The 58,802-nt window shown below is 31.9% G+C and overlaps 1 protein-coding gene across 1 annotated transcript; it reads right to left on the reverse strand.

Annotated features, from left to right (window-relative positions):
- Positions 1 to 1,225: 1,225 nt before the first annotated feature.
- LOC131850548 (uncharacterized) lies at positions 1,226 to 35,425 on the reverse strand. Its single transcript, XM_059200800.1, has 6 exons — positions 35,288 to 35,425; positions 21,241 to 21,401; positions 20,518 to 20,692; positions 18,733 to 18,961; positions 17,789 to 17,947; positions 1,226 to 1,989 (listed from the first exon to the last, which is right to left on the reverse strand). The coding sequence occupies exons 1-6, from the start codon at positions 35,306 to 35,308 to the stop codon at positions 1,226 to 1,228; spliced, it is 1,509 nt and encodes a 502-aa protein (XP_059056783.1). The 5' UTR covers positions 35,309 to 35,425.
- Between the last annotated feature and the right edge of the window lie 23,377 nt (positions 35,426 to 58,802).

The following is a 58,802-nucleotide window of genomic DNA, read 5'->3' on the forward strand; positions in this document are numbered from 1 at the left end:
AGTAAAACGTTTAAAGTTACAACATAACATTCCTTAATTGGTTAAGTTTCATCAATTAGATTCAAAACAGCGCTTTAAACTTTATTCAACCATAATTTTCACAACAACAATCATTCAAAGTTACCAAAATCATGAAGCATAAGCTTTATATAAAGTTTTTGGTTGTAAATTATATCATAAATTACAAAACGTATCTACAGACTATAAAAATTGAAAAAGTAGGTACCTATGCTGTTTATCTGTCTTTACATATCGAAAATTCAGTATAAAAAATTATCTAAAAATTTACTAGTAGCTGTCAATTTCAAACAAAAGTTTTATAATCAGAAAGTTTGAATTAACATTTAGCAATTCAAACTGTCAACACAAAACTATAAATAAAGTTTTTATCTATACTTTTCACGTGATTCTTCTATTTCTTCACTGGGTAGACGGCAGGATATTCTATGCTCTATTCTATACGTTATAGTGTTGCAAATCTTCTGAGCCCAATACGGTGCCGTATACAGGAATCTCTGAAATATAGAAACGTAAATAATTAAAAAATATTTTTTTTATATATTTGCGAAACCCACGTGTTTTTATCGTCGACTTTTTATTTGTGCAGTGATTACTAGTAAGTGATTGTAATATAACTTTAAAAATATTATTTTAATTATACTATATACTAAATGCATATTTATATTTTTTGTACAATAAATATTTTATTTTATTATAAATAATTTTTTTTTATAAAGATTTGAATAACTTTCTTAGGTAAAGAAAATGAATCAATTCTTTATGAATGTAGATTTATGAATGAAGCTTAATATATATATTAAATAATAAATACAATCAAAATACGCTATATACAGTAGAGAATACATGTTTTAAATACAGTATATATTTAGGTGATATTGTCTAAAGGTAGGGTAGAACTACATAAAGTTATTTAATTTCTACATCATGCAATAATAAATTAAATAGCTTAGAAGAATTTTTTAGATGTATAAATGTATACATATTTATGGTGAAGAACTATATACATGTTGAGTGTTAGTTCTGTGCAGTTCCAGTCTTTTTAGTCAGTCACCCGTATTTAATACCATTTGCAAATGAAGTTTCTCACTTATCGTTTATAATAAAAAAACGAATAGTGAAATAGTATGGTATTTCCAAAAAATATAAGCGCCAGTCATGTCATTATACGTCAACCTACCTTCAGTCAGTCATCGGTCAGTCGATATCAAACTTGAACAATCCTGTTTCCGCGAAGATAGTATTTAGCGTCTTTTCTTCTCGTTGTCGTATTAGATTTTGCTGTAGTTTTTACGGTTGTTGTACTTGTGGTAGTGCTGGTAGTGGTACTACTAGTAGTGGTAGGAATATCGGAGGGTAGGACGTCGGCTGGCAGCACGCCAATTTCATTATCAGTAACTACAGGAGTGGGAAACAACGGCAGTTCGCCTTTTTTCAGCATTTCCTTATATTTTTCTAACCCTGTGAAAGTGGGAAGGTCTTCGGAAGACCTCTGAATATTATTATTCATGTACATAGCCAATTTATTTAGATTCCGTCTGATTTTCTGGATCTTATCAGGTGTTAAACCTTGTTGAACTTTATGAGCTGTGTGGGCTGTGATTGACTTTTTAGAAGCTGCGTATTCGAAAGGCGGGTGGGGGTTTCGAGGATCGTAATCAGAGTATGCGTCGGCCATTGCTGGCTCGCCATATGAATTGACTGCTCCCCACGTCATAGGTTTGAATGGGGGAACGGGTGGAGGCGGTGGTGGGGGATGATGGACAAGGGAATCGTCATTCGCTGCGTACTCTGGTGCAGCAGACGAGAAAACGTTTTTGATTGCGCTATAAACTGTATGAAGAATTGAAGGTGGAGGCTCCAGCGGCGTGTGTCCGATGTTCGGAGTTTCTTGGGTCTGGCTTGGTTCAGCATCACCCAGAGGCGTCAGTAACAATACTCCAGCGTGCACCCCATTCAGTTTATCTCGGCCTGTCTCAAAAAGTTTTGGTATCTTAGTCATGAAGTAAGTACGTCAGTCTAATTTAATAGTAATTCATAATTCTATAGTGTTGTGTGCAGAATCTGCTATTAGCTAATTCTTACTTAAACAATGGTTAGTTGATTTTGTAGCTACTGTTCGTGTCTGTATTAGTTGTAAGAGTATAGGCGTTTTTATGGGTATAATACCTATCCTGCAAAGTATATGGGTATAGACTGGTACACCTTGTGACCTAGAATGAAGTTGAGAAAAATATTTATTAAATTTATTTTCAACAACGTTGATTCATGTAATATTTATAGCTGCATATGTGTTATGATAGCAAATTAATAGTATTATTATATTATACAGCCGGATTTTTTTTTTAAATGACCAAAATACTATTTTGTTTTTTCTTACCTCTGCAGAGACAAAATTTATAAGGTCAATATATGTACATAAACATATATCCCTCATAAAAATGCAAATATACACGACTCTGCAGAGGTAAAATATATGTTTCTATGTATTTTAGAGATGTTTGTTTCACATTCTAAAAAAATAAATTCATTGTATAAATTCATATTTACACAATTTAAAAATTGTATGATGCTTGATACTTTTGAATAAGTTCCTAAGATTTCTGAGTTATGAAAACGAAATTTGGTAGGTACGTAAAATTATGATAGTATTACGGTGAAAGTATACCAACTTGTGCTTTATTACAGGCCTAAGTGTCACATTACTGAAAATCGGTCAATTTCTTGACACGAAGAATTCGTTAATAAATTATTGATCTTTTCATAGTTTTGATGCAGTCAGGGGCACCAAAAATATAGACATTGTAATAACATTGTCGCAAGATTTCATTGAATTATTATAAAATATTGGAAATTACTGTATTGTTACAGTGACAAAATTCTAAAGTGTTTGTATATGAATGATTAGTAATGAAGGTACTTATTATCTATTTAATTAAGTAAAAGTGGATCAAACAAAAGTAGTAAGAATAAAAATAATAATATTCTATTCTTTAGGTATATATTATAACTTTAAACGATGTTAAGTTCCATTAAATTATATGGCTTTTAGATTGCATCTGTATTCTGAAGATTATCTCGTTTTATAATCATGACCGTCTCTAAATTTGTTTTCATTACCCTTATCCGATATTATGAATCAATTATATACCCACTAACCTACATTGTTACTAATATACACCGGAGAATTACGTAAAATCGATACATCGGAACGGTGTTGTAACAAAATTGGATGTTAGACTAAAAGTGTCAGGTCGATTAGACCGCGTACCTTTCACGGAGTCTTCTTTTGCACTAGCAACGAAACGGTTGGATAAGTATTATGCAATAAATAGACAAACTTCCTGCACCGAAATTAATTAAGTGATTAGTTGAAACATAATGCTGGATATCACAGTATACGCTTTTTGTATTTGTAATATCTCATCTTGTTTTTCTAATGTCGCATAAAAAATAAAACTGTAAAAGTAATTTGCACTAGCCTTATACGGATGCAATTTTTGTATCTTATTTATGGTATAATTAAAAATAGCCTAAGTACTTGCTGATAATGTAAAAAACTTATTTAACTTTTTAAATTGGTTTTATATGTATCCTGTCGATTTCACATGCTCATCCTGTCATGCTCCGCCAGTGAATAACGTTAGCATAGTCGAGTGCACCTTTTCTTATTTAATATATTCATCAATGAAAAACTTAAAAGTTACATCTAATGTTAGTATTAAGCAGTCTCTGCTTAGGCTTATTTTTTATAACAATATATAATAAAAAGTCATTAAAATTAATTAAACAATGTTAATATGTACTTGTAGACACAAGCTAGTTAATTTGAAAACAAAAGAAACAATACTATTTACGTAACTGCATATTAACTGTGCATTTCAATATTTTTTTAAGTAACACTTTCCAAGTTGAGTATTCAGTACTTTTCCTGAAAAGTGTGCATAAAATTATTTTTTATATAATATACAAAGTTATGAAATGCACGTATTGATGAAGTAATATTAGAGGCTGTCGTAAAATTTTGTAGAAATATCATTTTGTGGTAATTACAGTTAGGCGTTTTCACTCCCATTGAAATGTCAAGAAGATATTTACTCATTTTCTATGCAAAAAAACCAAAGAAGTTCCCAAGGCCAGACATTATATAATACACTATTATATAAAAAAATTATACCTATACATAACGTACCTAACGTAATGTTAATCCGAGGAGTTTAAGTATAGTATAGTATAGTATATATTTGCTCCTTCGTGATCACAATCCTAGAATGAAGGATTTATTATACTATATATAATTTACTATAGGAGGCTTTTCGATCGTCTAGTGGTTTAGCACACTGCCTTACTTCCAATGGTCGCGAGTTCGTTTCCTCGCACGGCACAAACATCATATTCATGAGTATGAATGTTTGTATCGGTCTTTGTGTTTTCTACGTATAATATATATGTATTTAAAAAAAAAATATATGTCTATCTATGCTGTTTATCTAGTAGCCATAACACAAGCTAGATTAAATTGGGTCTACATGGCGGAGTGAGTATTAATAATAATAATAATCTCAGGACAATTCACACATAGCCATCTAGACCCAAGTTAATCTAGCTAAAGCTTGTGTTATGAGTACTAGATAACTGGTACATATACATAGAGTACACATACATAGATATTTTGTTTCGTAAATACATACATATTATACATAGAAAACACCCACCGTTACTCATGAATACATATGTTTGCACGTGCGAGGAATCGAACCCGCGACCATCGGTCGTAAAGCGGTATGCTAGACCGCTAGACCACCGAGGTCGTCAAGTCCGAATATTGTCCTGTGATTATAGACTAAAGGCTTTAATTTATTACATTGATCAAAAATTACGCTGATCTTAGCTGCAGAAGTTCTAATTTATAGTGATTGTAGAGTAATATTTTGTATGTATCGTAGATTAAGAATCTGACTTTCGGAATATAGACAGATAAATTTATTAAAAACTGTAAACATTTACAAGGAAAAAGCGTAATATAATGAAATAAAGAAAACAAATCGATAAGAGCACGTTCCATCAATCTGTGGGGAAAAAAAACGCAGAAGAGGTGGTCAGAAACATTCTGATTCTTTATGATTAAATCATCACTTGACTTGCCTCCCAAATCTGCTTAGATTATATATATACCTACCTGATTGCTGATATATATATATATATATCTATAATCTAAGCAGAATACATATATGATTTCGAGGCAAGGGCCACACCTACCGTCGTATTTCGAATTATTTTGGTGTATTCTTAATCTAATGTTATGGATTCTATACATCAGAGTAATAAACAAGATGATGAGGTCGGGAAATTTATACGGGGATTCGTTTGAGTTTCAAATAAATATAATTTTTTATAATAGTTATATAATTTATTACAGAATTGCATATGAAGTCATAGTTATAGGAACAAAATTCAAAATTCAAATTCAAAGACAAGCGACTGTATTTGTCATTTTTTATAAAATACTAGCTGAGCCTACTGTTTCGCACGCGTAATATTTATAGCCTATGTGTTATTCTGATATATCACTATACATAAAGTATTATTACAATAAAATCCGTTCAGTATTTTTTGCGTAAAAAGTACAACATACCTAATAAGAGTAATAACAAACCATCCATCAATATCAATACATCCATACTTGCAAAATTTTGCTTTTATTACTAGTAAGAATCAAGATAATTAGAATGACTTACGATTTACTTTTTTGTATAGAGTTTACTTTCCATCAGGGCCCACCTGATGGAATATCAACTATGTATACTGTATAACTATGTATTTTGTATACCTATATATTGCTTGTATATATTGATATTTTATGACGCTAGATGGTGTTACTGAAAAATTAAAAAGCGCTGTTAAGATTTTTTGCGATTGTTAAGCTCAAACGGAATGTTTGTATCGTAGACCCCTCTGATAGATCCTCCGTCCAATTCGTAAAACGAGGATCGAAATTTCGACGGCCTGAGCCTAGCGGTGCCTTCAGACGTATCCGTAAGGCGTGAGTTGGCCTTCAATCCTCCATAAGTCCTTCCGCGGGTTTGGGGTGCCATCCGCACTCGCCCCCTATCGTCTGGAGAAGCTGTAAAGACCAGCCATGGCTCACAGCTTTCGAGTAGTCCGAAAAAAATTTATATTTTATTTTATTTTATTATATTTGATTCGATGCTTGTTCAGTCCTGGAAAGAATATACGAATATATTCCATTTGTCGAACTATTATATAAGTACATCTTTCTAGTTAGTTTGAACAAGTAATTATTCAAAATATCTTTTCTTTAATTGTATCGTGATAATATTCATTTGTTTGTTTGTATTACCTTTGCACAATGATGTTATAGTGTATTAATATATATATTACAACATTAATTTTATTAGCATTTCTTTTAACATGCTAACAAATTTATTATACTTATTTTCCTTTTTATTATATCAGGCGTTTTTATGACATAGGTTAAGAGTTAGAATTATGCATTTTTAATTTTGATATAGTTTATACTAAATTAAAGTGTAATAAATATATATATATATTTTCTCTCCGTGACACAACGGGAAGTCCTCGTCACAGTGTGGCCACGTCCATAACGTAATATTACATCAATGTGACGTATCTATTATTCATTAATTATCAACCGTGATGAATAAATTAATTGTCATAAATCTGTTGTTGCTAACCAAAAACGCTTATCGTAGTTTTCAAGTTGTTGTCTTCTACAACCTCGGTGGTGTAGCGGTTTAAGTAGCATGTCAAATGTTCGTAGTTACAGGTTTGATTCTTGTTTAATACATATTTTAATATTCATGGATGTGGCTTTGTAATCATTTCGTTATTCTTTTGTATATATTGTATTTATAAAAAAAATGGCATGTAGTCTAGTACTCTAGTATTTATAATACAAGTTCGTTGATTAGGTCTAGATGACGCTGTGTGAATCTTCGCAGTTATATATATTTTAATTACTTGGATATCATTCTTAACAACAAACTTTTTTTTCTAACATATTCAGAGACGAAAATATATTAATTAAAAATCTTTTCTATTTTTAAGTATTTTTCAGTACTTAATAGTATGAAAACATAGCTACAAATATTTTTATGTTTTTTATACATATATAGAAGTTATAGTGATATATTTTCTATAATTGCAGTGATTAAGACCCCACTCATATCTTTTAATTTTCATTCATGTAACGTGTGTTAATATTCAATAGAGCAACTCCAAATATGTTCTGATTTGAGGAAACCAAGTCCTCATATGTGTATTTTATACTGGTCATTACGTACGTATTTGCACGTATTATCTCAAGTAGATTGTGAACAAGACAAACTGGTTGCATGACATAATACGCGGGCACTTTCACTGGACATCGCGAAATATTGTTGGCATAAATGAAGGGAAGGTACTGTGGAGTAATCTTTATTCATTGTTAATTTCGAATCTGCTAATATATACACACATATATATGTCGACCTCGGTGGTCTAGCGGTTTAGCACTCCGCTTTACGTCCAGTGATCGCAGGTTCGATTCCTCGCACGGCACAAACATTTGTATTCATGGGTATAATTATTTTTATCGGTCGGGGTGTTTTCCATGTACAATATGTATGAATTTACGAAAAAAAAAACTATGTATTTGTATCAGTTATCTAGTACCGCTAACACAAACTTTTGCTAGATAAACTTGCGTCTAGATGGCGCTGTGAGAATTGTCCAAATATGCCAGATGTGGTAGTAAGAGGTATTATCATCTATCGATATTGTGATTAATGCAATGCTTAATATTCAGTGTCAATGAGGAGCCTAACGCAGTCTCTCAAATTATATTATTGGGTTTCCTTGTTCGGATGTTTCCTTATCAATCTAGCAACGTCGTATAAGTTACTACACATTTTTTACCACATTGTGTATATACCACATTTGATTTTACGACCTCTTGTTTATAATTCATGGTAGTTAACCACTAAAGCACTGTGGATTAGTGGCTCAAGTTTACTAATATAAAACAAAATTTTGTAAATATAAGTAGACAGCCTCAGTGGTCTAGCGCTTTAGCACACCGCTTTACATCTGATGGTCGCGGGTTAGATATTTCGTATAGTACAAACGTCTGTATTCATGGATATAATTGTTTATAACGTCTCTGGATGTTTTCTATGTATTATTCAAAGTCATTATTGCGTAGCAGGCAGAATTTAGTATTATATAAAAACAATTACATTCTTTATTAGTAGAATTAACAGTTTACTGTTGCATTTACAAGAACTTATTTTTTTTATTAAATTAGTGGGACAAACAAGCTTACGATCAACCTTATGGTAAGCGGTAAACCTCGCCTATAAACTTCACATCAATATATACCACTATCAATATGCGTTGGTATCTCTTATTCTATAATTTCTATATTTTATATTTCATGATTTCCTGATATCGTGAGAATTTCATGACCTAATTAAATTTAAATATTTTTACCTGAGTTTAACCTGTGATTTTAATTAATAGAGAGTATAACTATCCTGGACAAGTTTCTATATGTATACTGTGTGGTAGATTTTTATACTAATAGTAACGACAAACAAGCTAAGCCATCTAGTGGAAAGTTACCACTTTCCATCGCTTGCATACTTGTGTACATCGTGGATATTAAAAACATAGCTTTATATCGTCTGACGATTAATCTTTACAGTATAAAATGAAGTCGCTTCCGCTATCTGTTTGCTTAGATCTTTTAAACTACAGTTTTGAGCAACAGATTGAGTGAATCAAAAGGAAGGTTTACACCTTTACAAGTAGGCTCTGGACACTGTTTTCGAGTTGTCAAAATCTGATAGCATTACGGTATTTCTATTCGTGACTTAAAAAGTGGTGCGTTATTGTTATGAATGATTATGGAATAGTGTACCCGCCTGCGCTAACGGATTACGATGTGAAGGATGATAAAATAATGAGCTGAGATCAGTTAGCCCATCGTGACAAATTCACCAGGAATTTATGAGGATGGTTTATTGCGGGAACCGCGTGAACGTCAAGCTGACAAGGTACATTGCTAGTAATGGAATCATCAGCCCACATTACTAACAACCCATTTCCCCGTCCCCGCACTAATGGACCATTTTAATTTTTTTAAAGCTAACGTATCGAGATGGTGCTTAGCTATGAATTATTAGATTTTTTTTCTGTGGTTATTTAAAATTAGTTCAATTATTGACTTTCCATTTTGATAAAGAAAAGAATTAAAAAGTATTCAAATTATTCTTTTTGTAAATTGCGATTTTGGTTACAAACTTTTATCTAGTTAAGAGGTAATTGATGTTCACTCATGCACGTAATGAGAGATATTACTAATTCGACAGTAAAAATATGCTAATTATAAGTCGGAACGATGAACAATAGCTAAAAAAAGCAAATAATTATAATCATTGAATATGAAAACGTGAGAAAGACGAGTCCAATATATACTTGAGGACAAAATTATTCTATATAGATAACTACTTATTCACTGTCTGATGATTCGTTTTAAGCACTGCATTAATTATACTGTAACTCACATAATTAAGCTATATTCTATTTCAGGATATATGTACTATTACGTATTATGTATTGTATTTACTATTTCTGTTCGAAGAGGATATATATTTGCTCCAATACTAAAAATGTACAATATCAGGTTAACCTCTAAGCGGTCTCCTCTTGAAAGCATTCCGGTAAATTTCAGATAAATTCACCACAATGGGCTAGTTTACTCCAATGATAAAGTCTCCATTCTAAAAAAATGTCTGTTTGTATCAGTTTTAAGTTATATGTATGTATATACTTATAAAACAAAGAATGCTACTATGTATATCAGTTGTGCACATCGGACGCAATTCTGCTAAGTTTGAGACTAGATGGCGCCGTGTATGTATGTGTATGTTCATATCATAGTTATATTATTCTGATATTATTATTATTATCTCCATCCCCAATTTTCTCTACCGGTATAGGCGTATACATTACCTTGGTAGTATATATTACACCTACGGATCAAAACAACATAAGTTCAGTATGTATATACTTATGTGTGTAGTTTAAGTAATTTTTGTATAATTTATTTATATAATTTTTTTGTATAATTATTTATTTGTATAATTTTTGTAAATATAAAAATGATGAAAATGAAATTACTAAATATATTATATTTGGTAATTTCATTTGTATAATTTTTATATTTACAAAAATTATACAATATATTTAGTAGTTTCATTTTCATCTATTTTCATGGATGTCCGGGACAATTCTACAAGTATTAACTATGAAGCTTTTTGAATGAGTGACGGAAAACACTTTACGTTTTCCGTTAATTTATTTGCTTCAGACTATGTAAGTGATTGGGTATGATGATATGATGATATGATAATAGGCACTATGATTATTATTTCCTCATTTCTTTTTGTATTGACTGATAAGTACTAAACTACAAGTGATCTACTTTAGTTGTAACGGCGTACAAATACTTTATAAAACACAAAATTGTGTGTTTTGTAATTCAAAATTGTACATCGTTTGGTAAACGGAAATTGTTAAGTAAACAGTAAAACGTAGCATGCAACACTGACGTCACACCAAGCGATTTCGTCACCAAAAAATATCGTTTCCATAGAAGAGGAAAGTGGACGTTTATGCAAATGAATTTTTGGGCATGCATTCGAGGCGTCGCTGTGAATTTGGGACATGCGAAGAGAAATCGGAATAACAACAAAAAGTTACCTAAAAATCGGTAAAATTGAAACTACCTTAATAATAGAAAGAAACAAACAAATTGATACAAGCTACACGATGCAAGCGTTTGCTAAACTACCTACAAAGATTGAAGCTAAAAGATATTTACGAAATATTGGAAATTAAATGGAAGACGTTTAAATAATAGAAGACGATCAAAATCAAGAGTGAAATAAAACAATTTGAATATTAAACAACGAAAAGTCGCAAACAGAAGTCTGTTTTTGAAATAGAAAAAACTAATAAGAGATTTTAATTTATATTCTAAATAAGGAGAAAACATTGGGAAAAAGGTTTGTACCAGAAAGACGAGCGAGACTTTGAAATGAAGACTGTCATTTCTTACCAGATTTCGTCAACTAAATCAAAATATCTCGTCATGAGATTCATTGAGGGAGCAGGCGGCGGTTCTGAATAATCATCACCAGTTACAGATGACATTACTATTGTTTCTGTAAGTAAATATACATATACAAATTTAATATAATTCTATAATTATATACTATGTAAAGTCCCGTAGTAGTAAATGTTGTATTTAAATATATAGACAATGTATATAAAATTTATTACTTAACATATAAAATACATAAGATACTCATAGCATCTATAGCTACTTAAGGGGTTATTATATTATAAACTTAGATTATTATATTGGAGTCATAATCGAATATTGCAATATACCAGTATTCAAAATTCTTCATTCTTCAGTATTCAGTATTCAATTATCCGTGTTACTTTTTCTGACTGAAACATGACAATAACTAAACACTTAATGTTGCTTTATGTCAGAAATAGGGAAGAAGGTAGCACTTATCTAGTCACCAATATCTACCGACGACTCTACCAATAATAACCATCGCCTAATATTCTCTGGATTTGAACTCGGGACCTTATAAGTATTTATAAGAACACTAGACTGCAACGAGTTCATCTATATGTATATATTATTACTATACTTGCTTACTATACTGCATAACACCATTGTTACTTGTTACATCAAAGCCATAAAGAGCCCCATTTCTTACATCATGTCCATTTGACGGAATGGGCTCGGTAAAGAGATAAAATCTACTTCCCTATACTATTTATTTGCTAACCCAACGATGTGGCCACGTTTTTAGTTGCACTAGAACTAGGTATCACATACGATGAAGTAATTGATCTACTTTTATATTATTTCCGGTGAAAATAAGACCACTTATTTATTGGGGTCATATTCAAAGTTGTGATATCTGTAAAATATTTTAATATCTCTTTTTTGAAAAATAATATAAGAAAGGTGTTATAAACCTTGTTATATAGTGATAAAATGAAATTAGATTTAAAAATCCCGTGAGATTAAATACTTCTTATAATAAATAATTAGACTTTATACTATTATATAGACTCCCTGCAACTACGCACGTAACCACACACAATGTATCCTATTTTTTTTTTTAATAATAAGCTGCCATGTTTCGGTCTCGCTGATCAAAATACGTTCTGTAAGTGAAAAAAAAAACAAATAATCATTTAGGTATTTTGAGTTCGATATTCGAGTTGTAAACAACAATCATGTCTTTTTTATAATACAGATAAAGTTATCTTTAAACGAACACTTTATAATAAAACAACTAAACATAAATACAGAATTAATGAACTGCAATAAAAATATAAAAGAAAATGGTCACAGCGAAAATTATGAGTTTGTCCTCAAAACCTCAAATTGAAACTAATAAAGAATGATATTTTAAAAGTAAGTATAATATCTCAATTGATCTTAATTACTTAAATGGCTGGTAAATCGTCCTGTACATAATTATTTTGCATAACTATAATAGACGCCTTGGGCTCTAGGTTTTCTCTGAAGGTTTGCGTTTACGTTGCATGTTATGGTGGAATTAAAAAAAACTTCAATTACACAGAGTGAGAGTTAGAATACAGAATAGGTATCCTTACGTATTAATTAGAAAACAATTTAACAATTTAAGGACGATGAATGTAATGATATAACGCTAAGTGGAATGATAAAAAGATTCTAAATATTACGTTAATGCCAAACGAAATTTAAAGAACACAGTAAGTACAATTTGGCTTTGATCTGTCGGGCCAATTTGTTGCAATCCTGTTCTATGGAAGTTAGTTAGGTTAGTCAGACTAATTGATCGGTGTCGAATGGAACCTAGTCAAAACTCTGCAACATTGACTCTAACCAAAAAATAGGGGGAAATATATTAGGAGCCTGATTCATAAGATGCCAAATTACATCCTATTTATTTTTATCTAATAGTAATGACAAATAGGCTAAGGCCACATTAGGTCCCTACATTATAACGTCCGTGGTATATCCCATGTATTGCTATTCTTGAGAACTTGGGGGTTTGTTGCTACTCGGAATAGCGGTGTTTAGGACTGAGGCGCTCTATTCTGCCCCACTTGCATTCTACTTGCTAATATGCTGGATTATTGTAATGCATTTAGAAGTGCGTCGTAATACCAGGCTCTACATGCCATATCGGTGTTTTGGCTCATTAGGGACTTTGAGTTGAGGTCCAAGTCAAGTGTCTGATGGTGGTCTTGTTACTGAGACTAAGTTTCATACTTCCATTGCTATTTATATTAATCAGATAAATAGTAGAAAGTAAGCTACTGGCAGTATGCGTCTTAGGTCAAATATTTAATGGCAAATAGTAATCGTTGCGTGTATATAGCTTACAAAGTAAGCTGCTGGCAGTATAATTAGAACCAATATATTTAATGGTTATACAAATATATATATTTATATAAATATTTACCGTTGCATATATATGGATAGATTAAGCGCCATGGCAATCACAAAATATAGTCATAGTAGTTTTAAAGATAATAGCTTAGTAATAAGAAATACCAAATAAAATATTAAAATGAACAAAGACGTCGTAACTTATTAATGACTATTGACAAATTACGTGTAAGCACGAAATGTTGAGAATGACTCAAGTACTTGTAAATTGTGTGAAGTAACATCCAATAAAATTGTACTAATGTACCAAGATGTTTAAAGATATTATTATGCTAGTCTCCTACTCACAGATACTTCAAGTCGTGGCCTTGTTTAATTGATATGAAGAAAAAAGTCTATATCCCTTATCGTTACGTCCTAAGCACTGAACGGTCTTGAACAATTTCGGTGGCCTCGTAGTTTAGCATAATGCCTTACTTCCGATGGTCGATGGTTCAAAGATGGTGGAAAGCTTACTGATGACTATTTATATATATTTTGGATACTGCTATTCGGCGACCAGACTATAATAAACATAACAGTCAACACTAGGCTTTCAAACTATATTCCAACTCTATTAATTGAATGATGATGTTTTGTTTGAGGCAAAACGTGTCGCAATATGGGTGTAGATAGGAAGGTCATAACGCTTCCAGTAGCAGTTGTCAGGTTTCCGCTCTGAATATTTGTGGTCTCACGTTTGTAATGGTAGACAAAATAATACAAATCCACTATATAATGAAATGGAAATCCGCAACACGTACTTAAGTGAAAGATAAAGTTGATCGTTAGATGCATTTGCAACTAGGGGCCATAAATAAAATCACATACAAACATGACAAAGCTTTGCAAGATTTACAAAGTTCATTTTTAAAATAACAAAATCTAGAACAGAAGGGGTTTAGATTTTGCGATATAACATTTTAATTCTAGAATTATGTATATTAAAATATGACCTGTGATAAAGTATATGGGAGTAAAGATTTATTGAAGTTCTCCTATCACTAAAAGAACAATACGCTCAACAGGTTCCGATGAGTAGTAGCACCTTCATTGGTCAACAGGAAATACATTATGTTAACGCAATCGTATCACGATCTGTGTCATCTTAAAAAAACATATAAATAATAATGTAATGAACCAGTTCACGGATTGGTGTAGTTCCTTTTACAGATTGTGTAAGCTCGAAGACGTGTGGAAGTGTTACGTTAGCTCTTTGGTTCCGGCGAGCATCCGAATGTTTTGGGAACTTTAACCTCGCGTTGCGTCACAGCCCGTGCTACTTTGTTCGTTTACATTTACCGCTACTTACATAAAAACTCACATATTCAACTATTGCAAACTACGGACCGGTTGACATCTCAATGTATTATAGTAAGATTATAATATATTACAACTCATTTTTATAACTTTTAAGAGTTACATATAAAACTATTTTTGTAAAAAAATAATTACAAAATTACTGAAATGATATCGGAAATTGTTACACCCTTTATTAAAAGAAAAAAATAGGGATATCTGTTAAGATTTCAGTAATGTAATCCAAAGTTAGATCTTGTAAGCTAATAACCGTAAATTATTGCAGGCCAATGATAATATTCAGACGGAAAGACAATAGGACTAGGTGGAAGTTAAGTCTAAGTCTAAGTACTTAAATTACCCAAAGACGTAAAGTGACTAAGGAGAAATATTGAAGATTGATCTCATGATGGATGGTATTAGACACATGAATTTACTAACGATTCTCTCCCTCTGTAGTAGGTAGGTTAATATAATTATACGTTGTACTCTTCTAAATAGTCTACGAATAACAAAATTTCTAACAGAATATTAACCACCTTCTTGAGCGAAATCAAGCATGCAGTGCAATAGTCTATTATTATATCCAATCACTTTATGTAACATAATTTATGTAATTGTATCATTCTAGTCATGAAAATATGTTATTATGATACTCTATTGTTTTTTACCTTTACATTAGGAATTTTCTAAAAATTTATTATCATTACTTTATTATTTGGATTATTGTTATTCCTTGTTTCAACAGACCACTATAAAGTAGGTGAAATATTTCTAGATGTTTAAACGCTTAGAAATGTTTCAAGGCGTTTAAACAATCGAATAGAAGAAGAACAAAAAAAGAAAAGGAAACGAGTCTAATAATAGTACATTGACAAAAAATATGGATTCTATTCTGAAGAAATTTGAAAAAGTATATATTTAAAATCACTTAAGATTTGATTTCATAAAGAATATCAACTTTCATTATGTGAAAAGTAATATAAATCAAATAGAATCAACAAAATAGGCAAAATATTGAAAATATTTAATAAGACAATTTAAATAACTGTCTTTATTCATCATCCTACGATTGTATGAGGGTTGTGAAATTGTATAGTTTTTTTTATGAATCAGAATTATAATACAATATAATACGTCATCATGACGAAGAAGAAGAATTTATTGACCCCATTGTTATTTGATACAATTGTGTAATATTTCTCCAATTTCGTAATACTTAATTGCAAAGAATACGTCATAATTAATCATAACATTTGTATTTACAATTTAATTGTTTAGGAAATAAATGTTATGACTATTATAATAATAATCCATGACAATTCACACGACGTCATATAGTCCCAAACTAAGCAGAGCTTGTACTGTGGGTGGTATTAAGCAATACTCTATTTAAAAATACATACATGATATATATAAAAACATCTAGATTTATCACAAAATTAGTATCGCGCAGAATGGGACCCGCGAGCATCGGAAGTAGAGCGGTCTGATGAATAGTTTGGCCTAGGACCACCTAGGCCATCACAACACAGATTCTTGAAGTGCGATTTCCGATGGTGGCGCGTTTAATTCGTCGCACGATACAAGCTTTAGTAGTATTCAAGACATGTTTGTTTGTATTGATCTAGTCTCTCTCAAAGTATATATGTATATAGTATGTATTTACGAAAAGATATATTCAAATATTTCTATCAGTTTTCTAGTGTATAACACAAGCTTTGTTTAGCTTGGGACTAGATGGCGTTCTGTTTATTGTTCTGGGTTATTATGAGTATTGTTATATTAACTTAACCCTAAGAAATGGTTATTAAGATACAATATAGTAGAATAGAAAAATGAACGAATATTATTATTTGTGCTCCACGGTGTGTGAATCCGGGTAAATAGTAGATAATCTATGATTACACTAAAATATAATCTATGTATACTAAAAATTGGAAATCTGTGCAGTAGATTTCGCATGATAATAACAAATATCCATCCTAACAAGCTTTCGCGTTTCAATATTAGTAGAATTTATTATATAACCAAGTTATATAAAGTGATTCAATTGATTAGTATATTATGATACCATTGGATATAGCATTATTTTGTTATAAACATTTTTTTATAATAAAGTAATTTACAATATAGTACCTAGTTACGGAACTCTGTCAGCAAATTGGTTTACAACAATACAAGTGCATAATCATTGGAACGTATACGCGACAATTTCTAACCAGTCTCGGTGAATAGAATATTTTGACAATGATGGATTTTTTTATGAAATATCAATTCCCACTGGCTCAGGAATTTTATGAGTTGTCATAAAAAATAGTATATAAATTTATGGCACAGATAATTAATATGAATTACATGTACAATAAATATATGGTTAGGTATATATGTTAATATTTAAAAAATCAGAAACTATACATATATAATAATCATATATTCACGCCTATGTGTTGTATCCCATTAATGACACAACTTTGGCCCATTTACTTGGATACACAGATGTTTTCGATAAAAAATAGTCATCAGAACTAAGTCGCTTATGCAAAAGCACTCTTCAATTTCAAATCATAATATGATTTTAATGTCTAAAAATAATTAAAATCTCAATACCATTGTATTTTTTGTCTCCTGAGATTGACGACAGCCGATTATCAGTCGATTGGAAAATTATTTTTTATTTCTTGAAAAGATTTTCTTTATGATTAATCACATAGATATTTTCTAAAAATAACTGATAGAAATATTTTCAGTAATATTTAAGTAACTATATAGAATTATCCTAATGCATGGCTATGATGAGTGATTATCATAATGACGAAATCAGAAGGTATATCCGTATAAAATTGTACCAATGTCATTCCTGATACCAAATGATTTGTTGCAAATTGTAAATGTAATAAATGATTTGTATTTATTTAGTAGTATGTTACTCACCGTCTAAATGAGATGGGTATTTGTGTGCAGCGAAACCTGTGGGTGCAGATGGACCTGTATGTGCGAAGTGAGCGGGCGCAGTCGGTGCGCCGTATCCCGTGGGAACACCATATTCAACATGCGCCGGCGGCGCTGGCGGTGGGCCGTATAAATGCCCTGCTGAATTATAATAGTTACCGTTAAGGCGTCTACACACTACCTTACTATAAGTGGTGTTTTCGAAGCATTAAATCTAGATCGTCTAATAATAATGTTTACAATTTATTTGCACAATGAGCGATAATATAGATACCGACTTTAAGGCTGTGTGTATATATGATATTTTTTACTGTCATATACTAAAGTTTCAGTGTAATAATTTTGGTTTTTTATTGTCAAATCAAAGCATGCAAAAATAGAACTTTCATGCGAAACTGTATAATGACACTAACTAACTATGATATATACAATGAAGAAGTGGTATCATAATTAGATAAATGTGGATTGGTGGAGAAATGAAAATATAGAAATGGTGTGCCAAATAGACAATAACAAAATGTAGATCTATAACTCTAGAAGCATTTTCTACTAACCTGATATTGGTAATAATATTCTACAAACCATTAGAATGTTTAGACCACATTTACAAATGATGGGTAGCTTCCTCTGCCCACCCCATATGAAAGATTTCTTAAATACTAAAGCTTCAACTATATAATTTATCCATAAACTAAATCACACAAAACTAATAATTTTAACCTCCTCCCCCAGCAGTAATAGTCACATTTTAATACTTAGAAATTTTGTATTTAATATTAAAATTTTAATATAAGATTTTATGAATTTTACCAACGTGACCCATCAGCCCCTTAATGTGTGACATTATTTATTAATAACCCCTTATAAATTATGATTATACACCATGACGACTAAATCCCAAAAATATAAAAATGCTATCAACTTACAAGGTTTCTTTTCAACCAACGCGGCTGAGCTGACAATTTTCTTCCCTAGATGACTGACGGCATCACCCTTCACCGATATCACCTTCCCCAAGGTGCTGGCTAGCGCTCCGCCACCCTTTATGAGTTGGCCTTTCAAGATGGTTACACCACCAGTGATAGCCTTTACTGCTTGAAACAGCGTGTAAAGAATTGACTTCTTCAATCCCCAGTAATCATATTTTTCTTCATGCTGTGGAGAAAATTATTTCAATTCATTTCATGCAACATACATATATGGGTACATCTTCTACAAAGTCAGATACATAAGCTCTGTTTCATCTACGTATTTCAGTCGCTAAACTGCTTGTTTCAATTGACGATATTTGTTTCGAACTATTCAAATGCTGCCAGCATTTGGCCTTTACATCTTCAATGATAGGGGATGAGTACAGATGGCACTTCAAACCCGCGGAAGAAATTATGGAGCGGCTGAAGGCCGACTCTTTCCTGACGGATAAGGCTTTAATCTGAGAGCACCGAGAGGTTCGAACCTCGACTCAGCCTGTCATAATTTCGATCTTCGGTTGGAATTCGATGGGGGATCAATCGGTGGGGGGTTGAGGACTCAAATATATTCTTTTCTAACTGGAATGGTCGCTTGGCCATAATAAATATGTATATTTTGTTTCATTTTATAACTTGTGTATATATGATTTTACATAAGATACATAATTCGTGTGAAATATTATAATTTATTTATTTAATCTATATATGTAAATTTTAAAATGGGAAAGTGAGTTTATTTCTTTGTTATGTTCGCAACTTCACCACTGAATATATAGTCCCAAGCTATGCAGAGCTTGTGTTATACTCGTACTACTAGACAACTGATATAAATACATAAATATTTTTTGTATTCTAAATGCATACATAATAATAATATAAATATGTAGCTGTGATATATAGTAAACAATGAGCTCTGTCGTCATTTGGTTTCATCGTGGTCAATCTAATCTAATCTATACTATTATAATATAGAAAGTTAAGTTATTCTAGAGTATTTATACATTATGTTAATACTCTCTATAAACAAGAGTCACAAAATTATGAGCATGAGTACCAGTAGTCAAGCCACTAGTATTGTACATCTTTTCTAACAGTCATATTTAGCTACTGGGCTAGATCCTATAAGCGTTAGACGGTTGCACAAGTCTTTCAGACATTACACAACAGTTTAAAAATATGCAGTATATGAAGTGTTCAGCACATACGTATTACGCAGGTGAAAAGGTGCTTAACTCGTTATGCATTTTCCGCGTAAAAAATACAAGAAATTATCCAGAAATTATATGCTATTACTATACTCATACTGCTATTTTTTTTTTTGCATTTTTGTAGTTCTCATAAAAAAATATGTCATAAAAGAATGTTATTGTCACATTTGTCATTATTAGTCACTATTATCATTATAATTTCGATTCAATGACACTGGATTGCGTCGTTTTGTAACTTTTAATTGTATAAACATATTATTTCCTTACATACATTTATATGAATGTATTAACTATAATAATATAATGTACTATAATGTATTAGTTTTATATTTTGTGCCAACTTCTTTTAAATGATTTAGGCAGTCTCATCGCTAAGGAATTTGTTTCTAACTACCTTTGGGTACAGAAAGTAAATGCAAGAAATGCAATATTGTTCTTTATTTTACTCTATATTACATTTCAAAGGCTCACTACAAATAGGAATAGAATTGAAATGGATACTGCAGATATTTTTATTTGAATAATAACTTACCGGTTCATATGAGTATCCGTGGTCATGAGTGTCATGACCTGTTTTACTAGAAGCTGATCCGATCAGGGTTGCAACACCAGCGGAAGCTTGTCCCAGTAGCCCAATCTTGCCTTGCAGACCTGATGAAGCTTTGGACACTACCGCTGTTAGCGCTTGGGCAGATGATCTCTTCGTTCTGTTTCAGATATAATTTGATTATCTTATCTATCTATACTTTTTTATTTTCTGATTTACAACCACAGACAGAAGGCCCGTGTCCTTTTTAAGTTGTTCTATTTGTATTTATAATTATTGTTTTATGTTATTCTTGTTGTTCCGCGTAACTATGTCTATATATACTTATTATTGTAGTAGTATTATAAATAGAGTTAGTAGACTTTGTTATGAGAGAATAAAATTTATTTTTTAACATAATTTAAGACTGGCATTATGGTAACACAAATTTCACAAAATTATCAAGGGAAGCAAACAGATATACAAATTATATATCGTTTTATTTGTTTGTCTTCTTAATCTCTAGAGGAGTCCTGTACTGAACAGACTTTTTATTGGATTATGATGACGTTTTATCCGGTATCACTGTTCCATGCAATATTTTCTGATCATCAGTCTACTACTCAAACATGCAGTTTGTACTCTACCTTTCATTAACAATAATTGTGATTAAAACTATAGAAACGTAAATATAAAAAATAAACAAAGGACAGTTTTAATTGCTCTCACCTCATTATTTCCTCAGCTGCCAATCCTTCTGCTAACTTCTCTAGTTGCTGTGGTGACATTCTGCTAATGGCTGCCATGTCTATAATGTCCAGAACAAGGGGCGTGGCTTGCGGCACCGGCACTGCAATGGATGTGGACAGACAGAAGACAAATGCCCAGACCTGTTGAGATAATAAAATATTAAAAATATTATGATAAAATGGCAATTAATTTTAAAACACATATAAATTCACTACAAATTCGACAATTTCTGAAACCTTTTTTTATAGCACAGGGGATAAACAAGCCTGCGGCACACCTGGTAAGTAAGTCATTACCACCGTCCATGAGCACCTGCAACACCAGTCGAATTGCAAGTGCGTTGCCAGCCTTTTAAAAAGTAAAATGACATCATAAAGAATCATCAGCTTTAATTTTAATTTCTAAAGCCTGTGGTCATCCCAACTGGTGATGTTACACTGTGATGACATATTAACAATTTTTATACGAAATTGTAGATACATTTAATAAATACGTAGTACATTTAATCTACACTAATGTTTATTATATACAACGCTTTGTTTCATTAGTTGAATACGCTACTCGACTACTATTACTTTTACGAATTAAAGAAATTTAAAATATACCACGCAAAGTCCAACAGAGATTCGAATAGTAAAAATCTTTAGGCTCAAGGCATATAGCCTTAACACCACGCAAGGACAAATAAGAGCGCATCATCAATTAAAAAAAAATTTAATGGGTCAGTTATTACCTTAGACATAAATACTTTTAATTGACAGCATGTATGCAGAATAGCATAATGTAGTCATTGCATGTATTATACATTGACATTATACATAAATGCTCGCATGCGTGTATTGTATATCAATGCTCACTCGTGTCTTATATGAATCAGCATAAATTTATCATAATTGTTAGCAATATCGTATTAATTATCCTGTACATATTAACACAAAGTTATTTAAAAAAAACTTTATATTTATTCAAATGACTGTCTAATTCCAGTCTTAATATTCTTAAATCAACAATATACAAATAATATATACAGAATTAACAATCAAATGATTGATGATGACAAAATTATTCCAAATTCTTTGCCTTTCCAATATGTAGAAAATCTTTTCTATAATACTTATATATATAATCATTGTACAAACACACATGAGAAGGTCATATAATATATACAATTCGATCAATGAACTGGAAATATAACTGCAACACCAACACATGTAAGCTGAGCCTTGGCAGTGAAAAGCGAAAGTTTTTATGCGCGCGCGCAGCGTGACGTCACTCACGCTGCCACACCGCTGCCGCTGATGCGGTTACTGTTAATAAGCGAATGATCCCAAAGGCGGTAGATGTAGGCACTTGGTATAGTGGTATAATATCCATTATGCAATGGTTTTTATTTAGATACACACTTACTCTAATAATAGATGTTATTATAACAGTAGTTGAAAGGTGAATGTACTGAGTAATTGTATTCAAGTTAAACTAGATGATAAATAGAAGATACAAATGTCTTACTTATGTAATAAGCGTATTATGATATTTAAAAATATATAAAATTAGGTAGACATTATTTAATAAAACTCGGAATAGTGAGGTCGCTCAGAGAAGTCTACAAAGATATCGGGAATCTACTTCGCTTCTAGGAGATGCTTTGCTGGTGAAGTAAAAACTATATAAATGCCGCTGGCCGCGCAGGGGAATGTACCAATCCATCACTAAAGGATAGATTATAGTTATGTAGGTACTGCATGCACAATGACCGAAATGTCAGAATTTGGGAAAGAAATTAATTATATTTCATACATTTTACTAATAAATTAAATGTATATTTTACTTAAAAAAACAAATTATGAACAAGTTTGTAGTGCTATAATCCTCTGTTTATATCATTTCAAAATTGTTCGAATTTTCAATTACTTTCGAGTCGTTAATTTGTCACGGTCAGCTGACTGACCTTTCTTTATTTCTGACTGATAGGATATATCATACTCCAGTGGCGCTCCTTAAATTGCTTAAAAATAACTAATGCCTAGTTAGTTTTTTTGCTGCATTCGATTTACAGAAGCAAAAAAAATATATATATATATAATAATCTATATTAGTTTTCCTAATAATTCTTCAAACCTTGAGAACTCTGTTTTTTCTAAATACATCTCAGCGTTTCTTACGTGATTTATTACAAAAACTATCCTTAATAATAAACATAATAAACAAGAAATATCAGAATGAAATATTTTCAAATTTCTATATTGTTCCTGGCACCTTGTCCATAATTTTTTTATAAATATTGTATTATTTTGATATCTTTTTTATATATCACTTTTGACTTGTTTGCGAGCTCTCTTGGGAAATATACATACACGTACAAATATTACAGTTTGTTAAAAATAGTTGTGTTGCCCCTCTAGACACATACATAATATATATATATGTATATAATAGGATTATAAAAGTGCACAACATTAATGAAAGACATATTAAAACTTGCGTTTAAATTGCTTTCAATATTGTTAGAAATCGTTTAGTTTCGTTTCACTGTTAAATCTATAAACCGGTATCTTCCGATTAGAGAAATTTCATGGTTATTTTTAACGGTACGTCATTAATTTGTATTGAGAGTGACTGTCCAAATATTTTCCACACAATTTGGATGTGCACTATGCACATAAAGACATAAATAATATATAAAAATATATTATTTATGTTTTTTTGTTACCTATTATTTTACATAAAAATATATTGTATACTGTCATTCTTTTTTTTACAAAACATTAACAAAAGTAAAGCAGATAAAAGAAGAAAAACCGTCTTTGCATAATTATATTTACCAAATTAATACAAATACAGTCCTTCACTCAGATTGGTGTTAAACTTTAACATTTGTTTGCTTATGTTAAAGTATAACACCATATTAAACGAGACCATATTTTGTAAAAAGTATAGAGATATTTATGCGTTTATAATATTTGAATAAAGTTGCATGTTCTCTTTTCATTTAAACCATTGTTATACTTTATCTGAAATGACTATTATACACCAACATGGTAGGTATCACATTCTATTATCCTTGGTGGTATTAACTATGGTTTGTGGCTTTTTAAATGGTTTATTCGCCACTAATCACTGATTACTAAGGAAGTACCTATTGAATACTTAGTTGCATATACAACGAGATTATTACCTACGTATGAATTATTATTTAATTAGCATTTTAACCAGAACATTTTAACATTAAACCAGATATCATCAGTGTTAATGTAAATAATATACGTAGTTTAGTAATATACCTAAATAATAATACACCTAATACACCTTACGACTAGTAGCTCAGATGGAATAAGCAGAGAAATTGTCAAATGTCGACAGTAGTAGTAGTCAGTAGTCGGTAGTAGTAGTGAATATATATTGTTTAAAAAAAATTGTCTCGTACGAGAAATAAAATAGAAAAAAATATATAATGGCTCAAGTTATTTCTCAAGCCTCGTTCATCATTGTATTTTGACTGATTTTTTAAATTAAAAATTCGTACAATGTTGTACGAAATATAACATTCTTCTTTCTTAAAAAATCTCGCACCTGTTCGAGGATTCTCGTACGGTTGGCATTCCAGTTAGATATACCCACATTTTCCTCGGTACATTTGAAAACAACGTAACAGGGGGTGAACCCACTATAGTGTAGTCTCTCGGGTTATTTTGATGGTTAGTTCATTGTTGTTTTCATCTCCGGAGTGACAATTAGAAGTATAAATTAATACATATTTTTTTGTATCGGACAGACAGAACTCATAATATTTTCATCTAAATCAGTTAGGCCACTACACTTCACTGGTTAAGTTTACGTACATACATAGTATAGCGTAAATGTTTAAAATTGCATAGAGTTACTGCAAAAGTTAAAACTGAAAGGATTTTTTTATCTGATGTTTACATAATTATTGTTATGGTACCCATGATAGAAGCAATGCTTAGTTTTAGACAAGATTCTTATTCTTTGAATAAAAAAATAACCTAATTACATGAACATATTTCAGTCAGTTTATTTTTATGACATCATGAACCTACTAGGTATTTACATTATGAAATTATTAAAAAAAAAAACGTAATAATATACTAGCTGACTCCCGCAACATCGTCTGCATCACACTTACTTGACATGAATCATATTTCGCTCAATTTACATAATATCTTTTTAAATAACAGCTTATATATTTTTCTGATGTATAATACTGTAAGTTTTCATTAAAATCCGTTAAGTAGTTTTTGTCTAAAAGAATAACAAGCATCTATCCATCTCTATACTCACAAAATTTAGCGTTTATAATATTAGTAAGATATTTTGTACAAACCAATGAAATTTTTGGTAGGCACAAACTTTTGGATTCCTGTTAGAGATAAAAACTAAACTTTAGACAGAAGCATCACTCATAATCATCATTCACTGTTTTCATTATTATTCAATGTTACGTAGTCTATTATTATAGTAACTTTTAATCTATCTCACTGCAACGTCTATTTTAATGAATCATTAGCGTTAATTACTCATTAACTCGTATTCAAGGAAAACGCAGGAAAACTTTCTGCAACGGGCTGTTGGTCATTATTATGTATTATCTGCAATTTTCAGTGCGAGTGCGAATTATGAGTTCAATCAGTTCGATACGGCCTCGGTGGTCTAGCGAGTTAGCACACCGCTTTACTTCTGACGGTCGCGGGTTCGATTCCTCGCACGGTGCATATATTTGTATTCATGAGTATGATTGTTTGCATTGGTATAGGTGTAATCTATGTATGTATTTATAAAAAAAACTAAGTATTTATATCAGTTATCTAGTACCAATAACACAACATATACTTACCGTGGGACTAGATGGTGCTGTGTTAATTGTGTCAGAGTTATAAAAAAAATTACGAAAAGTGAGGTTGATTTTATACAAAATCATCTACGTGAGTGTCTGTATCACCTATTTCAGCTACCAAAGCATATTGGCTTGGACGTTGTGTTTTGGTTGAAAGGTTACGGCATATTTACACTTACACCCTAGTTCTCCGAAATATGGTGCTATTCATTATAGTCGACAGTTACCACTTACCATCACCTTGTTTGCCATTCAAATTACGTAATATAAAAAATAACAATATTAAAGATTTACTTAGGTAATATCTTTTCTAAATACTATTGTTATTATAATATTATAGATTACCTTGTTCTGTTCTCATAACCTATTTTGTATTAGTAAAATATACATATTTTCTTTTATAAATTAGTACTTATCGATACGCGAATGGTCTGTACATTATATCTTTACGAGCTGAGTTTCTTGTCAGTCTATCTCGAAGGCATTCCGAACTGACAGTAGATTTGACATATCATAAAAGTCTGTAACAGACCTACACGAATAAAGATATTTTGACTTGATTTGATTTGATCACAGCTTGTAAACAATAAATTTCATTCAAAAATTCGTGCCTTTCTGCACTTGACTCGTTCAAACTCAATTTGGACATAACAAAAAGAAAGCAGTTACGCACGTTGACACAATTGTATTTTTTGTTTATTGAATCATTGGACTGGTATTTTGTAATCGGCGAACCGTTTTGAATAATGTATTATTGTATGCTACGTAACATTTTGAATACAGATATGTACTTTGAGGACGTAGACGACATTTTTGGCGTTGAGGTTAGAATTATTGCGTTCACGTAAGGGTAAATTTAATAAGTGTAACATCAAAAATATTTTATACGTAGGTGAAAAAATGTCTATGTTATCTGAAGCTTCCATAAGTTTAGCTTAAATAGTCCGGATTAGGAAGACATGACGGGTTCCACGAAGTTCCGTGGGCACATAGTGCAGTGGAGTATTTATGTACATTAACATCACGTGGGTCATTAGATTCTTTACTATTCTATATTACATAAAGAAAAGACAATCGGTAAATCTTAAGAGTCGTTAAAATTGTTCACGGTTTTCTTTATTGCTTTTTTTCATTTCCACTGCGATTCGTAAAGGATAGAGTAGAGTTGGACCGATCAGTAACGTACTTATCAATAAGTACACTTTTATCATTTGAGCTAGTCTTTATTACTAATATCCCCTACCATCGAAGTTTGTAACATATATTACAAGCTTCTAAAATTATAGTAGTTAGTTATCATAGCTTGATTTTTGCCGGAATTACGAAACCCCAAGAGGTCATTTAATGATATCCGTTATATATGAAACGTGTAAAAAATGACTACATGTAATGTAAAGCAAGAAGTGCAGTATGCCGTGAAATTATGTGTTAGAATAATGATCGCTTCCTTTAGTACAAAGACGATTGGTTCACTACGTGTGCAAAACATTTTAAGTACCACAATAGTGTTGGTCTGTGGGTTTTTTATTTCGCAAAAATCTTTTAAATTACTTTATTACGTTACTAAGTTTTAACTTATCTACATAGAATGCAAAGAAAACAGTTTCTTTATGTATTTAGACTAAGAGCTTCTGAATCCTTGGAATAGCCGCCCTTCTGTAAAATTAGAAACTTAGTCGCTTTTGGTAAAGATGTTTTTCAAAATGTGGCAACAATTTTTGTTATTCATTTTTTGAACAAAGAAAAAAGACATTTAAGATGTATATAAAAATACATAGAAAATATAAAAAGGTGCGTTCTGTTAGCTGTTGCCTAATCAGCCCATCAGGTATTTGTATATAGGTCCTTTGCTCACATTGTCTCTAAATTAAATCAACGTATTATTTGTGCAATAAAGATTTTATAATATATTTTTTATATGAATTAAATTGTCGCTGTATACTTTAAATGTTAGTACGCTTTGGTACATTTTATATTGTGTAGGATAAAAAATTACAGGCAATATCGATGTGTATGAATATGTGTATGTATACATACATCAACAACATCAGAGGCTCATAATATACTAGCACACTTCATCACCATTAACTAAAAAACACTGTTTACTGCACTTTTCTTCAAATCATATCAATTTATTTTGCGATAAAAATACAGGAGCTATAATTATTAAATGCCACATGTGCCTGCGACTAAATATCGTACATTGTCGATACTTCTATATAACCTGTCATCTCCCCTTTTAACCCTTTTTTCGGATTAAAAGCTAGCAGTAGTAGTAGCCTATATCCTTTCTCAGGTGCTAGACTATCTGTGTACCAAATTTAATTTAAATCGGTTCTGTAGTTTTGGCTTGAAAGCGAGACAGACAAACAGACAGATAGAGTTATTTTCGCATTTATAATATTAGTAAGGAAGTAAGGATAATATCCCATTATGTTTTGGGTAGGTAGGTTTATGCATGCAAAATTTAAAATAGTTTAAAAATTAATTCATTATCCAAATACATCTCGTCAGATTAATTATAAATACATACATTATCGTTTATCACATTATTAGGTGCTTCGATTAAGGAGTAAAAACTTAAAGATTATAACTCTATCGTTATACAGTTTGCTTGGTAACAGATCAACCATTTCAGTACGATTGCGTAATGAAAAAATATGAATGGAATATCAGGCACCCAAATGCCCACCGTGACAACCGGATCTCAGTATGATCAAGTCAGCTTTCTTTCGTTTTCCATTCCAGTTTAAGTGACTGCTATTAAACATAGTGTAGTTAACTTGCTAATGTAAGCAAAAAAATGCATCCAATATGTTATATATAAATAGAAATGACATTCGTCAGTATCGCGTGGTATCGATAAAACTGGCTGGTTGGGCCGATTTTTATTTTGAAATATTTGTTAAACTCCAAAGAAAGTTTAAGTTATGAGAAAATTTAAGAAATTGCACGGAAAATCGCAAAAATAACAATTTTATTTTCCCATACAAACTGTTTGTATCAGTCAAACAGGGTGCGTTCAGAAATATATTGCGTAACGAAACATCAAAAAATCTTTGACATATTATTTAATTCTGAAACGGAACGGAGTTTGCTGGGTCAGTTACTAATTACTATTACTAATGAATATATATTAACTAGCTGTACCCACGACTTCGTCCGCGTAATATGGCGACCTTGATCAAATACTGAAAAAATATTTAACAATCTAACCCATTAAAACCCAAATAAAATGAGTTTCATCGTTCTAGCTTCAAAAATGACGAATATATAAAAACTCTATCATAAAAAAAGCCTAATCAGACTAACAGCCTAAAAAAAAAATTCAAGACTTCTAGCTTTAAAAATGATGACTTTTTATCTTTTAACCCGCTATCTTTTTCTTTAACGTAAAGAATAAGTTTCAAGCTTCAATCTTTGAAAGTGACGATATTTCCATATAATCTTTCATCTTTGTCTTATAACCCTTTTTCTTTATTCATATTTAATCAACAACGTAAAAAATAAATGTAATCCTTGTAACTTTAAAAATAACAATACTTCCATACAACCATAACTCCCTTACAACCCTTTTCCTTTATTTATATTTAATGAACAGCCTAAAAAAAGTTTCAGAGTTCGTTACTGATATCTTTACTTGTATAAAATGAAACCGTTTCCGCTGTCTGTTCGCTTAAATCTTTTAAACTACGCAACGGATTATCCATTATAATCCGTTGCGTAGTTTAGTTTTTAGCAATAGTTAGAGTAATTCAAGAGAAAGGTTTATACAATACATGTACACTGATGCAATGATGGGGTGGGCTGCTAATATACAATAACGTGTAAGTATCGTGCACTTATAATTGATTAATTCGTTATAGTATAATATAATTAAACAGAAAGACATTGGTACGCACGTTAATAACACAAATATACCCCACAAATTACTGCGATCTTAACCTGCCTACACTATCTGCCTACAGTTACTACACCTACTGTTTGAGTGCCACTATAAAGAGTTAGAAGTGCGAAAATACTTCTGCTTGATAATGAGATCGTTATTACGTTTTAAAATTTAATTATTTGGATCCGGCTACTGAAACAAATGGTAAATTTCCATTGATTTTAAACGTAGATATTATTAATCCAGTAGTCGTTCAAAGCGTAGAGAGCAAATTCTTTCTACACTTGTCATCCGGCATGTGATATTAATCTTGTGACGATATGCACTAATAAATAAGTTAAGTGTTGGGTTAGACTAAGAACTGCATCTGTCATCCGCGAGCATATACAACATAATATTTTTTAGAAGGAATTTCCCATGTATCATATATTCAAAATATATAAATTATTAATGTTCAAATAAGGGTATGTTATATTATTGGTATAATTGTAGGGACATAAGAACAACAAAGATAAAGAATCCTAATACAAAAAGATTAAATAACTATTGACTGCCGGATGGTCTAGATGTTTAACATAACGACTTTCCGATTCTGAACGAGCGGGGTTCAATAGGATCCCGTACAATAGATTTAGATGTTCTTACATATATATTACGTATGCATTTAAAACTATTATACATTATATTTGCATTGGTTGTTTTTCGATTGTATTCATAGTACAAACATTGTTTTGTTGGTAACTACATGGCACTGTGAGAAATTTTACAGGTTATTATTAAATATAACAACATCAGTACTCTGGAAGACTTTTGTATGCTTCATATGCCTCTAAGGACTGACACATCCTATGTAGTTATAGCCCCTTCATGCATAAACAAAATATCTCCTTTGGAAATTCCAATGGTTTTTATCTTCTCAGGATAGAGTGTATACTTATACACTCTAACCTGTAGAGTGTATACTTATACACTCTAACCTGTAGAGTGTATACTTATACACTCTATCCTGAGAATATAAAAACCATCGCTCCTAAGAACATTCTTCAAATCTTGAGATTGACGGGTCTAGATAGCGAACTTTGAAAAAGGACGGGCACAATAGAGTTATGCAGGTTGCAGTGCCACAGGTATTAGCACCTGACAATGTACAAAAGACTGTCCTGTTCTGCCTCCTTTGAGAGATGTTGCAAACAACAAACACTAGTACGCTTTGTTGCTTCATGGAGTAACTTTCTGTGGAGTAACTCTTCTATGTAATATGTACCTAATCGCGGAAACGCAGGCATCTGTATATGTAGTAAGCATTAGTATTTATTACATATTTATTACTATTTCATCATAGAGTACACCTACATTCATAACAAAATAAAAAAAAGTATATAACTAAGTAGAACAACTGATGGTTATAATTATGAAGTAAATATGTTATATAATCTTAATAACCTTTCACAAGTAAATATATAACTGATCGTGAAGATATACAATAGACATCTTCATTAATTTAGGTTAGTGGTACACAAACAAAAATATTTAACTATGTACCTTGCTGTTATGTATAATTATCGATATATAATCGATATATAATCTATTAATTTGTTATAATAAACCTAGAAGGGGAAGACGCTTGCGTTACTTAATGTGCCCACTTTTATTTGAAATAAATAAAAAACAAATGTAAGCCAACCTAAATATAAATGTAATTTTGATTACAAAACATTAATTATAATTATCAACATTGAAGTTGAGTGTAAGTTTGTTATTTATATATATATATTTGTTGCAATATGTAGGACATATATTACATGAATACGGATATAACGTCATCAATTAACGCTCGTATTATTCCACGTGTATTGCCATACGTGAGGAAAGAGATGTCATGCCTTTTTTCCTGTAAATTCACTGCTATATCTGACGAATCGACCAAAACACAGCTTTTCTTATTAATGGATTTGGGGTATTAGCTTAGTCTTGTTGCACTTCAACCTAATGATTTTTATTATGGTTTTATAGAGCTCGCTGCCTGGGTCCTTTAGGGAAGAATTGAAGGACTTCTTAGAAGCGATGGTTTTTATCTTCTTATTTATGCATGAGTGGGCTACAACCACATAGGACGTGTATTTGTAGCCTCTTCAATTTGGAAAAATCTGCAAATTTTTGTTAAGCTAGGCCTGAGTGACTGACAATTGTTTATATAATTTACATATAAACAATGTTCGAACTCACTATGCTAGTCGTGATGCATATGTATATTGTTTATACTTAATAGCATTAGTCTGAATTACTACTGTAAGTTTTGATTCGAGTTGTCCGTTATTAGGGTTTATGAATGTACTACTCCTGGTATTTTCTACCAGTGCTTCTTTCTTAGTTTATAATTTTATAAGTATGTGGCCGTACATGTACATATTTGTAACTTAATGTCCGAGATAGACTAATACATAGTCTATCTCAATCATTATGTTGCTAAGAGACTTATCTCCCTTTTACCCCTCTTCTCTTAAGAAGAGGGGTAAAAAGGGTGTCTTTGCTCTGTCTAATAGAATAAAATAATATCTTTATATTATTGTCCAATATTATAAAAATCTATAGGGCAGGGCAACTTTCTATCGATAACCGTCGTACACTATAACGCAATATCAATAGATACGTCAAATGTTTATAATTTAGACACACGGTGGCATTCAGAAAGCAAAACGGATTCACTTTCAATCGTCATTACGTTGCTAGTAGCCGTGTCAACGGCCATGTTATAATACTTATAACAAATGTAACGCGTCAGGTTTAACAACGTGTATGTATGTCAGTTGTTGGAATTTTGTATGTCAAACAAAACTAGCGTATTGAATAATGGATGAGATGGCGAAAAATGTTTTCAGCGGCATATGAATATTAAAGGAATTCAATGTATTTCAACTATTATTCAGAACTTTTCAGTACTATATCTATATTTTGGGGAAAGCTTGTCATTGACTGTCAAGAGTCTTGCATAGTCTTTTGACGAACCTTATTGAATTCCCATTTAATATGATCTTATTGAATATTGATCATACAGATTTAATGTATTGGAGGAAATTCTTTAAATAAAATTTGCCTTTTTGTTAGTGTAATAGAATATTTAGTTTTAATTTTTGTATTAATTTACAAATATTTAACTTCCACAAAGATTTAACAATGAATTCGTCAAGATGTACGTTTGTAGTGATTTAAGAAATATTGATATGGTTTTTGATATATTGAAACGTGTACTATTATTTTTTATAAATAGGAGGTAAGTAGAAAGCCATATGTAATCTATATTTAGTATAAACTTTCTAAAAGTACATACATCGAATTAATATTTCCAAAAATATAAGAAATTTCCATGACCAACCAAACTTATTTTAAAAATTTACATATATTCAGAATTTAAATGAGAATATTTTATAAATAGATTTAACATTTATTTATAGCTAAAAAAAGTATATAATTTCCATATTGAAATATTAGCTACCTACTACTTAAACTGATATAAAAAAAATATATACTTTGATAAAAACGTATGTCTTTCCCAAACAATGCACAGCTATTAAGATAATTTCGCGTAACGTTTTTATAATTAATTCACACCAACTTATGTATTGTATTGTTCTTTAGTGAAACTTGCTTTTATTTTCATTGCATACAATAATTGTCATAGCAATAAATCTTTATCATATATACCATCAAATTCATTGTGGAGATAAAGAAAATGTATAAATGGAAAAGTTTCTTTATTTAAATATATTCTTCTCTTAATATCTTCTTCTTATCTTCTTCTTATAATCTTTTACTATATCTCATTTTTTATAACTACCTTAGAAATACATGGTTAAATTTTATATATTTTTTGGCTACGTTATTATTTACATATGTTATTACATTTTTTTATAATGTCCTTAGAAAAAGATGATACATGTATATCGGTTGATTCATTAGGAGTTAGCAATGTATACCAATGTATCTTTTTTAATTTTCATGATTTAAACTCTGTATTTTTTTAATATTTTTATTACAATTTTAATATCTTGTAATGTCTTAATGTTAAAATGCACTAAGAAAATATAACTAATGTAAACATCTAAACATTTGCATATAGCAATATAATAAGTCAGATGTGGGGTTGATACACGTGTTAATTAATAATTCTTAAGAGTTTCAGACCCATTGCAAATAAATAAAAAAAACAAACCCAAGGTATTGAAATTACTACACAATATGTGTTTGCTAACTACTGCGAGTTTCTCATTTATTACTTTTTTATAATATGCCAAAAGTCTGCCAATACAACGTGCGATACCTCATATTGTAGATATATATTTTTATACATGAATTTAAAATAGTGCATCCGTCAGCGCTGGCGGGGAATCAGTAGAAGATGATAAGGTGAGAATAAACTCAGGTCACTTATCCCATCATCGTAGAAAATTCCCAAAGAATAAAGTATAATGTATTTCAGAATGGACTGCGTGGTTTTACTAAATAGGTACATTACTGGTAAGAAATACTAGTCCTCTGATTACATACATTATAACTTGTGATGGCGAAAGGTTTGTAACCACCTATGGATATATTTTATATATATGTACATCATACTAAGTACTGAAGAAAATCAATTAGAGTACGATTTCCAAATATAAAAAATAAGGTCTTTAGCTTTATAAATATAACCAATAAGAATGGATTTCATAATATTCACACGCGAGCGGGAAATGAAATGTTCCGCACTTGGCAAACAGGATATATAAAAGTTTCTAAGATGTTATGTAGATAACTTTTTAATAATATATCAAACTCTATGATAATTACAATACAATAGGCACTCATTTTTTTTAACTGAATAAGACTATAATTAAATAATTTCATGTATTGAGGTCTCGTTATTAGTAAAATGCAAACTCAATATATGTAGACTATAATTTTGAACTTTCAAGTTGCATATTACTTTATTATTAAGAAACTAAAACAAAATGTCTTCTTCTAGAGTATATAGAGTACGAACTCTATATATTCTATATGTAAATACTTCCGTGAGTTTATATGATATTATAATATGTTTATCTAAAGTAAGAGAAAGTTTTTCTTGCGTGCCGGATCACATAAATATATACTTATATGATTGATAATTTTAAATACATTGAATACCTATCACTCTTTAGTTTTTTTATACCAAAGCTTTGCATATCAAAGAATAAATTACTAAAAAAATAGAAATTGCATTTGACTATTGTTAATCGAGGAATCTTTATATAACAATTAGCACCCACCTTCATACTGTAAACGTTCATCCTGCACAAACAGTAAGAGCGAAAGTCACTTAACACTTGCACTGACACAGGCCACTTTCTCACTATCGACAACACATATATCGACAGGTTCCCGTCCCAAAACGCGAACGAGTTACGAACGTGTCCACCGAATTTACGTCGACTTTCTAGCGCGGACGGAGCGTGCGTCTTTGGTGGTTGCAGCGTCACTCTCACCGGCGATAGTTGTGTTTTCTTTTATTTAAGCTTCAAATCCCCGCTCCAGCGATTGTGTATTATCGCATAACATCGGGTGTTATCGAGGTGTCATTTAGAACGTCTATTATTGCAAATTTGAATCCAATTGCACCTGCATTTAGGATATAAAATTGAATGGTAGATTTGAGTCAGAACTGAATGGGATTGACTGTGTTCCTATTCGGAAGCTTTATAATTAATTGTCTAGTTTTTATGTAATTGGGATAGTATATCTGATAGTAAGTGACCTGATGGTAAGTGGTCATTTTGGTCTACAGATATGTATAATCAGCAAGACGGATATCACGTTCTTATGAGTAATCATACTATCGCTCGTCGGCTGCCATTCCTGTTAACCTAGATTAAATGTCGTTAACTTTAAACTGAAACTCAGCTTACAAAAAAAGCTGCTTTGTGGCTGAAGTAAATGCAGAGTTATGGTATGTGTTATTGAAGATAGATTACAATTAGAGATAAGAATTTTCAATTTGGAAGGCATTACCCAGAGAATAAAATGTTAATTTGAGGTATACTACAAAAAATCTCAGTGAGTAACTCAGTCTCACCAATTTTTTTTTTAAACGATGATAATGGAATGGTGCCTCCGCCTGCGCTAACGGTTTACGCTGGCGGGGCACCAGTGGAGGATGATAAGATGAACACGAAGTCAGTTCAGTTAGCCAAATATGACAAATTCACCGGGAAATGAAAAAAAATATCACGATGGTTTCCAGGGGGAACCACGCGGAGGTCGACCTGACATAGTACATTGTTAGCAATGGGATCATCAGTCCACATTACTAACAATCCCCTTCCCCCCAGTCTCACCTATTTCAGTCGACATGCACCTATGTCAGCAGCATGACATTAGACAGTTAAATTACAGGATAAGAAGCATGACATCTTAGCCCTATGAAATGGTAAAGCATTAATGGTATCATGGGTGTCACATGTTAACATAATAGTCACACCTATTTCATTCGACAGCAGTTTACCTTTTAAGCTGTGTTTCGGTTGTAGATTCACATTAGACAGTTAAATTACAGGATAAGAAGCATGACATCTTAGCCCTATGAAATGGTAAATCATTAATAGTATCATGGGTGTCACATGTTAACATAATGGTCACACCTATTTCATTCGCCAGCAGTTTACCTTTTAAGCTATGTTTCGGTTGTAGAGTCACATTAGACAGTTAAATTACAGGATAAGAAGCATGACATCTTAGCCCTATGAAATGGTAAAGCATTAATGGTATCATGGGTGTCACATGTTAACATAATGGTCACACCTATTTAATTCGCCAGCAGTTTACTTTTTAAGCTGTGTTTCAGTTGTAGAGTCACATTAGATAGTTAAATTACAGGATAAGAAGCATGACATCTTAGCCCTATGAAATGGTAAAGCATTAATGGTATCATGGGTGTCACATGTTAACATAATAGTCACACCTATTTCATTCGACAAGCAGTTTACTTTTTAAGCTGTGTTTCGATTGTAGAGTCACATTAGACAGTTAAATTACAGGATAAGAGACATCACATCTTAGTCCTCTAGAATAGTAACCCATTAATAGTATCACGAGTGTCACATGATAACGTGATGATCTCACCTATTTTATTCTTCGAACAGCTTACCTTTTAAGCTGATTTTCAGTTATAGGATACAGATTAAGCAGTGAAAGAGAGTTTCACGAGTGTCACTTGACATTATGATGAGCGTAGTACTGTTCAAGTATATAGGTGACCGCTTACGAACAGGCTGTAAGCCTGTTTTCCATTCCAATTGCGAAAAAAATAACTACTTATTATTTAATTCGTGTGGCATTGCGTTAAGTTGCTAATATGAATGACCTAACCGTATCCGTATCCTCTTGCTTCGGTGTACTGCGCAAGAGTGGATCGCACTCGAATTTTCCTTATACAAATAGACAGTTAATTGGTAATGTCATAATCTAATTACATATTATTAATGGCTTCGGTGGTCTAGAGATTTAGCACACCGCCTTATATCCGATGGTCGCGGGTTCGATTCCGCGCAAGATACAAATATTTATATTAAGAGTATGATTGTTTGTATTGGTCAGAGTGTTTTCTATATATATTGTATTTGTATTTACGAAAAGCTTTTAGTATTTCTATTAATTGTTGGTGTTGTTGTCCTACCCACAAGCTCTACTGAGATTGCAACTAGTTGGCGCTGTGTGAGTTGTCCAGGGTTATTTACTATAAATATTAATAATAAATAACCCTGGTCATTATTCATTTATATTAATACTAGTGACCTATCCCAGCTTTGCTAAATCATAGAATTCTTGGCTTGTTCCATACTATAACACGCAAGTGTTTTATAACCTTCCTCTTAAATCGCTCTATCTATTGCTGAAAACTGCATTAAAATCTGTTGCATAATTTAAATGATATAAGTGAAGAGGCGGCGGCGACTTTATTTTATACTATGTAAAAAATAATAAATAATATATTATTTTTGATATTATAGTAATTCATACTAATTAAGCAAAAGTATTTATATCTCTCTGTCTGTTTATTACCTTTTTACAACTACACGGTAGAACGGATCTCGATTAAATTTGATAAATTAGAGTGTATCACCACGACGGACACAAACTGTATTTTATTTCGAAAGAAGCAAGCGAAGTTGCAGGTATCGGCTAGGATTATATGTTTATCTGTTTAGATAAATCCAGTTAAATTAATGAACTAGCTCATACTCGGCTTAACTCGAGTTACTGTTTATTTGTCAATTATTAATTATAAACAATAATTCTGCAAAGTTTAAAGCATTCTAAATTAAATGACGCAATTAATATAAATTATTTACACGAAAACTATACCTCTCTACTTTATCTCTTTTAATTTCTCCTAATAACACTTGTCTAATTATTCGCTTTTTGATAGAACATAGAGCATATATTTCTATGCTCCAGGCACAGTCTATCTCCATGTCAAACGTCAGACACATTTACGCATTATGTATTATTATACATTTTATTATACAAACTTTTACCTGCGACTTCATCTGCACACATCCATTCCCTATTTCACTCTTTATGATTATTTTTTGATTAAAAAGATAACCTATTTCCATTCTCACTTCAAAATTCACTTATTTATCTTCACTTTAAAATTTATTCAAATTCCTCTCAGCCGTTTCGTTGTGTTTCGTGTATTTAATTATTGTAGGTATGAATAATTAATTAATTTAAAAATCCAATAAATAAATTTGTTTAAATACGAATACATGTATTATCTTATCTGTGGTATGAACAAAACATTGAAAGGAAAAAATTAAATGAATTTATTGTATCGTTATATATGTAGTAGATAAATTATAATGTAATATAAATAATATTATATGTTATTATATTATATTATAATGACAAGATAAAATAAATTGTAAAATAACATAACAGTAATTTATTACACACACCATTTACAGCGACAGTGTTTTTTTTTTGAGATAAAAAATAGCCTATTGCTGTCCCTTTAATTTATCCTAAAGTCAAATTTCATTAATATCGCTTCAGCCGATAAGTTCTGAAAAAGTAACAAATAGAGAGACTTTCGTATTTTTTAATATTAAGTATACATTACAATCATTTTATCAAATTGTGTTCACTTTTCTCTCTAAAGTTTTTTTTTTGCTTACAAAACGAAAGAAGTTGGTACCTATAACTAGAACCATGATTTCCAAAACGTTGTCTGAGGGGCTGCGCACATCGACCCACTATATTACTACTTAGTTTCTTTAAAGCGTAGTAACTACAACTAGTATTATGAACGCCAAAAATTGTATATATAAAAGATATAATATATATAGCATAGCATATAATACTTATCTGTTTAATAAAAATATTTTAGTCTACTCGTGTGATATCTAGTACCTATACTGTCAAGAAGCGTAGTTACTTGTTCAATGATCTTGGCAGACATTATTACGTGTTAGGGTCAAAGGGTCACTTTCGCTTTCTGCCTTATGTCTGGGGTCGTCCCCAGTGGAAATGCTATTTTCGTAAAAAATATAAAATCATTACTTATGTACATATGCAAAAAGGTTAGCAAATGTTACGCGTTTTTCAGTAGTGTAGTTTTGGTGTTTTATGTAACTGAATTGATAGATAAGCTGATAGTCAGTGTACAAACATGAATAGTATTACCACAGATAATATAGTGTTACATAGCGTTACGAACGTCACAAAGTTACAAAGACCACGGTTGTTATTCCCGAGGATTACGATGCCATGCCTGTATGAGTTGTATGTATTACTACTAGAGCTATCTAGGCTAGGCTTGTTTGTCATTTATGTAGTATAAAAAATCACTACCTTATCTCACCTTTCATACCGAAGTATTCCTATTGACAAGTTTAGACAGATGATATAATATATCATCTGTCTTAACTTGTCAATACACAGACGACTTTGTTTAAAGTCTCCTTCAGTATACTTTCTAATGCATTATTTGAAATAACCAGAAAATCCTTGACGTGCAACCTACTTAAAAAAAATCTTAGTATATTTTTAAGAGTTATATAATGTCTTCATCATCGCCTTGCTTTTTCATCGCTATCATTACATTGGTTTTGGTCGGCGCATATATCATTCTCTTCCATTGACCTCTATCAGCAGTCATATCAGAACATACTCTCTTTTTATTCATATCATCTTTCACACAATCCATCGATTTTTTTAGGCTTCTTCTGTCTTCTTCATTCTTTAGGGTTCGTATTATACCCTTTCTTTAAGACATGGTCCTCGCTCCTCCGCATAACATGCCCGTTCTATAATTGTTATATAATGTATGATATATAATGTTAAATAATCTTATTCATTAATAATACTATTTGTAACCCACGACTTCGTCGTCTGCAAAACAATCAATCCTTATTTCAAATGTCATTACCAGCCGTTTAGTCGTTAAAAGGTACGAAAAAGACAGGCAGACAATCATACAAATGAGCTTGTGTCTCACTTGATGGTACGTGATTACCGCCGCCCATCTTATTCCAAGTGTGTTGCCGGCCTTTTATAAAAGTATAAGCTTTTTTCTTAAAGGTTTAAGTAAGTATTGTTTAACTGAACGCTTATTAGAAATATTAATAATATAATTACTACTAAAGTCTCTTATCTAATGTCATATACTGTATTTCAAAGTAAATTCACACAGGATTTTTTTAGGACAATTCACACAGCGCTATCTAGAGCCAATGTTAAGCTAGCTGCGGCTTAAGTTATTTGTGTCAGATACAAATACATAGATATTTTATTTTTTTCGTGTATACATAGAAAACACCCAGACCGATATAAACAATCACACTCATGAATACGAATCTTTGTGCCGTGCGAGAACCCGCGACCATCGGACGTAAAAACTGTGTGCTAAACCGCTAGACCACCGTGGCCGTCATATCAATTGTTAAAACGTAACAAACATTGTGTTGTTTTGATAAATATCTAATGCCGTCATACTGTAATTACTTGTGGTATCACAACATAACATATTATTGTTTGATGCAAGAATGATTAAATATATATTAATAATTATTATTTTGTGGGGTCGGACAAAAATTGGTATATTGAAAGAAAAATTGATACAAAATTTGTATAAATTCTTTAAAGAGTAATGGAATATAAGTAATGTAATGTAATGTGTATAGTCAAACAATATAAATCTAGCCAAAAATATCTAAAAAAATCGGAACGCATGAGGCATTGAGGTGACGAAGTGGGAATTGAGCACGCTGAAGTGTAATCATCACATAGTATAAAACAAAGTCGCTGTCGCTGTCTGTCCGTCCCTATGTATGCTTAAATATTTAAAACTAGGAACGAAGATTTTGAAGCGGTTTTTATAATACATAGAGTGATTCAAGAGGAAGGTTTATATGTATGTATAATACATGTACACCCGTATGAACCCGGGGTGGTAAGCTAGTAGTATATAAAACATATACTGAAATATGAAACAATAAACATTATTTTATTTAATTAATAAACATTTATAAACAATTAAATATAGTCAGAATAATTATACATTATCTAACCGAATTAGTTATTTACGAATAGTTACAAAATGTACCTCATTAATATTTTTTTATAATTGTACAATAAATGAAAAATTTAAGTTATAAAATCTCCATACAAAAGAACTGTAAAGGTATGATCGTCTCTATTTCTTCATTAGTACAGAGATGTAAAGACGAATCGAGTAGTAGTATTCAGTAATTAATAAATCAGATTAAACATGAGTCAATAACCTCTGACCTTAATCATAAAAACAGTTATCAAACGTCAATCAACGTCATTCAATATCTTCAACATCCGATATGTTTTTCTTGCGTATTACAAAAATTGAAAACATTATCTATTGAGTACAGGTTTTAGTTCAATATCCGCTGTCTATCACCGGTAGTTAAGATTGGTTATAATATCCGTTTTATTCAATACTAATAACTCGCCCCGCCTTCGCACGGGTGTTCATACGTCTGTGAAATTTGTATAAATTAAATTAACACTACCCCTCCCTGATTCACTTGGTTAAATTGTTATATAATACACCGAAACCGTCTAACAGCGGGGGGAAGGAGATTGTTAGTAATGTGGACTCATGACCCCATTACTGCAATGTACCATATCAGGTGGACCTCCACGCGGTTCCCCCTGGAAACCATCGTGATAAACGTTCCAGGGGAATTTGTCACGACGGGCTAACTGATCTGACCTCATGTTTATTTTATCATCCTCACTAGTGCCCGCCAGCGTAAACCATTAGCGCAGGCGGGTGCACCATTCCATTATCATCCATAGAAAGAAAAACCTTTATGTGGGCATTCTAATTACGTAATGCCAGCACACCGTAATTTCCTTAAACTATACATACTCATACGGTGGGAATTTGAATTCCTCTACTCCATTAATGGACCTGGTTATATTTATTTATAGTATTAAAATATATATAAATTACTAATAGGTAAATGTAATGTAAAATTAATAGGACCATTACTGGCAGCCATGGTACTAGAAAATGGTTGAAAGTAATTTTGGAAGACTCTCAGTAGAAAAAGTATGGCATTTTTAAAATCGAGCATTTTTAAAATCGAGAAAATATATGGTGTCTTTTACATTTTGTTTCATGTGTTGTCGAAGGCACGATTACCAGCTTGTTAACTTAATAAGTGTTACCTGCGACTTCGAATTAAACCATTTTTAATAAAAATAAATAAGATTTTTAAAATAAAGATATCCTAAATTACTCTTTATAACATTAGCTATATATGAATGAAAGTCCATTCAAAATCCATCTATTCGTTTCAGAGATTAGCGAGAACAAATAGACAGCCAGAAAAATTGTTTTTAAATATTTTTTTATGTAAATATCGTATATGCTTTCGTATTTATTTAGTGAAAAGCTGTTAATTTTGAATTGCAAACAGACGCTTCAATTTTATTTATTTGTATGAATATGTAAAATAGTGTGTTAATACTGACAATGAAATGATAGAGGTAGACTGATGAACAGATTGAAACTGAACGGTACAAATTATATCTCTATCTAATACATTATCTAAAGAACTAAGGATTCATCAAACCGAATATGTGCAAAATTGTTACATCAGAAAAATGTACACATGAGCTATGTGATAATACTGCGTGCAATAATCGTAATGTAGACAATTTTGTATGTAAACAGTGCATGTACACAACAAATACCTAGCTAATTCGCCACAATAGCATGAAGCTTACTGTATACAGACATAAGACTCAAAATGGATAACGTTTATCCTATTACAAAAGTGTCAGGTGAGGACACTTTTTTAGTTCACGACTTTATCTTCACATTATAATGACATAATCGGGCATTTTTCTACGCAACGCCTTCACCATAATTAAATTTTATTATATCATCTATAAAAATAAATAAAAGTAAAGTGTCTGTTTTAATTTCAAATTAACAGCTTCTCACTAAATGTAAATAAAAATAACAAAAAAAAATATTGTCTGCCTGTTTGTTCTTATTAATCTCTGAAACTGCTTCAGCTGTTACCCGTCTTACCGATTTTGACGGGAGTGATACAAGATCAACAATTTCATATCTGAAATTGTTGATGTTGTGTCATATTCGTATATTTTTTAACTGTTCCCAAGAAAATTGCGTGTCAAATTAATAACGTTTCGAATAATTTGAAAAACTAATCATTCTCTAATCATAAATGAACATTAGACTAGCCGTGTCACAAAATGCTTTTTTTTAAATAAAATCGCTAAACTTTGTCACCGAAATAAAAAAAGAATTATATATATTATAAATTTATAACAAACCAGCGACAATCAATGTTTATTCGTTCTGTTTCAATATAATTCAATATATTTCAACACCCTGTTGTATTGTAGAAACGACACGTAGGGGAAGATGGGGGAATTCGGACACTTAAGCGGCATTACAAATAAAATGCATAATAATCAGTATGTCTTTACTCATTTTTAAACTATAGTTATGTACCTATAAAATCAACATTAATTATTTTAAGATAATTCAACATATATTAAATTTCAATAAAAAACAAAAATGTAGATGTCCGTATTTACCCTTAACCCTTGGGATAAATAGGGACAAGTGCTGGGTTAATTGCGAACAACATCCCATGTTCAAACGAGGTCTCATTTCATTTTCAAAATTAAAAATATAGTCTCTTGAAGAAGACTCAGCACTGCAATTCTGAATGTGCTCAATTTTTATATTTTAAACACAGAAACTTTTTGGTCTTGGTTCACAATACTTTTCCTGGTAATAAATGCAAATATATTAATTATTTTCTTTATAACATTGAGAATTGTTTAAGTTTCTTACACTCTTTCGTCAATTTCCTCTTGTGTTTTTTGATTTTCTATTTGTAGACATTTTTTTGTTCCAGGTTCCTTCTCTTCCACTTCCTTTTTTTCACTGTCTCTTTCTTTTTTTTTTTTTTTTGCTCTAGTTATGAATGTTTCCCGAAATTCGTTGAGATATTTCCTGATATACGTCGTCCGTATTACGAAAAATAAATTAGCAAAATTTTTAGGTTAAAAAAAATTATCAAGACAAACGATTGTGCTATTTACTCCCCATTAACATAGCAATCGACAGAATATATGACTTTTTTCTGACACTCATTCTTTATGAATAACACTCAATAGTAAATTCCAAAAATTAGATCAAAATTAACAGAAATATGTGGGCGTAGCCTTCTATCAGAAATATTTGGTAGGCATTAAAGATGGGGAAATGTAACGCGTGATCATGGCAGCAGGGCGCGGAAGGTTAGGATTGAACAGATATATGTTAGTCCGTATTTACCCCGCGTCCATAATTCCCCCATCTTCCCCTACAAAGTCTCGGGGTTACAAATTAATAATGATTAATCTGTGGAAATGTTCAGTGGTACCTAAATATCGATGAACATGAAAGTGAAATTCATTTTGTACTAATATTTTAAAATTACTTCTTTTTATTAATTAACTTAATCTCTATAACGGACTGAAGAAGGCGAAACAAATATCGCGAAAACATAGTACCTACATACGTTTATTAAAGTTCCGTCCATATTTATAAAATAAATAAAACGATAAATAATCGTTGCCTCAGTACAAGTGGCGACGTCTTTTATTAGCCCATCAAAACTTAATATAAACAGGATAATCTTCATGTGTGTTAATTTGTTTACTACTGTGTAAAAAGCAATGAAATTTGTTTATAATAAAATTTCCCAGTGATTAAATGATTTCACGCAACTAGACAGAAAATAAACATTTCCCTACCATGGATAAACATATGTGTATTACTAGTGTGTTTCATCCGCATAAAATTTATAGACTATGTGAAATTCTGATATATAAGCTATATTAATGTAAAGTTTCATAAAATTTCAATATAGTTTTCCGTGAAAGATTAACAGGGAATTCATCCCCACACGCTAGAACCTAAGTAGTCTCGGATAGTGTGGTTTCAGAGGAGCTTCCTCCCAGGTACACTTAAATACGGAATGAACTATCTGCCGAGGTTTTCTCACGAGAATACAACATGGGGATCAAGAAGGATAATAAGGTTTCTTAAGGGTCGACAAGGCACCCCCTGGTAACACCCCTGATGTATCAGATGTCCATAGGCTACGAAAACCATTTACTATCCGGTGGGACGCATGCTTGTTTTCCACCGTAGTGGTATAAAAAAAAGAAAAATGTATGTTACGAATTTATCCCCAATTTATCCCCGGTTTTAGGGTTTTCTTGTTCTAATAATGCTGCAATGTGGGGAAAGAGGATTGTTGGTAATGTGGACTCATGACTCCACTACTAGCAATGTACCATGTCAGGGTGACCTCCACGCTATATATATATTAGATTATTCTGTTTATATCTGTCCAACACACGTGCACTACCATTGTCGGTTTATTACCAACTAATTCACAGCGTTAGGTTGGACGGAAGATGAGAAAAGCACGTGCTTATTATTTACATTCTTTCTCATATTCGTTTTAATATTCATGTACAACTTAAGTTGCAAGTGTAATATAGACTATCATATATATTTTAGGTCCAATATTACAAAGATATTAAATCTAGATATTAATAAAATGAATTCATTACTATATATAATATCTAGCCTTGCCTACGGTTTCACTCGCATAAAATTTCAATAAAAAATATAGCCCATGTGTTATTCTGACGAATAAGCTATATTACTGTAAAGTTTCATCAAAATCCGTTCAGTAGTTTTTGCGTGAAAGAGTAACAAACATCCACAAACTTTCGCATTTATAATATTATTATAATAAATTATAAATAATAATAATAATAACATTTCCTTATTCCATTCATATTATTAGTATTCATTTTTTTTTTCAATAAATATCGTATATTATTACATGAAAAATATATGTGATTAGATTACATTGGCATTTCTTTCTTGTATGGATGTAATACCCACCCACCTATACTGATGTTTTACGCTGCCAGACATTAATGGATGATGCTCAATGGATAAACCCATCGTGATTTCATATATTATAATTTCGAACTCGTGTCTCTCTGTCAGTCTATTTGGCGTTACAACTGATTAGTCAGAGTATACACAACACACGATATAATGAGAACAAAAAGCGTATCTAATCACAAGAACTGTTTATCATTATTCCAACTCGCTGAAATCATCTTGCATTATGTATGGAAAAACACACGTGCTAAATCTCCAAAGGCGAGAGCGCTTCCCGTCTGAGTCGCTCGCTTTTACCCAGTTTCCTGTCAGGGCTGATTACTTTTTTATTTTCGAAGAAAAGGAAGTTGTATTATTGTAGCATATCAAAACTATAATAATTTAATTATACCTGTGGCCATATATCACCGATCTGTTCACCACGACGGCGTCCGTTGATAACGGCTCTGACTGTCCGATCCTTGATGACAGTTATGACGGTATATCATTTTATTATTTATATTTGTCATTTTGACGCCTCGGAGGTCCAGCGGTTCAACACACCGCTTCACATGTGATAGTTGCGGGTTCGATTCCTCGCACTGCACAAACATTTGTATTCTTGAGTATGGTCGTTTATATTGGTCTGGGTGTTTGTCTATGTATATTACAAAAAAAATATTTAAGTATATCTATTAATTATCTAGTACCCATAATACAAGTTCTGCTTAGCTTGGAACTAGGCTAAGTTTTCTATGTATAATATGTATGTATTACGAAAAAAAATATATTATCTGTATATTTGTATCTGTTATGTAGTACCCATAACACAAGCTTAGCTAAGTTAATTTGGGTCTAAATGGCGCTGTGTGAATTGTTCTGATGTTATTATTATTTGTTCATTTATATAAGACCCATATTTTTATTTACTTATTTAAGTCAGGCTATTAATGGCCTATATTATAAATACCTTACAGATTAACATACAAATTAATGATATTAAAATTTATAGAAAAAATAAATATAAATTGTTTGTTTGTATAACTGCAGGCGTCTGAGAGAATGAAGAGATGAAAATAATCTACGGCTTATTTTATTTCTGTGAGGTCCCCAAGATAAAGTCTGATCCATGATTATTATTCTTGACGGTGGGAGAGAAATGAATATGATTGCCGTCTAAGACAATGTTAGGAACGTGCACAGATCGTAAGCTTAATATGAAGTGGTGACTGCCGGCAATGATAGCTTGCGACTTCGCTGCATTAATTAAAAAACCGAATTTTTGTGTGGTCACGGTACTGATGACGGCAATCTGTTACGGTAGCGCCGATACACCACCCTTCGATAAGGTGTCGAAGTGGTGTGGTGTGTAGTCCTCCTTCAATAAGGTGATCAGCATGATGGTGGGAATTCGGGCCACAAACGCCTTATGACTCGACATATTATAGATGCGTAATTTTTTTGGTTAACTTGTTTTTTACCAAAGTTGGTAAACTTAGTGATATATGATGCTACTGTGACTACTTGTTTTATTACTCAAGTTATTCAACAATGACTGTGACCTACCTAAAAATGAATATGTATTTTTATATTAAGGATAACTTATGTTCGACCTCATACAATCTACATACAGGGAGATTGTATCATGAATCATTAACAATCTTGTTAGTAATGTTGACTAATCACTGCTAGCAATGTACCTCCAGGTTGACTTCCACGCGGTTAAGGTAACGATAAAGACGGTTAGACTTTCACATTTATAATATTATCAGCTGTCCCGGCAAACGTAGTTTTGCCATATAAATTAAAATCGCTATTAAAAAATAGGGGTTGATGCTAGAAAGGTGAAAATTTAGGGTTGTATGTATTTCTCAATCCTAAATAGTAATAAAATGAAAATATTATGTCGAAAAAATAAAAAATATATATTTAGGGGTATATTCTTACCACTTAGGGGTATGAAAAATAGATAGTAGCCGATTCTCAGACCTACTGAATATGCATGTAAAATTTCATAAAAATCGATCAAGCCGTTTGGGAGAAGTATGGTAACTAACATTGTGACACGATAATATTATATATAAGAAGTTTATGGATGTGGCAACCCTATTATAATTACAGGAAATGAGGAAATACCTATAACTCACGACTATTTCATCTGGCGTAAATAATTTATAGCTGATAATGATTCATGTAATGTGACTATTTTTAATTTACTTATATCAGGATATGGTTTTAAAATTTTTTCATTTTTCTATTCACGAGGTTATAATAGCATGGTGATCGGTACAGTAACGGTATTCCCTGACGGGGTATCAATGAAATATAATTCCTTTTATATATACAACAAAGAGCTAAGTCTTTTTTTTTTTCATCATGGGAAAAATCTTTAAAATACTGTTCTTCTAGAACTAGTGTCCCTATGACAGAACTTGTTCTAGAAGAACAGTGTTTTGGTGGTTACTAGGATTCTTACCCATTAAAAAATCACACAATGTACCTCGAACACCATTGCGGGAGTCACGAGGTAGCGTTAGTATTAGCACAGATAACATAATATTACATATGTAATATTAACTTATCTGTCGTATTAGGTTCTAGCTGCCTCACGTTCCTACTAAATTAATCAGTTATTTCAGTTCTTAATTTTTTTTATACTACTATGGTGGCAAACAGGCATACGGCCCATCTGATGGAAAAATCGTTACCGTAGCCTGTGGACGCCTGAAACACCAGGGTGTCACGTGCGCGTTGCCGACCCTGAAAAAACCTTAATATACCCGTCTTGAAAAACCCCATGCTGTAGTCTGAGAAGTTCATTCCATAATCTAAGTGTACGCGGGAGGAAACTCCCTTTATACAGCTAAGAAACAAAATGGTTAATATGGCATATATAATGATATGGTATATAAGAGTGTATGTTTGCATATTCATCACAAAAAAAGGGAAATAAGGAGATGTACATTCATTGTCTAATGACATTTTAGTTTCAGTAGCTGTGTGCTGTCCCACACGATGTGGAATGTATAGCCACATTACTAATTCAATAAAACGTTTATAGATATGTGTGACTTACTGACTTCATACCCCAGGAACCGGGAGATTGACAGACATATCAGCTATTGCGTAGAATCCCTACTTTTTTTATATCAACTATTGCATAGAATCACTACCATTTTTTAATAGTGATAACGATCAATTAGTCCTTCGCTGACAACGAAACCACAAATCAACTCTACTGACAATCGCCCCACATCTATAATCATACAAGTTGATTGACCTGAAAAACATTAATTAACAAATTAGCATTAAAAATAAAATATGATAATAAAAATAAATATGATTAAAACTTCATCATCATTAATCGTATAAGATAAAATCGCTGTCGCTGTCTGTCCTTATGTAAGCTTAAATCTTAAACGGATTTTGAAGCGGTTTTTTTAAATAAATAGTGATTCTAGAGGAAGGTTTATATACTCGTATATCGAGGAAGGTTTATATACAACCGTGTGAAGCCGGGGCGAGTAGCTAGTTTAATATAAATCGTAGTGTAATTTAAAGTAATTTTAAATTTAGTCAAGTAAAGGAGAGTATAAAAAAAATAACAAAAGATATAAATAATAATAATAATCGCGCCAGATTACAGCCGTGGAACTCTGTGGAATGTACTATATCTAATATATACTATATATATACATATATATGCTCTGTGGAATATACTATATATATCATGTGTTATACCTATCAGTTGTTTATTTATATTTTTATAAACATTTTCGTCACTTCTACAGATTCAGTTTTTATACAAGATTTTTTTATTTTCAGGCGTTCATAGGCTACGGTAACCATTTACCATCAGATGGGCCGTATGCTTGATTACCACCATCGTAGTATAAATAAAAAATACAAGAATTATTATTTGTTTTCCTACCGTCTATATAGTCTATATAGTTGTTAATCTGTTGTACCAACAATGATCTATGAGAGAAACTATAATGTTGAAAAGAAAGACTCTTCTTTCAGTTATCAGCTAGTATGAATATTTATAATTTGAGTAAACAATGCTATCTCAGTTCAGGTCTGATGAATTGTTTTTATTTATATTGTGATTTAAACTGGAAAATGTTTATTTATTTGCATCATACTAAGCTAGCTTTTCAGTTTCTCAGTATGGCCACTTAAGTACATGAATATACTATTTATATATTATTTGAGCAAAAAAATATATTCTACCGTTGCCGGCCGTAATAGTATATACCTACTCGTATATAATCTTTTTTATGTTCAAATAAATAACTAACTCACCAATCCTTTGCACTATATTTGACACAACCTATAGTTGTGTAACTAAACAGAAAATATAAAAGTAAAAAATTGTATATAATAAACATAGTTCACAATAAGAAAAACTTATAAATGGTGGTCTGTTGCTAACATACACAATAGTTAAAAAGAAAACAGTCTGTAGGTACTTTGTGTACGATCTAAATAATAATAATAATAACAATCTCAGGATAATTAACACAGCGCCATCTAGACCCAAGTTATTTAAATATTGTGTTATACTAGACAACTGATACATATACATAGATTTTTTTTTCATAAATACTTACATATTATACATAGAAAATACCCAGACCGATACAAACAATGATACTTCATAATAATCGCGGGTTAGATTCCTCGCACATTAGTATTCATGAAATACTAATGTGCGAGGAATCGAACCCGCGACCATCGGTCGTAAAGCGGTGTGCTAGATCGGTAGACCACCGAGGTCGTCAAATAATATATTGCTATCCTGCGGAAATCGAGAAAAATATGTGTAAATATGTTTAGGTCTGGTAATCAACTACATATAGGTCCCGAGTATTGATGAGGTCTAGTTTATACATGGTTTCATGTTGTACACTTTATATAAATGACAAATGATATTAACCATGATACAGCTCCTGATATCACCGTAAATAGCCTATTTGTATAAAGTATACAATTGTGAACAAGGGTAAAAAAAATTTACAACAATGTTATTTTCTGTTTATCTAATTACAGCGTATTATTTCATCCGTATGTATTTTCAATAATGGTGTATTTTCCCAAGGGAATTGTTTTGATCGGTATATAAAATACCTATGTAAACAGTAAACTAGGTCATGTTTTTATTATATCAATTTTTTTACATACATACATCCCTACAGCTATTATGCCTAACGAGATAGTCAGTGGAATGTATGAATTTCGACGCAGTGCTAAATTAGACTCTAAACTTAGAATATAAAAATTTAGAAAATAACTAATGTGTAGAATTCAGAGGAGCGCAAACAGCCTTCTAAACATTATCATCATTACCATCATTGTCCCTATGTATGGCTAAATCTTTAAAACTACGCAACGGATTTTGAAACGGTTTTTTATATAGACAGAGTGATTCAAGAGGAAGGTTTATATGTATAATACACGTACACCCGTGCGATGCCGGGGTGGGTAGCTAGTAACAAATATGTCAGATTGTCCACTCCATAAGCACTGTATCGTCATTACACTACTGCGGACCCAGTGCATCTGAACGTGGACATATATATATATATATATATGAATTGAAATAACAAGGATATATATTATAATTTACTAACATAGTTTATAAGTTATATACTAACATAATATAGATGGATATCTGAATTAATAAAATTTAAAAATGTCTTCTTTAAGTGATAAATTAAAAAAAAAACTGTAAAAACTTAAGTACAAAAATCTTATTAAATATAAGAAAACGTTATTGGGAATCCCTATGAAAAATGGTTTCTGTAGTGACGAATATTTGGTGTTTCATAATATTCACTGATAAACATTATTGTACCAGACTTAAATTAAAATAACTTCTATATTAATTTATTTAAGTCTGGTCTATTGAATACATGATTCATTTTTTAATAACCTAGAGTATTTCCCATGGCGCCATTTACTCACAAACTCAAACTCATGAATACAATATGTATGTAATATGTACTTTTATGTACCTTGCGTGAATCGAAACCGCGACTGTCGGAAGTAAACTATCAGATTGCCGTCAATTAAGTTGATGTAATATATTATCTAAAAAAATACTGGACTCTGGCTCTGTTCAAATTATGTCTGTTACATAAATTGAACAGAGCAGTTATTGAGGAGTATGGAGAGTCCTCTGGAAGTGCGTAGCAAAACCAAGCGACTGGTACAACTCAAAGGATTAATGAGCAAAAACTGAAGAGACAGTTTATCCTCAACGTAAGCGGTAGGATGTTTCCATATTTTTTTAAGTAGACTATTTTTTATCTGTTGGTGTCATTTTCAAATAAAATGACAAATTTTTTGTGTTTTATATATGCGAAAATAATGTAAACATATGTTTTTTTTTATTGAGGCCTTTGGGCTATTGTCAGGTAGTAGAATTGCGACCCACTCCCATTCCCCTTCAGCTTGGCAAAATTTGCAGATTTTTGTTGATAACAGGCATAAGTTTACCATGTGTTTATTCAATTTACAGTGGCCAATCACAGCCCTAGTCATGATGCATATGTTGTTTTTACCCAATAGCACTAGTCTCTAAAAGTATTGATTCGAGTAGCCCGTTGTTTGGGCTTTCTGCCTGATACGTAAACGTGTAAATATGTATTTAAATCGTTTATTATTTAAATTTAAGGTATATAAAAGTATTGTTCTTCTAATGAATTAAAGAACATTAATTATCACCCAATAAAAACTGAATCCAATGAAATAAAAACTGAACCAAATGAAAAATTTCTAACATCTTTACCTAAACTTAATAAGGATAATTAGGAAACATCAATTGACACGTGTACTTCTTATAGTGACGTGCCTACATATTACGTTTTATGCCTATTTGCCACACAAATGTTTATTACACCAGTAATTGCGTGGTTACACTAAGGTGAGGTGAGGGTGTCATAATAATATGTAACTTTCTATGCTAATATTATTAAGTTCCATTGACAAGAATTGAAGGATATTCTTTGGAACGATGGTTTTATCTCCTCAGGATAGAGGGTATACTTTCCAAAGGAAATATTTCGTTTATCAATTAGTGGGCTACAACCACATAGGATGTGTTCAGCTTGTCAAAATCTGCAGATTTTTTTGTGCACAGGCCAGGCACAGTTATAGCTAAGTAGCTTCACTGGTGAACTGAAGTGGATACATGCTTTTAGTTGATATTAGAAATATATTGTTACTAGCTGATGCGCGCAATTTCGTCAACATCATACTTACTTCACATTTATCATTATATAATGCCAAATTTCGATAATATAATTTTAAATTATAGCCTATTATTATTCTGACGTATATACTATATTACTGTAAAGTTTCATAAAAAACCGCATATCTGGTAACAAATTTAATTTACAGTATACGTTAAAAGAGAGCACTGATACCTATAGAACAGGTGTAATATGTAATTTAGGCAATCAGGGTCTCACATTATGTTACATAACTTTTTGCCATTTAGTAAGAGTTAAAGTAAGTTGCTTGCTGCCTGAAATAGGTAAGACAGAGGTAGGGTAAGAGTAGACAGAGTACTTACGCAAATGACTTTGTAGAAAGTCTACCTTAGTTTATTATTACCTTTCAGTTTAATGTACTTACCCATTACAATCCTTATGCAGTAGCATAATTTGTCATGTACGTCACAGTATATTACCCATATTCTTCAACGTGACGCAAAGGTAATTTACCTCACATTTTACAGATCATAGAAAATTCCCTCCTTCCTAATATTCCGAATTATATATTTTTTGATGCCAGTAAAAGACTTTTGCCATGTATAATCTAATCAGTAATAATATAAAAATAATCTTTAAAGATCCACACCAAATTTTTTTAGAGAGAGACCTCCTCCTGCTTCTGGAGTAAAAAAAATACTTTATTAAGTATTAATAAGTAAGTTGCATAAAGATAATTTGATAGTTGGTAATAGAATAGAGTTAAAGCACTGATAAGAGAATACGGAAGAGATTAAGGTAATTTATAGAGTTTTCCTCCAACATACTAGTGACTTGAGGTCGGGTGGTGCTGGTAGGTCCTAGGCACTGATTCTCTTTACGTAGAAGATTTTCTTTTTGACTACTTGGCCACCAAAAATTTTGTTTCTATCGTTTTTATTACTATAAGAAATCTTTTAGGTCCTTGTCAAACTCCTTTTGTAACAGTAAAAAAAAAAGAACGACTTGAGTTACCATGGCGTAACGCCTGGTAAATTGCTGTGTGTGGCACAATAAGCTGACACCGCTACCAGGAACAGCAAATTACCACGAATCGGCACCTAACATCAATTATTAATTGTTATATTTTTACAGTAGTCTTGTTCGATCATTAGACATAATTATACAGTTTATACTTTAATAATTTCATTGTTTTAATTAAATAAAATATATTTTTAAAAGGCAAATATAGCCCGCCGTAACATAAGTGGCGCAGTCGGTAGGATCGCGGCACTCTAGGACTTTGCAAATAGAAGTCCTCGCGCGAATAGACTCTTCGTGTGTTGAGAACTAGAGTGAACGGTGCTAATCGTAACTATCCGCGATCTCATAATAAGAACTATAACGGCGGCATATTGAAGACTTGCGGGAATCCGGAAAATTGGAGACCTGTGATCGACGAGACCCGAAACGGAGATGCAGAAGATGCTGTGTTGGTGAGTACTCTATTACTTTCCAAGTACATCCTATGCTCTATTTCCTTTCGTATTTAATTATAAGTGAACTTTAATGTGTATCTGTCTATAGGCTCGTATCGCTATAGATTTCACAAGTCAATTTAAAATCAATTGAATTCTGTGTGTATACACGTATTAATAGTAGTATAGTTATTATCATAAATATAAAACATTATTAAAATGGAGTTCGCAGCCGACTATAAGATGATTACTGAACTCATGCCCAAATACGATGGGAACCCTAAAAGATTAAACTTTTATTTAAGAGAAGTTGATAATTTAATGGGACTTATCCACCCAACAGCGGATGCAGGCTCTCTAGCTATAGTTTGTCTTATAAAAAGTCGCCTTAGTGGTGCGGCGATTGACGCGATAGCTTATGAGGAGTCATTAAACAGTTGGCCCGATATAAAACGCGTTCTACTAACACGTCTAGGAGAACCTAGGAATGAGGTTCAAGTTATGCAAGAGCTCACACGTATCCGTCGGAATAAAAACGAGGATGCGGAATCCTTCGGTAAAAGGATTAGGGACCTTTTAGATACTCTGTATATGGTTGGGCAACACACCGACAAATCGTACTATGAGAAAATGGCTATTGAGCAATATATCAGTCAATTGGACTTCCATATATCAATAGGCGTAAGAATTATGATGCCAGGTACATTGGAACTTGCAATAGTAACCGCACGACAGGAGGAGACGAAATCAGTTACTTATAAGAATAATTCTAGTTTTAATTCCCAAAACCAACAGCAAAAAGCTACAAAAATAGATAATTATAAACCTAATAATTTTCCACGTCAATTTCATGGTCAAGTAGGTACACCATTCAATTTTTCAACGCAGCCACATTTTTCACGACAAATGCCATTTAATCAATATGTACCTCAACAAAATAATCTCAGCCCGGAACAACGGCTTAGTTAGTTACAGTTAGTTAATTCATTATTACCCTGGAAGAATAGACCAATCCCCGGTAATTTTAAGCAAAACTCAGGCAACTTTAGGAGTAACAATAACCATCAAAGACAGCCGAACGTTCCAAAGCAACAGGTAAGTCCGACTCAACTTACATCTGACGTCACTATGCGATCGGTTAACAAACCGACACCTCCACAATATGCATATGAGGAATTATTCTACACTCCGTACGAAGGTAAGTCCGACACACCTCAGTATTATTGCAACCCGTTAGATTATTATTCCCCTCATGACGAACAGCATAACAATTACTACCCTAACACTAACTTAATAGAAGAACAAATTGAAACATCTCAGGATTTTTCCGAAACTCAGGACGAAGACGACCAGAGTTGATAAAACTAAACCACCAAGATAAAGATCATCTCCGGTACATAATAATCCCCGAGTTTAATGGAAAGTTTCTCATTGATACTGGCGTCTCACGTTCTATGATATCGCCCGATGTCATTCAATACGCGAAACTCGAACAATGCATCGATTACGAACCATTCGAGGTAAAGACAGCTCACGCGGTGACGCAACATGCATATGTCGCTCATTTGCCCCTACCATCAGTCTTTAACTCGAACATCACTCACAAATTTCTCATTTTCGAGTTTGACGATAAATAAAAAGGATTAATCGGATTAGACCTATTAAAATCACTCTCGAGTAATATTGATTTAAAAAATAAAATACTTCGCTACTGACATACCAATTTATTTCGATTACCCTAAAAAGAATATTCGATTAGAACCGATGTGCCAAAAAATAATTAAAATTAAATGTAACTAAACAGACGGACAGTATATCGATGACGAATACCGTTGGACTCCCGGTTTAGTATCTCCCGCGGCGATAGTTAAGGTTCATAATGGGACATTCCTAACATCAATCATTAATTCAAATACAGAAAAGAAAATTATTACAAACAAATCCCCAATCGAATTACAACCATATAAGCAAAATGAAAAACCGATTCATTATTCATATTCAATGCAAAGTAATATAAATATTGATAAAGAACTATGTGAAAATTTAAAGAAAATTCGATCTAGCCATATGAACGAAGAAGAGGAACGCGAGATAACTAAATTGTGCTATCAGTATAGAGATCTATTTTATTCCGAAAACATCCCTTTAACCTTCACTCACGCTGTAAAACACGAACTAAGATTAACTGACGACACCCGATTTTTGTACGTAGTTATAGACAAGCCCCACAACAAAGATTAGAAATTAAATCCCAAATCGATAACCTTATGAAACAAGGCATTATCCGTGAAAGTATATCACCATGGTCATGCCCTGTTCACATAGTCCCTAAGAAGCCTGACGCTTCTGGCAAAGTCAAGTGGCGATTAGTCATTGACTATAGGCGACTTAATGATAGGATTATTGAAGACAAATATCCTTTGCCGAACATTAGCGATATACTAGGACGTGCACAGTACTTCAGTACAATAGATTTAGCAAGTGGGTACCACCAGGTAGAAATGCACCCTCGTGATATTGAGAAAACAGCATTCTCAACAGAAAGGGGACATTTCGAATTTTTAAGAATGCCGTTTGGTCTCAAAAATGCTCCAAGTACATTCCAGAGACTAATGGATCATATTTTACGTGGACTTGATAACGTCTTTACATATTTAGATGACGTTATAATAGCTTCTACGTCACTACAAGAGCACATGAATAAATTAAAACAAGTATTTGATCGTTTAAAATCTCATAATCTCAAAATTCAACTCGATAAATCAGAATTTTTACAGAAACATGTACAATTCTTAGGACATGAACTAACAGCCGACGGACTTAAACCTAATAAAGATAAAATAAAAGCTGTTTTAAATTTCCCTATCCCAAAAACACAGAAGGACATTAAGTATTTCCTCGGTTTAGTTGGTTATTATAGAAAGTTCATTAAAGATTTTGCTAAATTAACAAAGCCTATGACTATTTGTTTAAAAAAAAATCACAAAGTCATACACATACACCTGAGTTCATAGATGCTTTTAATAAATGTAAACAAATACTAACCAACGACCCACTCTTGCAATTCCCCGACTTTGACAAGGACTTTATACTTACCACAGACGCATCAGACTTTGCTCTCGGAGCAGTCCTCTCTCAAGGCCCGTTAGGTTCAGACAAACCTATTGCATATGCATCTAGGACACTTTCTGAAATAGAAACCCGCTATTCAACTATTGAAAAAGAGTTGCTAGCTATAGTATGGGCGGTAAAATACTTCCGACCATATTTATACGGCCGTAAATTTACTATCTATACAGATCATCGACCATTAACATGGCTGATGTCCCTCAAAGACCCAAATTCAAAATTAACAAGATGGAGGTTAAAATTAGCTGAGTATGATTACAAAGTTATATACAAAAAGGGTAAACAGAACACTAATGCGGATGCTTTATCCAGAGCAAAAATATTTCATAATAGCATTGAATCCCTGTTAGTAAATTTCGATGACAACGATGACGACGAAATTATCCCACGTATATTTGAAAACGCACGTAGGGAACTTGAATCTGAAGCTGCTGAAGCTGACCCAAGTAAACCCTTTAAATGTACAGCCTACAATAAACCCACCTACAATACAAACACATACATCAAC

The sequence above is a fragment of the Achroia grisella genome, unplaced genomic scaffold (genome assembly GCF_030625045.1).
Source record: "Achroia grisella isolate CSIRO2021 unplaced genomic scaffold, CSIRO_AGI_Agris_v1 utg770, whole genome shotgun sequence".
NCBI classification, from domain to species: domain Eukaryota; kingdom Metazoa; phylum Arthropoda; class Insecta; order Lepidoptera; family Pyralidae; genus Achroia; species Achroia grisella.

Coding starts and splice junctions, on each gene's coding strand:
- LOC131850548 (XM_059200800.1), bottom strand. CDS start 35,308: ATGAACGTTTACAGTATGAAG. Junction 20,693..21,240: donor GCAGCTGAGGAAATAATGAG/GTGAGAGCAATT, acceptor TATCTGAAACAG/AACGAAGAGATCATCTGCCC. Junction 17,948..18,732: donor GTTGGTTGAAAAGAAACCTT/GTAAGTTGATAG, acceptor ATTATAATTCAG/CAGGGCATTTATACGGCCCA.